Here is a 72,089-nt window from a genome sequence, read left to right as displayed (position 1 = left end):
GTCTTTAACGGCACTTTTCTGAAATTATACATTGTCTTGTACATTTGATCAACACCGTACACTGACCTACTGTAGGGTTGTCAGAATACCAGAGTTTTAGACACTGAAATCAGTGTATTTAGTGTTGGACAGTGGGGGGAATTCAAGTCAGAAAAGTTGAGAAGCATTGCAATGAAGGATTTGCTTCATTTGATTGATCTGGCATGTCTGGGTGCCTGGAGGTTTGGTTTGATGTAACCATGATCCTGAACTGCTGAGTGAACTTCTATCGATTGATTGTCTATTTTAGCAGGTTCCAGTGCTGCTGACTCTGATGATGAAAGAGTTTGCAAATGTAATGCAGCTCAGAACAACAGAACAGTATGATAGCAATCCATAGGGGGCAAAGGAGCAGGAACTGAAGTCGGTTTTGGACTTTAGCGAAGGGGTCAACTGTCCAGAGATCTCAAATGATCTAAAAAATATTTCTTCTCTTCACAAACTACAACATGTTTAAGCTTTTAACCTCAAGTATTGAACGGTGACATGAAATGATAAAATAGCTGAAAATGCATGGCTTGTTTAGGAGACGTTTGCTTCTGGGTGTTTTCTCTGGCCAGAGTCAGAAATGAATGGGTGTTTGGACCAAAAATGCCCTAAATTTCAATATATTTAGGCAAGAAATACCCTTGTATGAATGTATTTTTAAACATTTCTAACATGAGAGATATTTTCTGTGATATCACATAAGCAATAATATTGTTTTTTCTTGATTATCAGCACAATTGCAATAATTTTGAGCTTTTTTACTTTACTGAAAAAGTCAACTTTTTGAACAAATTGGTTGAGTGAATGATACAATGACTAATGTATAAATGTATTCAGCCATTTTGAATGAATCAGTTGGATGAATTATTCAATGACTTAAGAAAGTGACTTGCAACCACTGGTGGATTCAGTATATTATTCTAATAAAATTGAAATTTTATATATATTTTTGAATTTGACATAACAGATGATACATTTATATACATTTACTTTGCACTTTTAAGTTATTAAATGAAAAAAGAAAGAAAAAATATCAAACCGTATTTAGTAACTACAATATATTAGAGGCTTGGAGGAGGCTAGAAAGAAAACCCTTAGCAACCACCCATAATATCCAAGCATTAAAAACATTATTATGACCATAATCTTGCATTTGAAGCATTGTTTATGAATAACTGGTTGTTTTACCTATCAACGTCGGTCATTAAACTGATTTGTGTTTTTATTGTAAGCCGCTTTGGTAAGAAACATAAATGTTAAATATAGAGACTGAACAGCAAGAGCAATAGACAATATTTAAAAGAAGAATAAATAATGCAGGCTGAAAATGAACCGTCCCCCTTTGAAATGCATTAGTGTCTTATTAGGCTGCTGGGAGCCTGAATTATCTGCTGGACTTTCCGTGTGGTCCTGCAATCTGTCCACTCATGCAGACCCTCCACATTCACATCCACTTACTCCATCAGATCAGACTAGAGCCCAGAGATTATTCTGAGCTCAACCAAAGCTAGTCATTTACTGCCCATATAGACACAAGCATGTACTGTATGTTTTCCAGCATCATTTTGAGAAATTTTAGCTCCACGAAGATGTACACGAATATGAGTGTTTATATAGTGGGAATTCCTATTGACTTTTGGATCAATATATATATATATATATATTTTTTTTTTTTTGTCTGGTTTCATTGATTTATTTATATAAATGCATTGCAAATGTATTTTATACATACAATGGCTTAAAAAAACACCTCTTGTGTGACAATATTTTTCAATTTTTAATTCAAATTAATATCATAATAAAATCTGTATTACATAAGCATATAATTTATATCTATATCTATACCTATATCTATATCTATCTATATCTATACCTATACCTATATCTGTCTTTTATTGGTTTGATTGCTTCTAATGTTCTCATTTGTGAGTTTCTTTGGATAAAAACATCTGTTAAATGATTAAATGTAAATGCATATATATATATATATATATATATATATATATATATATATATATATATATATAAATAATAATAATATTTATGTTTTTCTTTTTAAAATGAATTATATGTGTACACTAACAAGAAAATAAACCCACATTACAATTAAAATCAATATCACATCATATAATGAAGAAGAAGAAAATATTAAACAGATGGAATTCTTGAAAAGATCATTTATTATTATTATTTATAAAAATATGTATAATACCTTATCATCATTATATGAATTAAATATATCCATGATTTGTACATAAACAAACATATTTTAAAAATAACAATTTTATATTTAAATTTTTTTTTTTTTTTTTTAATGATAAAATGTGTGCAATAACACTCACAATTAAACATGTTATTGCTTAAAGACTCATTTGATAAGTATAAAAAAGGGGATATACTATATTTTGTTACTTTGATGCTGTTTTGAGATGGGGCCAAACATCTGACGCTGAAAATGGATGGAAACTTATACTTCTCTCACTAACCATACATTATCTGACCGCATTCCCAAGCAAACTCTGCGTAATTGAAGCAGCAATTTTTTTACACTTTTACCAATGCTGCAATATAAATAGAAAATGTGTGCCCATTTGAAAGTTCAGCGCTCCGAAACCTTCCAAATAAACATGTTAGACTTCAAAGAGGAGGGAAGCAGACCGATAAAAGGCTACATTGACACATTGAAATTTAAACCAAAACACAGGGAGCCCTTTTTACTGGAAAAGCACCGAGTGGTGTTGAAATACTGAGACCCAAATGAGCACTTGAACTTAGAAAAGCTTTGCTGGACATAAAAGAGCTTGGAAGCTTGTCATTAGAGTTGATATGTTGTGCTTCATACCAGTGTGCACTGGTGAATCTATCTATATCTATATCTATATAGAATATACAACATCATAGATTTACATTCCCCTCACAGTATTTATGTATTCTTTGGTGGTGTGATGCTCAAACTGATTTCTCTATTTACCCATCCCAGATTGTCCTATAAATTTATGAATTTATTTATAAAATACTCGAGCAGATGGATAAAAATTCCCACTTGTGAAAACAATACCTGCTGTTTATTAATATATCATTAATTAATATCTGCTCTGAAAGTACATCTGAAAAATAAATAAATAAAATAATAAAAAACAACAACAATAATAATAATTATGCAAGCTCAAAAGCCCAGCTCATTGAGTCACTTGTTTCTTGCAAAACTATTATTGAACTCCATAAAATGTAAATCAAACAGCATAGAAAGTCAATGGGTGTTTCAGCAGAGTAGACTAATTAAACACAGCGGCTGTGAGAGGAGGCTGTAGAGTCAGTGGTTCTGTGTAACACATTGCCTACTTATAAGCAATTAGTCTGTGAATGCTGTGGTCCTTTATCTGATAGAGTTGAGGAAACCATTGTGTGGTTTCTCTGAAGATTGCAGGGTGGCCCCGTCTTCCTCTTTACACCACTAAAACCCCTAATATGTGAGGCCCGTCATGGGAACTGTGGTTAGCTCATTTTTACATGTGGCACACACAGGCATGGCCACCAGCATCATGACAGTGTTAAGGTGAAAATCTGGATACATTTGAGTCATTGACAGTAAAGTCTCAGTTTTCCCCCTTTGCACCTTCATTTATTTATTTATAAAATTAAAATACAGCATATATTCATACATTATACCTCCAAACTCATTTTATTATTCATGTATTCATGGAAAATTAAAGGTCATGCATTGTGCTACTATGTGAATTTAAACTGGAATATTTTGTGTTGCTTTAGGCAATTTTTGAAATATGAAACTTTTAATATTGTTTCTTTCTGCATTGTAACTCAAAAGGTTTAAAGTCCATTGTATATCCTACAATTTGCTAAAAGGGTGAATTTTACAAAACATGTCAAGTGCGGGCCATAATCACTTAAAAAAATATTTGTTTGTTCATTTGTTCATTCAGAAGTCATTATTAGTGTTATTTTATTTTATTTTTTTAATTAATATTTTTTATTCATTAAACTGATCAAAAGTGACAAAATATTTTTACATTCTTACGAAAGATGCACTGTATAAAGTGCTAAATTGACTTAATTTAAAACAATTGAGTAAACCCGTTGCCTCAAAATTCTTAAGTAAATAATAATTAAAAAAAATAAAAAGGTTAAGTGAACTTGACAATTCACTTAACTTTTTTTAAAAATTATCATTTACTAATTTTGAGGCAACGGGTTTCCTCAATTTTTTAAGTTAAGTAAACTTAGCACTTTTTACAGTGTGTCAAATTCAAGTTTTTGAAAAAAATGTACTGCAATAAGCAGGAAAACTGTTTCCAACTAATAATAATAATAATAATAGAATGATTTCTGAAGGATCATATGACACTGAAAATTAGGAATAAACTATATTTTATAATACATTAAAATACAAAATGTTTTTAAAAATATATATATTTTAAAAATATATTAAAACAGTTTAATTATAGTAATATTCCACAATATTATCATCCCCCCAATTTTTCAACATTAATATAGTTATTTATACTTTCAAATAAAATGAATTCTATTTTGAGGGACATTATTATTATTACTATTGTTGTTGTATTTTTACCAAAAATATTCATTCATTCATTCATTCATTCATTTATTTCCATTGTACTATTTTGAGATTTACTGTACACATACGGAAATCATTAGTTTGACAGCAGCAGTCAAAACACTTGATTATTTTTATTACGATTTAAAGTCAACAGTTTTATTAATTGACTTAAAAACAGCATATTGTATGCTCTACGATGCAGATAAAATGAAATTTGCAGCAAAGAGTTTCAGTTTTGAGAAGGTATGAGCAGAGCTCGGAGCCGAGACCCTCTTCAGCTGTCATTTTACAGGCTTTTTTCAAGTGGGAGGTCTGGATTTCCCCGCTCAAGGGAGCTGCAGCCACTGTCGAGACAGGCATGTTCCCTTCACGCTCAACAAATTATGCTTAATTTCTCTCCCGAGCCCAATTTACCCCGAGTTTTGATGTACTACTTTATGTACACCATATTAAAGACTGCAGCACACAGTAATGCATAAGAACCTCCAAAGACATCAGAACTTTTATTGGGTTTCTACCACCATGGTTTTGAGGGAGTGATACAGATTTGTGAAGCGGATTTGCAGTTTGACCTCTATTTTAGATTCAGATCAATGAGTTTCATTTGCAGTCCTGCTGAAGCTGGAGGGGTATAAAGAGATATTGTCATTAGTATGTACCATGGTACACGAGGACAGAGTGCAAGCGATTGCTGGTTCAGCCGCTCTGATTTCCATTACACATGTCTGTGAACGTTCCACCTGATTGCAACGCTTACGTAAACGTGGATGCAAGTTATTTATTTGACTTACATTTCAATGAAGTGTAACAGAGCCATCTGGGAAAATGATGTTATGTGTACTGATGCTGCTTAACCGATTTGTCTAAAAATAAACCATTTAAGTGAAGTTTCTAATTACTTTTTTTTTCTAATTAGGGTGACCACCTGGTTCACTCTGCTGATATTATACTATGCAAATATTGATTTGTTCTATCAGATAAGATGACATGCTCATAAACTAGAATGGAAAAACATTTACCAAAAAAAATAATAATAATTCCTCAATGCTCATCAAAATAGTTATGGGACTTTGCCTAAACAGATGTGATAGGTAAGTGAACCAAACAGCGCACCTATTTCCTCACACACCATCTTTTTTTGCACATAAGTTTAAATTTGGATGGAAGCATATAGCTTCTGGTTCCTTTTCTCTATCTAGTCATCATCAGCAGAAAAACCCTCTCAACGAATGAGCTGGATAGTGGAGTTTTAACCAGCAATCACATTTCTATTATCACATTTTTTATTGTGGTATTGCAATTTCATGAATAAAAAAAGTAAATAAATAAAATAAAATACAGACATTATTATAATGCAGGACACTTTATGGCTTGTATATACTGATGATCAACAACCATATACAGTGGGGAAAATAATTATTTGATCCCCTGCTGGTTTTGTAAGTTTGTTCACTTAAAAAAAAAAAAGAAAAAATCTAGAAAAAAGCAGCATACAAATGTTAAAAAAAGATTTACATTTTAGTAAGTCAAATAAGTATATGATCCCATACCAACCAGCAGGAATTTTGGCTCCCAGAGATTGGTTATGTGCACATGTGGAACACAGATTAGTCCTGTCACTTTAAGAAGATACTCCTAACTTCAGTTCGTTGTGTGTATAAAAGACTCCTCTTTCTATAGAATCTGTAGCTTCCATTCCAACCTCTCCACTTCCATGGCCAAGACCAAAGAGCTGTCAAAGGACATCAGGGACAAGATTGTAGACCTGCACAAGGCTGGAATGGGCTACAAGACCATCAGCGAGAAGCTTGGCGAGAAGGAGACAACTGTTGGTGCGATTATTCAGAAATGAAAGAAATACAAAACAACCATCAATCGGCAACACGGTCTGGAGCTCCGTGCAAAATCTTGCCTCATTGGGTAAGGATGATCATGAGAAAGATGAGGAATCAGCTCCGAGCTACACAGGAGGAGTTTGTTAATGATCTCAAGGCAGTTGGGACCACAGTCACCAAGCAAAACATTGGTAACACACTACTCTGCAATGGATTGAAATCCTGCACTGTCCGCAAAGTCCCCCTGCTCAAGAAGTCACATGTACAGGCCTGTCTGAAGTTTGCCAGTGAACATCTAAATGATTCAGTGAAGGCTTGGGAGAATGTGCTGTGGTCAGATGAGACCAAAGTTGAGCTCTTTGGCATCAACTCGACTCGTTGTGTTTGGAGGTAGAGAAATGCTGACTATAACCCCAAGAACACCATCCCTACAGTCAAGCACGGAGGTGGAAACATCATGCTTTGGGGCTGTTTTTCTGCTAAGGGTACAGGACGACTTTACCACATTGAGGGGCAAATGGACGGGACCATGTACTGTAAAATCTTGGACGAGAACCTGAGCCAGAACACTGAAGATGGGTCATGGATGGGTCTTCCAGCATGACAGTGAACCGAAACATACAGCCAAGGCAACAAAGGAGTGGCTCAAGCACATTAAGGTCACGGAGAGGCCAGAGATAGCCAGTCTCCAGACATTAATCCCATAGAAAATCTGTGGAGGGAGCTGAAACTTCGAGTTTCCAAGAGACAGCTAAGAAACTTGATGACTTAGAGAGGATCTGTAAAGAGGAGTGGACCAAAATCCCTCTTGAGATGTGTGCAAACCTGGTGACCAACTCCAAGAAACGTCTGACCTCTGTGATTGTCAACAAGGGTCAAAAGTCATGTTTTATATATATATATATATATATATATATATATATATATATATATATATATTAATGGAAGGAAGATAGAAATATGGACAGTGTGCTTACGTCCCCATTAGAGAAAATATAATTATTTATGATAGCTCCAAGCTATATATGTATATATATTCACAGTTAACTTGAAAAGACAATAATATTATGTTTTTAATAGATTTAGTTATTTGCAGTGCTTCATTACATTTGTTAATTACATTTGTCTACATAATAAAGCATATTTGTCTACATCATAAAGCTGAAAAATACTTCTGGAACCAAGGCAGCTGGACAATTATTGATATTACGGATCTTAGAATGGGGAAAAAAAGGCCATCGAAAACTTTAATTCACCTTCAAGAAATCAAAGAAATGGCACAAGACCTTATGTCAGTCTCAGTCTAAAATACACCATGATGTATTTTATATTTTCTATAATACCCAACATCAGTGCAGTGGAAATAATTTACTAATAGATTTTCTCCAAGGCATATTTTCAATTCTGCCTGACAACAATGGCAAGAAAACTGGAGCGGAGATGAGATGCCAAGAAATTTCAGTTCTATAAACCTCTTCAAAACTCCCATTGCTCAACAGATAAACAGAATATCTGGGTCTACTGTTCCTCTCCAAAAAAGCCAATATGGATTCAGTCATGTTCTCAAAGAACACCAAAATGGCATAAAAAAAAACAGCCCTGAGTTGTGAACTGGCGAAATGTAATGGAAATCTGCAGGTGCCCAGAGGACGCCTCCAATCTGAATGAAGATGGCTGATAGCTGTGAAACACTCCAGGCTTTTATTAAAATACTCACACGTTTGCACAAGGAATCATGGATCATAGTCCAATATTAAGCAAAATTAATCAGTAATAAGGCCAGCAGGTGTTTTTTATCATTTAAGTTTTTAATATGTATGTATCTCAGTGTTGACAAAGACACCTTGTATGTTCCATCCTGACATTAAATGTTATTTTAATATTTAGAGCATTTTTTATACATTTGTGGTTCATAATTGTGGAGGTAGAGATGTCATATATATATATATATATATATATATATATATATATATATTCTGTAGTGAACTGGTCTGTAAATAGCACATTTATTTATCTCGTCTCCACCTGAGATTAAAACTGAAAAGTTTTGGGAACATCTCTCTTTTTTCAAAGTCTCATAAGATCTGACGGATCCAACAGAATAAAACATCACTAAAAGTGAGACATTTCCATGACCCAGCACCATTTAACTGCTTGAAAGCAAACGGCATTTTATTATTTCAATATATGCAAATGTATTCGTCATCCTGCTGTCGTACGCCAGACTTTCAGGCTCTCTTCAGCAGATGACCCTCGGTTCAGTCTCTTGGTCACGTCCCATGCCAGAAATATAGCTTTAATGCTGTCAAATCACAGTCAAATCATCCAGTCTCATGAAACAGTGTGCTCAGCACTGCATGAGCTCATAAACCCAAAAGAGAACAAAATATTCATTTATCGAATTAAAGAGATTGTTTACCCAAAAATGAAAATTCTGTCTTAGCTTCATGTTGTTCCAAACCTGTATGAGTTTCTTTCTAGCAGCCACGGACTTCCATGGTACTTTAGCTGGAGAACACAATAAATGTTCATCTGAAATGACCCTTGTTACTTATTCTCTGTTTAAGCTGCAAAATATGAAAACTTCAATAAAAGTGGAAAAATTGTTTATTTCTTGAATATTCTGGTATTTATTTGCAATTAGGTTTCATTAGAATTCATGACTTCTGTTGCCCGCTGTGTTACAGTTATTTTCAATTAGGCTAATGGTTGTTTCAAATGCTGTGACTCCTGGGAATGTTTATTTTGCTTGAAATGGGCTGTGGATATTACATGTTTGTCTAAGATTTAAATGTTGTGTTCAGGATGTACTAATGTTTTCATGATCTTTCACTTTCTGTTAACAAGAAAAGTACAATAATAATATAGCGTATCTTAAATACACCCACAAAAGTCCAATTATTACAGTTGGAAAACTAGAAACAACACTGGTCCATAACTTTGTAAATGTTATGGTTTTAGTTTTACTGTGGTGAGTCCAGATGGTAGCAGAAACTGTTCCAGCATAAAACAAGAAATAATTTATTTTGTGCATTATGCTTTAATGCCATTTAATACATTTACATTTACATTTAATCATTTAGCAGACGCTTTTATCCAAAGCGACGTACAATATGAGAACAATAGAAGCAATGAGACCATCGAGAGTGCAGCAGTATACAAGTGCCATGACAAGTTTCAATGAGCCCAGCACAGTACACGTAGCTAGGGTTTTTTTTTTTTTTTTTTTTTTTTTAAATAGATAGAATAGGTAAGTGTTAGTATTAGTTGGTCAGGTGCTGGCGAAAAAGATGCGTCTTTAGATGTTTCTTGAAAATGGATAAAGATTCAGCTGTTCGAATTGTGATTGGGAGGTCATTCCACCAGCTGGGCACAGTCCAGGAAAAGGTCTGTGAAAGGGATTTGGTACCTCTTTGTGTTGGCACCACAAGGCGTCGTTCACTTGCAGAATGCAAGCTTCTGGAGGGTGCATAAATTTGAACTAGTGAGTTTAGATATATTGGTGCAGTGCTAGTTGTTGTCTTGTAGGCAAACATCAGTACCTTGAATTTGATGCGAGCGGCTATTGGTAGCCAGTGTAACGTGATGAAGAGAGGGGTAACGTGAGCTTTCTTTGGTTCATTAAAGACCACTCTGGCTGCTGCATTCTGGATCAGTTGAAGAGGCTTGATAGTACATATGGGAAGGCCCGCCAAGAGAGCATTACAATAGTCCAGTCTGGAGTGAACAAGAGCTTGGACGAGGAGTTGTGCGGCATGCTCAGACAGGGAGGGTCTAATCTTCCTAATGTTGTATAAGGCGAATCTGCAGGAACGGGCCGTTGTAGCAATATGGTCTGTGAAGCTTAACTGATCATCGATCACAACTCCAAGGTTCCTGGCCGTCCTGGAAGGAGTTATGGTTGATGAACCCAGCTGTATAGAGAAGTTGTGGTGAAGTGATGGATTGGCTGAGACCACTAGCAGTTCTGTCTTGGCAAGGTTGAGCTGAAGGTGATGGTCTTTCATCCATTTAGAGATGTCACTCAGATAGGCTGCAATGTGGGCAGCTACCGTCGGATCATCTGGTTGGAATGAGAAGTAGAGTTGAGTGTCATCAGCATAGCAGTGATAAGAAAAGCCATGCTTCTGAATGACCGATCCTAATGACGACATGTAGATGGAGAAGAGAAGTGGCCCAAGCACTGAGCCTTGAGGAACCCCAGTAGCAAGAATTTGTGACTTTGAAACCTCACCCCTCCAAGACACCCTGAAGGACCTATCTGAGAGGAAAGATTCGAACCACAGGAGCGTGGTTCCAGAGATGCCCATCCTTCTGAGAGTCGACAGGAGGATCTGATGGTTAATTGTGTCAAAAGCAGCAGACAGGTCCAGTAAGATGAGTACAGAGGATTTGGAAGCGGCTCTTGCCAGTCTCAGGGCCTCTGTAACCGTGAGTAGGGCAGTCTCAGTAGAGTGGCCGCTTCTGAAACCAGATTGGTAGTTGTCCAGAAGACTGTTCTGCGCAAGAAACAAAGAGAGTTGGTTGAACACAACTCGCTCAAGAGTCTTTGCAATGAATGGAAGAAGGGATAAAGGTCTGTAGTGTTCTAAAAGTGCTGGATTTAGAGAGGGTTTTTTAAGCAGTTGGGTTACCCGAGCCTGCTTAAATGCTGTTGGAAATGTACCAGTGTGAAGAGAGGTGTTGATAATGTGGGTAAGCGCAGGTATGACCGAAGAAGAAATGGCCTGAAGGAGGTGAGTGGGGATAGGATCTAGCGGACAAGTAGTGGGATGATTGGAAAGGATGAGTTTTGAAACTTCCGTCTCCGGGAGAGGAGAGAAGGAGGTGAGAGAGTGTGTGTTAGTCAGTATGAAGTTATCAGTTTGTGGTGTGAGGAATTGGTCACTGATGGTTCTTGTTTTATTTGTGAAGAAAATTGCAAAGTCATCAGCTGTAAGAGTTGATGAAGGAGGAGGGGGAGGAGGACAGAAAAGAGAAGAGAAAGTTTTGAAAAGTGTGTGAGAGTCAGAACAGTTGTTGATTTTGTTGTGATAATATGATAGCATCAATGTGTAATATGATAGCATACTCCTAAACATTTTTAAAAATACACAAATACACTAATTTACAACAACACAAATTATACAAACATTACCAAATGTATATAATTAGATATTAGACTGCATGCATTTGATCAAAAATACAGTAATATTGTGAATTGTTTTTGTAAAAGTCTTTACTGTCATTTTTGATAAATTTAATGCATTCTTATAAGCATATAGGATATGCATCCTGAATAAAAGTAATCATTTCTAGTGAAACATCACTCACAACACTTGAATTGTGGTAGAAATCTGATTGCCTACCATTCCTCAGATGACTGTACCAATCTTCATCAAAACCGTCACCCTGGGATCTCACAGCATAAATAACTGTTTCTGCAGGAGTAGATAAAGTTGGTGGCAAGAGCCTCCTCTGCGAAATAATATACAGAACCTTCACTGATTTTGTCCATGGTACAAGTTTTCAAGTGTGGTTTTGCAGGACTGCAAAGTAAACAAAAGTCTGCTGGAAATCCAACAAAGACATGCCCTTTCAAATACCCCTTCCTAACCTGCTCAGAAAGAGAAAGTTATGTCAACACGGGAAAGAAAAGACTGAGTTTGTCAAGCCATTTTCCATTACTTTGTCAAGTTGATTCAAGTCAGCCTGTATACACAGCAATGTTTTGCATGTTGTTGCTGCATAATACTTTAATTAGGCAAACAATCTGAATGCCATCTTCTAAATGATTTATGGATGTTCCCAACAAACACAAACATCCACCGCTCTCCTGACAGATTTTCGTCAAATATGATAGCGGTTCTCATATCATGTTTCTTATTATATAATACAGGAACATACATTTGCATGCAAATTTAAATTTATTGTTTTATTGATCATAGTCATTTTCTAACCGTTATGGTATAATGACTTTTATTGATTCAACCAGTGTTGCCAAGACTGCTTATTATAAGCAACTTTGGGTTTGTAGTTGTTATAGATTTAAGCAGTCATGAGTTGCATATTTTTGGGCTTGTTTCAAGAATACATTTTCTTATTTGGGCTTGGCACCCATAGGATTGCTCCTTTAACGTTATTTAGTAGGTGATGCATAGGAAGTGCTCTATTAAGACTGCATTACATGCCCAAAATCTAGGGGTCACTTATTTTGGGCTTATTTATTTTAGGACTTTTTTTTTTTCAGACTGGGTTGCTTATTTCTCTAGTGAAACCTTGGCAACATTGCATTCAACAAAACAATAGGTACGTACAGTAGTTCTTGACTAACAAAAGTTTTTGGTCTCTTGAAAGTGTAATAGAGTTTAGATGGGTGTGAATAGTTATTAATAGACGTTCACACAGAAAACGTTCTCACATTCCATCTGTACTGTCTAAGAATTGCTGGTCTAAGGACATATGCGTCAGATGGTCGCTTTGGCTGCTGTGTTGCATCTCACATCGTGCTCCACAACAGCTTGAGGCTGTCTACACTTTGCACATCAAAGCGAATACTCCAAATCCATGTTTGTTTTCGTCAAAAATATAGAATGTGGCATTCGTTTACTGTCAAACTCAACACAGATCATCCAGTTTAGAGAGTGTCACTGATTATCACAGGTTCTACTTGCTTTTGACACAATGCAATGCACAGTTTGCGTCCAGCTTAGACACGATATCACTGTTTTTCCAGAGTTTTGAACCATTTCTATAACTGATGAGAATTTCTGAAAGTTCCTAGACTGAGAAGTCTGCATTTGCTTTCATTCCTCTGCACTAAGTTGAACTGTTAATGTAAGAATGTTTTCTGAAATGCTCTTTGTGACCAGCAACTAAACCCACAATTAGATCTAATTTGATGTTGCTAAGCTAACTGGATACTCAAATAAGCATCAAAATATACAGTACACACAATTTTGGGGTCAGTTTTTACTTGAACTATTTTTCTGTACTGATACTTTTCAGTAAAACATGCAAGTACGTCATCTTTGATTTATATTTTTTAACTGAGCTCAGTGCAGTGCATTATGGGGTCTTCTCCATGAAGGAAAGATAAATGTAATGCTGCCAGAATGAGTTCACCCAGAACACACATTTTTTTTTTTTTTTTTTCTCAGAGCAGAAAGGTTGTCATTTCACAAGTGCTTCATTTTTAGACTGATAAGAATCCCCGAATGTTCCCAGACTGAGAAGTCATTCTGTTCCATTCCACTGCACTACACTGATCTTTTAACACGTTAACATTCATCCTAAATGAAATGCTCTTTATGTGTGACAGCTTCTTACTTGACCCAACAATTGAATCAAATTTGATATTAGCATGTTGTTAAGCTAACATGGAAACTCAAATAAGCATATCAATACATGGTACACAGAATTTTGGGGTAAATTTTTACTTGGATTGAACTATTTTTATTATACTGATACTTTTCAGTAAAACATGTAATTTTATCATTTTTTATTATAAAAAAAAAAAAAAACTGATCTCAGTTTGTCTGTTATTGTCTTCTATATGAAAAAATGATAAATTCTATGCTGCCTTACAGTCAGTTCACCCAGAACACATTTTTTGCATTCCACTGTGTTGAGTTTTAATATTTTTTCTGTGTAAACATGCTAGACAGACATCTTTAACCATCACATTGCATCTTAGCTATGCAATGTTGTTTTTTAAAAAGCATTAAAGTTGTAGCTCATTCAAGTCAGAGTCCAGGCCTGAGCAGGTTGTGTCTAAGTCAAGGTCGAGATCTGAAGAGGGTCAAGTCCCAATCAAAACCAGGACCCGAAGAAGATCTGAATGATTCAGACAATGTAAATATACTTTTCTTTGTTGTCAGTGAAGCCTGGTTTTGCATCAGTGTCACGTTAACTCCTCCAAATGGTCTCGAGTCCACGTTAAAGCCGAGTCCATGAGAAGAGCAAGACCATAAAATTATGATCTTGAACCCGGTCTCTGGTACCACAACGCTGGTAAACAGTTCTTAGAACTTGATTTACACATGTTTTTAAACCTAATAGAAATGTAAACACTATTATGCTGTTTCATTGCAAATAGTGTATGTAGATTTTGCAGCTGCTGGAATGGAAGCAGCCCGACTTAACCTGATAAAGATGCAGACAGAGATGGTATTAAGGCTGATTCACTTAAGTGTAGTGTGCTGCTGTATTATGCATGGGGGAAGAACACAGTAGGGGAAAAGCGCTTGCTCGGAATTGAAATAATTAGCGTGAGCGGTGTACGGGGAGTCATATTTACTCAATTCAAATGTCTGGAGCTACACATGCCTAATTACTTTCCTCCAGACCAACCACTGGTTTGTTGTTGTTCAACACAGACTTCCAGCAATGAATTTACACTCATTCATCATAGTGTAAATTATACATTAGTGTGGTATATTGAAGCACAGACTCAATGTGCAGAGTGGGGTCCATTTAAGTCATGCATTTTGATCTGTTTGGAGACAGAATTAAGATTTAATAACTAAAACATCCCTTTGGAATCATAAAATACACTGGCCTATGTTTTTTTTATTCATTCAATGTCTGGAAACATCACAAATACGGAACTTTATTCAAGATGTTTTAAGGGTCCCATTGCAGACGACGTCACAATTATACAACATGTAAATGTGATTTATTTGAACCATGCCTATGTCTAATGAAATTGCCTCTAATACTGACACCGAACATAAATTAACATTAGAAACTGCTCACTGAAGAATTCTGAACTTCCCTTAAACTAACTGGTAGATTCGTTCCTCTCGTTTTCAGTTGTAAATTACTTTTCTAGCCCTGCTGCACCCAAAATCCTCCCTGCTAAGCTACTCAAATATTCTCTCAATATCTAGTTCAGTGCCCACTGTGTACGTGATTGATCCCAGAGCTGATCGCAGTGTCGTATGTGGCAGATTTGGGTTGTTCTGCAGCCTATGAGAGTGTCTGCTCTTTGCCACAGAGGTAATTGTACACGGCCCAAGGGACTAGCTAACTGTAGTAAGACATGTAAGTCTGTCTGAACCAGAACTCCCATCTTCTGAGAACACCACGGTACTCTCAGCTCACCCTGTTCATTTTTTACTACACGGGCATTTTTTAAAAGAGAGATTTTCTTCAAAGAATTGTGTGCTTCAGGAGCAATAGCTTTAGTGTGAGTAAAAGTATTGTGCTATGTTTTTCTTATGGGGCTTTTGCATTGGGTAGTTATAAGCAGTGTTGGGGAAAATTGCTTTTAAAAGTAATGCATTACAATATTGTGTTACTCCCTAAAAAGTAATTGCATTACTTAGTTTTTATGGAAAGTAATGCGTTACATTATTATTTGAAAAATTTAACTGAGATATTTCGTTCTAAATTAAAAAGTAATGCATTACTTTACTATGTACATAAAAAGTAATCTGATTACATAACTTGCGTTACTTGTAATGCGTTACCCCAACACTGGTTATGTATAAGAACTAAGGGGCTTTCGCACCGTGTAGTTCTAGGAAGGTGGTTCCTAGAGAACCAATTTCTCCCTCAGGCGGTTTTCTTGGTTGCATTCAGGAACTCTGAAGTGGTCGAGAGTGACGTCTTTATGTGCGCCATTTACAAACGTCAACAACCGGTGAATGGAGGATGCCTGTTTTTGTTGTGTGTCGTGGGTTTTATGATAATGGAGATAAAATGTAAGTGCACAATTTACATGATTGAAAGAGCATAAAAATCTGACTAAATCTCCTATGACAACTTGCAACAGCTAAATGCTGTTATCTCTGTTTTTCATGTTCATGGAGAATGTTTTTACACGGCTTTTTAAAAATGCCGGGTTACTGGTGCTATGTATGCATTTGGTTAATCAGTGTACACTTATGTCACTGGTAGTTTCTATAGAATTGTTTTAGACTCTACTCTGAAGTAGGAGCTAATTTAGTTCCCCCAAACAGAGTTCCTAGAACTAAATACTTTCCTGCGGTGCGAACACACCAAAAAGCGGGTACTTCCACCAATAGTTCTAGGAACTATGAAAAGTTTCCTCCGGTGCAAAAGCCCCTCTACACTGTAAAAACTCCAGCTTGCAAAATGTTAACTCAATTAAAAATTTTAAGTCAGGTCAAACATTTTTTAGCAAAATGTTTAGTTTACACATCAAAACAAGTTAACTGAATGTTTACTATATTTCGCTCAATGAACATAAATAAGAAAGTTGAGTAAACTCAATATTTTGATTTCTTCATTTGAGCGGTTAACTTCACATCATGATGTTTTATTAACAAAGTTCGGGAGGAGCACGTTCAGATAATTAACCTAATTAGTTAGGTTAGCCCTCCCCTCGGACAGCACGCCAAATACGCATAAACTTTATTCTATTTATTATATGTAAGTGTGAACTCGTGAAACTGCGCATGCGTAAAGCACCATCACTGGGTTATACACGGGGTTTGCAGCTTCAAACATCAACAACGATGTCAAAGGGAGTGGATGTCTCCTTGACAAGGTAAGTTCTTTTCTACAGTATCTCACAGAAGTGAGTACACACCTCACATTTTTGTAAATATTTTATTATATCTTTTCATGTGACAACACTGAAGAAATGACACTTTGCTAAAATGTAAAGTAGTGAGTGTACAGCTTGTATAACAGTGTAAATTTGCTGTCCCCTCAAAATAACTCAACACACAGCCATTAATGTCTAAACCGCTGGCCACAAAAGTGAGCACACCCCTGAAAATGGGGTGTACAACAAGTGAAAATGTCCAAATTGGGCCCAAAGTGTCAATATTTTGTGTGGCCACCATTATTTTCCAGCACTGCATTAACCCTCTTGGGCATGGAGTTCACCAGAACTTCACAGGTGGCCACTGGAGTCCTCTTCCACTCCTCCATGACGACATCATGGAGCTGGTGGATGTTAGAGACCTTGCGCTCCTCCACCTTCCATTTGAGGATGCCCCACAGATGCTCAATAGGGTTTAGTCCTGGAGACATGCTTGGCCAGTCCATCACCATTACCCTCAGCTTCTTTAGCAAGGCAGAGGTCGTTATCATGTTGGAATACTGCCCTGTGGCCCAGTCTCCAAAGGGAGGGGATCATGCTCTGCTTCAGTATGTCACAGTACATGTTGACATTCATGGTTCCCTCAATGAACTGTAGCTCCCCAGTGCTGGCAGCACTCATGCAGCCCCAGACCATGACACTCCCACCACCATGCTTGACTGTAGGTAAGACACACTTGTCTTTGTACTCCTCACCTGGTTGCCGCCACACACTCTTGACACCATCTGAACCAAATAAGTTTATCTTGGTCTCATCTGACCACAGGACATGGTTCCAGTAATCAATGCCCTTAGTCTGCTTGTCTTCAGCAAACTGTTTGCAGGCTTTCTTGTGCATCATCTTTAGAAGAGGCTTCCTTCTGAGGCGACAACCATGCAGACCAATTTGATGCAGTGTGCGGCATATGGTCTGAGCACTGACAGGCTGACCCCCCCACCCTTCAACCTCTGCAGCAATGCTGGCAGCACTCATACGTCTATTTCCCAAACACAACCTCTGGATATGAGCACGTGCACTCAACTTCTCTGGTCGACCATGGCGAAGCCTGTTCTGAGTGGAACCGGTCCTGTTAAACCGCTGTATGGTCTTGGCCACCGTGCTGAAGCTCAGTTTCAGGGTCTTGGCAATCTTCTTATAGCCTACGCCATCTTTATGTAGAGCAACAATTCTTTTTTTCAGATCCTCAGAGAGTTCTTTGCCATGAGGTGCCATGTTGAACTTCCAGTGATCAGTATGAGAGAGTGAGAGTGTAGTGGACAGCACATTCCAGGGCCCAATTTATGGCGGGGCCCCTCTCTGACCACAATAGTGGACAAAGGTTTGCTACATTTTGATTGGATCTTGGTGGACTAACATAAGCAAACTGTCCAACACCATCAGATAAAGATGCCAGGACAACAGCCAGACACTTCTTAGAGGGCAAGAAGAAGACCTTTGGTAAAAAGCCCGGGAAGGACAGGACTTCTCATTGGTCAAATGCAGTTTCTGCCCTTCACCCACCAACAGACTGATTCCTAAGGTTTTGGCCTGTGACTGCCATAAAAATTCCTTAGGACCTTTGGATGCAGCAGCAGTGGGTGAAACAAAGAGAGATCACAAAGTTCCATCCAAATCCATTCATAACTATGTTCTCAAACCTTAAACTGATGCAAACTACAACACACACATCCTACTTATTCAGAGAAATAAGTATTCTTAGTGACAGCGACGTGTAGTGCAACATCTTACACAAACTCAGCTGTTGATGGACAAATGAATGCATGCATGACAGTTCAATCTTCTTCCATCATGTTTGGACTTAATGTGTTCGTAACATTGCCTAAGGTATTCTGGTTGTGGTTTGGTAAGTGAATGATGCATTGGTAAAACGTTTGTGACACTTTTCTAACTTTGTGTTTGGACTATGCAAATAAGTTCCACAGGAGGAAAGAAGGGTGGGCCACACCGTGTCCCCCCACTCTGATGGAAACAGCCAATCACAGCATGGAAATGGAGAAGCGCCAGATTGCAATCTCCTCCTCATCGAAAAGAGATAAAGGTACCTTCCCAAAAAGACACTCCAAGTTCTGAGTCTTCGAGTTCTGAGTCTTCGGCCTGTTACAGGGAAGGCAGCAACAGATCAACCAGTTCTGAGTCTTCGGCCTGTTACAGTGAAGGCAGCAACAGATCAACCAGTCCTGAGTCTTCGGCCTGTTACAGGGAAGGCAGCAACAGATCAACCAGATCTGAGTCTCCGGCCTGCAACGGTGAGACACTAACAGATCAACCAAGTTCTGAGTCTCTAGCCCAAAGAGGCAGTAGACACACCGACTGTAACGAGGTTAAGCTCCAGCGAGCCAACCTTCACTCCAAGGTACCTTGGCAGGCTAAGGACCTTCTGCACCTACTCCAGGGCCACATCTGCGTGTTCCAGATTCTAGGACCCTTTGGTGCTCCAGGAGATCAGCATCCTCCAGCGCTTCGTGTTCAAGGCTGTCGAAACGGATTCCTGCTCCTTTCCCCACTTCATTGTTACCAGCACAACCAGTGGATGAAGTCACCGCCACCGGACTGCTCATTCGACCACAGAGAACGTAACTATCACTTATCCAAACCTCTTCCAGAGACCTTGGCATTGTTGTATATTATCAGTATATGATTTTTCTAATTTACATTAGATATTATATAGCCGATTGCAGTTTATAGCAAATCTTTCATGTATTTGTTTGATGCATAATAAGGTTCTTTGCGTTATTTCTTTCAGAGTAGCAACAGTTTATCTTTCCAGATAACGTAGCTCTGACATTGCAACACCCAACATAATCACTTGCATTTTATGAATCTTATGCACTTTATTCCTATTTCATTTATGGTATTCGTTTAGTAGTTGTTGATTACTATTGTCTATATTTTGTTAATAAATTCTATTTTATTACACTTGTGTCTTCCTTGTGTTGATGATACAGAAAGAGGTTCTACAAGTTAGAGATCCCACCAATCTTTCTTATGTGATGTACTCATAACCACACCTTAAGTGACACGTGATCCAAATATCATAACGTCATTGGTGACGCGAGTATCCATCACACCATTTCGCCTCCCTAGGTTGGCGAAAGCAAAAAATCACTACAAGAGCGATAACACCAAATTTAACACACCTGCTCCCCATTCACACCTGAGACCTTGTAACACTAATGAGTCACATGACACCGGGGAGAGAAAATGGTTAATTGGGCCCAATTTGGACATTTTCCGTTAGGGGTGTACTCACTTTTGGGGGCAGCATTTTAGACATTAATGGCTGTGTGTTGAGTTATTTTGAGGGGACAGCAAATTTACACTGTTATTCAAGCTGTCCACTCACTACTTTACATTGTAGCAAAGTGTAATTTCTTCAGTGTTGTCACATAAAAATATATAATAAAATATTTACAAAAATGTGAGGTGTGTACTCACTTCTGTGAGATACTGTACCTATATTTAATATAGAAAGTAAGCCAAATAAACTGTACAGTTAGGTTTGTAAATGTTCCTAAAAGAACACTGAAAAAAAAAATAGTTGATCTAACTCAAAAAAATAAGTCAACCTATCGCAGTCAACTTGTTAAGCCAAATCAACTAGGAACCGACAGCTTAAAAACTTTAGTTCATCTAATGAATAAATGTCAGTCTATTCAGTGATAAAAGATCTGTCAGAACAACCAAAGATTTTTTAGCATTTAGTAATGTTAATCTTTTTTTAACAATCCTCTTTCCTTTAGATTTTTGTTTACTTTCAAAGCCTTCTACATAATATGGATAGTATTTGCCTTTTAAAACTAAAGGCAAACGTTTATGCTGATAGACAAGTGCATTAAACAAGATACAATGAGATGCACATATACAGTACCTCAGCACACGATTCTCAACCATGGTGAGGATCAACAAATTTTAAATCAGTAAAAATATGAACTCTGATCCACATGAGAGCTAACTGACAGTGACAACAACAACAGCAGCAGCAGCAGCAGCATAAATTAAGCCAGTAAAATAATTTAAAAAAATATAATATTTTAATAATAATTAACATAAAATGTTTTCAAGCTGTAATGCATGCTGGGAAAAATTGCCTGTGTATCACTAAATTTGATCCGAGCATTAGCCTCATAAACCTGCTAATATCTGTTCCCTTAATGTTACAAAAATAAAAACCTAAGACAACACTCACTGCTGAAAATATTAACACTGGTTGTAGAATTAGTAGTTATCCAGAATTTATTATTATTATTATGTTATAAAAATGTAATGTTGATATTTAGTAGAAATCTAAAATTTATGCTTTTTTTTTTTTGCTTTTTTCTTTACTACAGGACACAGAGCCAGAGGATGTCCACTCCAAGGGGATGAAGATGGGTATCTTGTCTATTACTGGAAGATGATGTTGCCACCATCCACTCAAACCCAGAGGTGCCTAGCTGTAGTACTAGAGACACAGATTGTGCTGGAATATATATGGCCTTCCACTGCTGTTGCTGCCCTCTTTGGCTTAATTTATTTCACCCAAAAAATGAAAATTCGGTCATCATTTACTCACCGTCATGTCAAATAAGACATTTGTTCATCTTCAGTACACAAATGAAGATATTTTTAATGAAACCTGAGATATTTCTGTCCATCCACTGAAAAACTATTCCTCTCAAATTCTGACGCTTCAAAATGTTCATGAAGAGATTGTCTTGAAATGAATCTATATGAATCGAACGGTTTAATCAAAGTCTTCTGAAGAGACGTGATCACATTACACATTACGCATTGCACAGTAATGCTGCTCCATCTCTGCAAGTGCTGTGAGTTTGAGTCTTATATAACGTGTATTCATAAAAAAAACAAATAAAAAAAATGCAGAAATTATATTATTTTTTAGTATTCTATACAGTAATAGCTTAAAAACTTTCAATTAGCATTGCACTATAAGTACACTCTAAAAAGTTGGTTCTTTAAAGGTTTGTTAAGTGTAGTAACACTTCTATTTAGAACCGAGTTTAGGGTTCTTTATTCCTGCCTTTTTGTTTTTAAAATCTGTAACTGTCAAAGCACCTCATTCCTGGAGTTCAACCATCCAGCTACACTGTCAACAGTTTCAACAGGTAAACTTCTTTCTTACAATGCCTATAAATTATAACTTTCATATTGTAACTGGTTTCCCAGTAAAAATAATGTCTTTTTCTTTTTTCTTTTATTTTTAGTGGGACCAGCTCTGTTCAGTTAAGGATACTCTCTTCTTCTCCACTAAGTAAGTAACAGATATATTGAGTTTATGGTCCACTGTTAGATTTATTTGAGATATTTCAAATAAAATTATTACTTGGGTTTATGAATAAATGTTAAAGCTACATTAAAGCTATCTCTCGACTTTAAATCTCTTTTTCTTTTTCAATATTATGAAGGGCATACTGTTTATAAGTGCTTATAAGTACATTTTTGCTTATGGCCTTTATAAGCATACTTGTTTTTACATAAACACATGGACACTCTTTAACTCTAAACTCAACTGTGTATTTCAGATGCATCACATTCACAACCTCATCATCTGCAGAGAAACCACCACTCAATCACACCAAAATGATGGACTTAAAGACATCACAGAGGATCCTGAAGATACAGTATTTCACTGGAACTTGATCTTCATTACATCTATGTTCTATTTCTATTTTGTATTTTACTTTCTGATGTATTTTTTCATGTTCATTGTCAACTGTCATTTATTATTTGTATTCAGATAATAACTGTTGTTAGAACATTATCATGTTCATTATCAAGTTCACATCAATTAAAAAAAAAGTACCTAATTGAAACTACTTGTTTTGTTTTTGTGTGAGTGTGTAAATCCCTAATACAGGCTACAAGACATTATAAAAAAAATAAAAACAATATTAATAGACAATATATAGAAATAATATTAATAAATAATACTAATATTAATGGTATAAATATACTAATAATAATGAGAATAAACTATTATATTTTCTAAACCTTAATTCATGCATCCCTACAATTGTGTCTCTTCAGAAGACATGAATCACTCAAATCATATTAATTTATTGTATATTTATTTTATTATTTATGATCTCTTTATGAACTGTTTGAAGTGTCAAAGTTTCAGTACAGGGATAGATAAAATATCTTAATTTGTGTTCTGAGTATGAACAAGGTTTTAGAACGACATGGGAGTGAATAAATGATGACATAATTTTCAGAAGAATTTTGGTTGAATTATTCCTTTAAGTGTTGTGTTAATAGTTAAAATATTTAGTTTGTTTGATCCAGCGTGTTTGTTGCATTATTGATGTGCCAAAATGATCAGATGGAGCAAGATGAAAGTTTAAGGTGATGGTAAAGTTTAGCTTCCTTTAAATTATATGATGTTTTATTAACAAGGTTCGGGAGGAGCGCGATCAGATAATCAGTCTGGCCCAGGTGGAGCTTGTCACATAATCACCTTAACAAGCACATCAGGTGTATATATACAGCCAACTCACCTCTGTTCTATGACAGTTTCTCTTCAGGAATTTGAGCTGTGTCCAAGAACGCTAGGGGAATGCCTCCAGTGAGACCACGCTCTGATACAAATGTAATCTGTCCAAAGGGCTCTCTTTGAGGAGGGAGCTTTCACCTGCGTTCCTTGCGTAACCGGCCTGCTTTTGCCGAGGTGGAGCAGCGGTTGCATTCGCGGGGATCGCAGATGGATCAGGTGGAGGGAATGAAGACGGGCGAGCCCCTATCTTCTTCCTTCCCATCAGATCCAGCGCCCGCTCTCTGGGTTCGGAAGCCCCGTGGGTTCTTACCCCCAGAGAGAGGGCTCGACGCTCCGCCTGTCTTTCTCCGAGGAGGTAGACGTGAAGGGCGTCAATGAGCTTTGTAAAATTGCAGTGTTTGCACAAGCTTATTATGAACGAGGTTGTCATTATAGCAGTGTCCCTGCTTAGGAACGGAGTTCGCGCTGTCAGCTCCAAAAAAAAAAGGGGCTGATCGTGCTTCTCCCCGCCGTATGATCTCGCGGTTGAAAAGAAACCGGTCCGCCACTGCTGAGGCACGGTGGCGAAAGAGATTGCGGGGATCGCACATAGATATGGCGGACGGGTTGGAGACGGGTTCGCCCTCTCTCCACCTGCAATCCCCAGATCTAGCGCTCTCGCTCGGGGCTGGAAGCCCGCGGTGCGGTTCTTCCCCCTTTGAGTGAGAGCTCACTGTTGCATTATGTCATTCTCGTTCGTTTCATGAATCCTTTCATATCAGACCGTGTTTACTTGTCTGGTTGTTTTTCTCCATTTAATTTTGAGGAATTGAATTATCTATTTCATCTAACTAGGAGAAGTTAGATGTGTATGTGTAAAAGGAGCCTAAGAAAACTTGGGATTTTCTCGAGTGAGAGCACAATGTTTTACTTCTCTTCCTCTGAGGAGGTTGATGTGGTCAGCAGGGGCTGCTGGGCGGAGCAGCCCCAACCGTGTTCCAGCTCCTCATATAGGGAGCGTCATATCTCGTACTCTCCAGTATGTTGGAGTCAGAGTGGTGCTCCCGGGCCGAGGCCTTCTAACAGAAGGCGGATCTGCGGACCGTCATTCTGGTGCCCGTCTCTCCTCAGTGCCCTCAGGAGATCGGTCTGCCAACCCTGCCACGTATGGTGTTCCATGGCACAGCGATCTCCAGCGAGCACACATCTTAGTTTCTTCCGCCCGGGAAACGTAGCGGAGCTGAGATGCTCGCCACCTCTTCGGGGGTCTCTAGAGCAGCTAGTTTGGCCGTCTCCTGCCGGCGTGCCGTTCCAGGACACCGAGCTAGCCGCCCTGTTTATATCAGAGGCCAGTCTTGAGAGACTGGTTCCCTTAGTAGACTATTTGGCAGCGTGGAAACTACTGCCAAATGTGTCTCCATGGGACCTGCATACTGTAAAGAGAGGCTACAGAATCCAGTTTGGTTCTCCTCCGGCTCGGGTCAATGGGGTGAATCCCACTCTGGTGGGCCCCGAGCAGGTTCTGGTAATGGAACGAGAAGTAGAGTACTCTCTTGAGGAAGGAGGCCATCGAGGTGGTCCCTCCTCACGAAAGAGATTCCGGGTTCTACAGCCGGTACTTCATAGTTCCCAAGAAGGATGGAGGGTTGGCGTCCCATTTTAGATCTGCATCAGTTGAACCACTCAGTTAGCAGACTGAAGTTCAAGATGCTCTAACAGGTCGTGTCTCAGATCAGGTCCGAGGACGGGTTTGTCACGATTGATCTAAAAGACGCATACTTCCATATCTCCATCCTTCCCACTCACAGGGAGTTCCTGAGGTTTGCTTTCAAGGGTGAAGCTCACCAATATCGGGTTCTTCCCTTCGGCCTAGCACTCACCCCGCACTTTACAAAGTGTGTGGATGCCGCGTTAGCTCCGTAGCAGCTACATGGCATCCGCATATCCACTTTGGTTGATTCTCGCTCAATCAGAGCAGATGGCGGCTCAACATCGAGATGTTGTTCTTGCTCACATGAAAGTCTTGGGGTTAAGACTGAACGCCAAGAAGAGTGTGCTTTCTCCATTACAGAGAACCACTTATCTTGGTGTGGTGTAGGATTCGACCACGATGCAGGCACGTGTGTCCCCTGCTCAGATCGAGTCGATCCTCAAGGCAGTCAGGAGAGTGAAAGAAGGCCAGTCACTCAACAGAGGTGGCTCAAGACCAAGGGGTTCTCCCCAAGGGGAAACCCGCTTCACATGATCAAGGTCACGTGGTGGTGCCTACGTGCCTTAGACATGTGGAGACATCCTTGGTTCTTGTCTCAGGGCCCGGTGCTGGGAGCTCCGTGTCGCTGCGTACGCTAGCGACGGACATGTCCTTCACCCTGCCCGCAGTCTGTGGAGTACTCACCGTCTCATGTGGCACATCAACTGCCTGGAGATGCTGGCGGTGTTTCACAGAAACACTTTCTCCCAGACCTAAGAGATCGCCGATGTTGGTGCGATAGCACCGAAAACACAGCAGTGGTCTCTTACATCAACCACCGAGGAGGTCTGCGTTCACGCCCCCTGTACAGGCTGGCGTACCAGATCCTTGGGTGGTCCCAGGACAAACTCCTCTCGCTGAGAGCAGTTCACATGCCTGGGCATCTCAGTGTGGGAGCAGACATCCCGTCAAGGCAGGGGCTGAGGCCCGGGGAATGACATTTGGAGAGTGTTTGGTCAGGCTCAGGTGGACCTCTTCGCTACTCAGGTAAGTACACAGCGCATGTCCCCTCTGGTACTCTCAAAATTCATCCACTGGGGCTGGATGCCATGGTACAGATGTGGCCGAGGCTTCGTCTGTACATTTTCCCCCGATCGTTCTGCTCCCGGGAGTTCTGGCGAGAGTGCGCTGGGACGAGGTCAGTCTACTTCTGGTAGCACCATTCTGGCCGGGCCGAGTATGGTTCTCGGACCTGATTTCTCTCCTCGACGGCTCTCCATGGGAGATTCCCGTCAGGAGGGATCTCCTCTCACAAGCGGGGGTCTGTCACCCCCGCCCGGAGCTTTGGAATTTGTAGGTGTGGCCCCTGAGGGGGCACAGCCCATAGCTTCCGGTCTCCCAACCGAGGTTGTTGAGACCTTCCTCCAGTCCAGAGCTCCCTCAACGAGGAAACTATACGCCTTGAAGTGGAACTTTTCACTTCCCGGTGCTGAGACCGCCAGCTCGACCCAGCCAACTGCCCGATTGGTAAAGTTCTGGAGTTTGTGCGGGCCTGCTCCTCCGCAGGGTTAACCCACTTCACCCTGAGGGTTTACGTGGCGGCTATACCGGCCTACCGCGCCCTTCTCGGTGGCCTTTCAGTGGGTAGGCACCCCCTAGTTACATGTTTTCTCCACAACACAAGGGACTTGTACACCCTGAAGTGAAATGTCACTTCATGGTGCAGAGGTTGCCAGTTCATCCCAGCCAACTGCCCGTTTGGTACAGTTCTGGAGTTCGTGCGGGCCTGCTCCTCCGCAGGGTTAACCCACACCACCCTGAGGGTTTACGTGGCGGCTATACCGGCCTATCACGCCCTTCTCGGTGACCTTTCAGTGGGTAGACACCCCCTAGTACATGTTCCCTCCAGAGGCCTCAGCCTCCGGCCAGAGAGCGTTTGCTATGTGGTGGATCAGGATGCTATTCCATAGCCTCGAGTCCTCTGCTCTCCCTCTTGGGGATCAAGACTCACTCTTCAGAAGTTGGCCTTCGGGACGCAGGCCCCGCTCACCTTGACAAATACTTGCAAAACCATTGACAACAGTCTCTAGGGTCTCTAGCATTGAGGGGTGGTAGGTTTTTAATAGGCAGTTGCCTAGTATTAGTGTTTGCTAATTTATTGCAAAGTGGCTATGTGCTTCAGCCCATCCTCTTGCTACTAAGTAGTGGTTTTGACGTGCTACACTGCTACTAGTTGAACAAATATCTTGGAAAAGCTCATTTATCTTGACTGAAACTTAACTACTCCTATGCTTCTTAAAAACATAGTCAAATTTGTACTTAATTTCCTTTAGTTAGTTAGTCTCCAACAAGTCCAACATTGGAAACTTGTGTAACAGGGGCCAGATAGTAAAGATAGCTTTGCAGGTAAAACTGCACTCCCTTGGTGTCAAGAGGCACATTGGTGACTTATGCTAAGGGGCTGCAGTCTTTAACATACTTGTTAGCATTCCCACCTCCCATGTCAAATCCTGCATGGGATTGGTGCCATGACCAGGATGGAAGTGAATTAGGGGCGTGAGTGTACTAGAGGCCAGCTAGTGCTCAAGAAGTGCACTAGGGGCTGTGTCCTTGTTAGCATGCATGCCATCCACACAAGTGAGTTCTGCCTTAGAATGCTGTGAATGGGATCAGTAACATTGATGCTGTGACCTGGGAATTACTGAGTTTTAGGGGGGTGAGTGAGCCACTTCTTGGTCTTTTTGCATTGGTCTGAATGAAAATGCAAATTCATTCTTTGCCTCTAGATGCAGCTTTTGGAGCGGTTTCCCTGGTAACACTGTTCACAATGCAGCACTGTGCTCACAAACTCTGCTTTATCAGGCATTACAGGCATGATGAAATGAAAATGAGACCAATCACAGCAGATTAGCATCACGCAAAGGAGGGGTTTGGAAAAATGAATCATTGAGCGAATCGTTTGGGAGTCGTTGAGCAAGTAAGGTAAAAATAAATGCATATTATAAGACAATGAAAGTGTTTTTTGACCTTGCATGCAATGCATGTCAACCTTAGCCATAATAGGGGCACTTTAAATAAGTTAGCAAAATAAAACACAGAACCATTTTAATGCCACTCACTGGACATTTCACTTTGAAACTGTCGTAGAATGCAGTAATATCTGTGTTGCAGAAACGTCACCACAAGCTCATATTTCCAGTGAGCCTGGGTTGACGCAAACATAGGTGCTCAACACACATCCGTGTTCAGTGTCTGCTCTATTTTTCTCCAGAAGTTACAACTGATAAAATACATAAGTTATGACTGATACTCATTTAAACTAGAGTTCCCTTTCAGGAACTCGAGCTGCATCGAACGCTTTGGGAACGCCTTCAGTGTGACCACGCTCTGAATCATGTGCAACCTGGTCTCACAGAATTCCGTGTAATGACCACGGACTCTTAGCCCCCGAATATGTGGTGGCATCACGGAATCGCCGAAAATTCCGTGATGGGCTCACAGAAGTGATATCAATGTAAGTCAGTGACAGGCATCAGCCGTGGTCCACGCATGGATTCACTGGTTACACCAGCGCTGCATCGGACCACGTAAAAAGAGTGACTCCGATGCAGTTATACCCACTTCTGAACAATATAAAACACACACAGGCAAATATAAGTGCAGTCACGGGTATTTATTGCAAAAACTGTCCATACACAAGCAGTATAAAAGCATTACAAACAATTCGTGTTGCATTCCAAGTCTTCTGAAGCCATACAAAGTCTTTATGCGAAGAAGAGAGTAAAACACAAGGTTTTAATCGCTGAAAATGATCCCGCTCCGTTAACGCGCTCACATCTCATTCAAAAAGATACTCCCGTCCCGCAGCATGACTCAATCGGTCACGAGACATACAAGAGCCAATAGCCTGTCACAACAGCATGGCGCAATCGATCACGAGACACGCAAGAGCCAATGGTATTTCACAACTAAAACTGACATAAAGCTTCTTCTGGCGGCATTTTTTGAATTTACGCACAGAGACTGCAGCACACAGCGGACGGAGACGGCGATCGCGTCTATTCCTCTCACAAATCAATCGTTTTGCCTCGGAAGACTAGGAATATTAATACTTTTTGAATAAATTATGACGGTAGTTGTGTCTGTCTGTTATATCTTGTGTTTTATTTACAAATGGTAGGTTTAGGGGCAGGGGTTGGGTTACGTGCTCATAAATGTGTAAGTAATGTAATATAAATAAAACTGTTTTGACTGTTTACATTGAAAAATCACACCCCAACATATATGCAATAATGGCAATGTTATTACCCAATATATAATTTGCAACCTGGTCTCACAGAATTCCGTGTAATGGATCCGTGTGTGGACCACGGCTGATGCCTGTCACTGACTTACATTGGTATCACTTCTGTGAGCCTATCACGGAATTTTCGGCGATTCCGTGATGCCACCACAGATTCGGAGTTAAGGGTCCGTGGTCATTACAAGGAATTCTGTGAGATCAGGTTGATCACGTGTGTAATCAGACCAATGGATGGGCGAGACGTCACGGGCGGCGTGACTTAGAGACCAGAGAGCTTAAAAGCACGTGCGGTGAATACAGGCGGCAGCTTCTGTCATTCAGCGAATCTCTCTGTGTGTGTCAGTCTTATTTATTGTTGTCTGTCCCAGTAAAAGCATAAGCCGTGTCATGGGCGAAAGACAAACATATAAGGGCGAGAGCAGTCAGCATTTTAGACTGGTATTTTATGTGTTGTTTGTTTGGGAGCGGAGTTCGCACAGTTAGCTCTCGAGGGAGCTGATTGCGCTTCTGCCCGCTGCAAATGCTCCTCCATCTCACGTGGCACATCAACTGCCTGGAGATGCTGGTCGTGTTTCTAGCATTGAAACACTTCCTCCTGGACCTAGGAGGCCACTGTGTGTTGGGTGCACAATGGTGGTTTCTTACATCAATCACCAGGGTGCTCTGTGTTCACGCCCCCTTTACAGGCTGGCGCACCAGACCCTTGTGTGGGCCCTCCTTTCGGTCACTGCAAGCGTTGTTAGGTCTCCTCTCGCTGCGGAGAGTTTTCAAGGCCTCCACTCGCCAGAGCTCTACTTCGACAGCTTTTGTGAATGGTAGGCTCTAGGTGAACCTCCTTACAAGATGTCCGGTGTGTGGAGTGTAGTTAGGCCTCCTCTCGGTTTAGAGAGTTGTCATGCTGAGGCCTCCGCTCCAAGAGCTTAACCATTTCTGCGAGTGTCGTCAGGTCTCCTCTTGTTACAGAGAGTTTTTGATTCCTCCGCTCGCCAGAGCCCCTGGGGGGTGGAACTCATCTGGAAACAGACTTGGCCGAGGCTTCATCTGTACGCCTCCCCAGATCGCACAGCTCCCGGGAGTTCTGGAGAGAGTGCGCCGGACGGGTAGCCCCTGTCTGGCCGGGCTGAGTATGCTTCTCTGACCTGATTTCCCTTCTCGATGGCTCTCCATGGGAGATTTCCATCAGGAGGGATCTCCTCTCTCAGGCGGGGCCTTCCCCCCGCCCGGAGTTTTGAAACTGTGTATGTGACCCCTGAGGGGGCACAGCTCATAAGTTCTGGTCTCTCAACTGAGGTTGCTGAGACCATTCTCCAGTCCAGAGCTCCCTCCACAAGGAAACTGTACTGTACCTTCACTTCTTGACGCGGCAACCGCCAGCTCGACCCAGTTAACTGCCCAGTTGGTTAAAGACCCACTAGTTACATGTTTCCTTCACGGTGCACTGAGGCTGAGGCCTCCGGCCAGGAGAAGCTTATGCTAAGTGGTGAATCAGGATGCCATCCATAGCTTTGAGTCCTCTGATCTCCCCTCTCCCTTGGGGGTCAAGGCTCACTCCACCCGAAGTGTGGCGGCCTCCGGGCCTTCCTGCCGGGTGCCTCTATGCAGGACATTTGTAACGCTGCAGGTTGGTCCACACCACTCACGTTTGTGAGGTTCTATGACCTTGATATGCATGCCACTCCCGGCTCCTCTGTTCTCTCACCTTAGCTATGCTCTTCCAGACTAGGAAGGGATTTGAAAGTCTGGCGGCGTGGGCATTCTCGTTCCCAAAGCGTTTGACGCAGTTCCTGAAGGGGAATGTCTCAAGGTTACTTATGTAACCCTAGGGAACGAGACGCTGCATCTCCTGCCATACTTCCAGCATCCCTGCGAGCATTTCCCTCATTCTACCAGAAGCTGCCGCTCATGACGTTTCACCCATGCATTGGTCTGATTACACACGTGATTCAGAGCGTGGTCACGCTGAAGGTGTTCCTAAAGCATTCAATGCAGCATCTCGTTCTCTCGGGGAACTAGGGTTACATACGTAACCTTGAGACGTTTCATGTATCTCTTTACCCCCTCACACAAGCACTCGTCATTGCGGACATCTATTGTTTTTGCCATATTCTTTTTTGACTGTGAGACAGTGGGCTTATTCATTTCCATTGAAAAATGGAAGTATATTTTGGGCTTTAATCTTCTAATCCTCTCTAAAAAGTGCTATAAAAAGCAGTCACAAAACTGGTAAAAACCATGTTCAGTCATGTTTATGAATGGCTTTTTTATTGTTGGAAATTAAGGCTGGTGTGATGACTTCTCCCTCTTGAATCATTCTGTAAATAAGGCCACAGCTGCTGGTAAACTTCAAAAGGACAATTATTTCACCTTGATTATTTGCTCCTGTATTCCCCTGCTGACTTCAGCTGTGCTATTTGCTAAATTACAGAGCAGCTCCTCAGACCTGACTCCTCTGATTTACATTTATACAAATCGGTCACTAAGGATGTGTAGTTTGTCTTTATTGAACAGCTGCACTGTTAATGAGAGGGTTTTGAGAACCACACATGAAGGCATGGATTTATATAATAAAAATGATGTTTTAGCTTGAGGGGAAATATTGGATACAGGCTTGGATAGACTTCCTCAATCTGCCATGGTCTCCCTCAAATCTCACACCATTTGTTGAGCTAATGCTGCTTCGATGGACTGGCCAGGAGGCTCAAATAAACAGTCCAAACTGAATTCTTATAGTGCCATAGAGTCAAAACAAGTCCACTAACAAAGTCTACTAAACTATAATATGCAATATATGTTGTTTGTAGCTTCACGCAGCTCGATATAAAATGATACTTTGTGTTGCCAGATTGTGTATTTACGACATGTATCAGCAGGGGATAGTGCTAACCAGCTAAACTCTGACCTCTTGCCTATTACCTTCATAGAAAACAGCTTTCCAGGGACATTACAATGATGGCTGCCGAGTTAAATGACCTGCCTTTACTGCAAGCTCTGTAGTGGATAGCAGAAAAATACTGATTCCTTCTTCAAAAATGGTGCAATATTTTACTCTGCAAAATGTGACAAGTAATTTTTTCATCTTCAAAAAGAGAAAAAAAATGCACTTAGAAGTGACAAAATCACAATCTAACAGAATTTTTGATGTGTAATATATAGCTCAATGAAGCAGGATAGGTGTGATTTCAACGTCTTGTTGCAAAATACTGTGGGCAGTCGTGGATGGTTGAGACAAATACAGAATAACATGGAACTGATATGATTTATTGCTGATTGTTGACCCATCAACTGTTTGATTACCAACATTTTTTTATAAATATCTTTATATATATATATATATTAGAATATCTCGTTTCCACAGAATAAAGAAACTCGTTTGGAACAACTTGAGTAAATGATGACAGAATTTTCAATTCTTTAAATAAGTCTGGTCAAAAATGCTTCTCATTATTTCCAAAAATAGCCTCAAAGATTTGGCAACATTTGACACGACCAATTATTGTCAATTGTTTTTATGTGCCATTTAGGGCTGAGTTTATCTGAGATTATACCACAATTACAGACAACAGTGGAAGAAGAACATTTCTTAAAATTCCATAAAATGCATTTATACTATGTGATCAAAATTTCCAACACAAATTATCACAATCTATTTTGCATTTTGAACAAATGTATTTGTATATTTTGTACAACCTGCTAATACTCCAAGAAGGGTTGTTTAGGGGTGCATGTTCATACTTTACTACGAATTGTGAATTTATACGAAACTGCAAAATTGTGAAATACGTAAAATACATCTTGTGAGATCGGATTGGGGTATATTGTATACAGACCTTTCAAAAATAAAGCAGAATGTACAGTTTTGTTCGATGATATTATGTTTTTTTAGCTACTATAGTAGGTGCCTGAAAAATAAATAAATAAATAAGCATCTTATAAATAAAGATGTCTTGCTACTGATTTGGAAAATGTTGGCAAATTTAGTGATTAGTTCTTCTCAACAGCACCAGTTACATTAGAGCTGATGATTTCAGCCAGATCTTGCCATTTTATGTGCGATATGCAGGAAAGAAAGTCAAATAACTCATTTTCACCAGAAGACCATCTGAAGCTGAGACTTGAATCTGTCCTAGGTTCCTGATACTGTATTATGAGTGTGTTTTCTTTATTCATCTCCATTTACTGATGATGGAAATCAAACTCCTGCTTCTGCTTCAGATCATTGTTGTTTTTGGCCAAACCTCAGTGTTCGGAAAATTTAAATCTTGCATATTTCATCCTCTTCTTCAGTACAGTAAGCTCGCTAATACCTCTTTGTTATTCAATGGTCTGTTCAAAAAACTGATCGCATTTATGTTAATTACCATTTGTATTCATTGGCTCAGAAGATCAGATGGGCTCCATTAGTTTTCTAAATGGGATATGGAAATCAGCGGTCTCATTTTTGATTAAAAACAGCTGGACTATATCACCCATACCATCAGCATTATCATCAAACAAAGGCATAACAATGATTTTGGAAGATGTACACTCACCTTGGGATTACATCACTGCCATGTGTCAGTCCGAGTCATGCGCTGAATTAGACTATTAGAGATTTCTCATTACTTCGAAATGAACATGAGATTATAAATATCACCATGATGAGACCTTGCACAGCAGAATGTTGGATATGATGTCCTATCAGGAAGTCTAATGAGGGTGCAAGAGTCTGAATAGGCAGCCGTTAATGGCCGTTTAGGGTGTTCAGGTGAGGGGATGAATACAGCGGGGTCGTTTATTCTTTGGGCTTGTACTTTATAGTAGAGGAAAATGGAAATTGTTTGATGGGGTTTCTGAGAGCTGCCGTCGGAAATAGCAACACACTAAACTCCTAAGGCTTTTTTCCTTGGAACACAAAAGGAGAAATTTTGTGGTCACTGTTTTGCACTAAGGATGTAAAAGCATCTTAAAAGTATCTTTAATGTGGCCCACATGATTTGTGCTCAATATTTTCAGGGTCTTTAAGTCTATAAAACCTACTGTATCATAAGAGGTAAGAGTTTCACGCATGCCTTCTGTCATTTTGTTTTTTTGACAGTTCACACGTTTTTAGTAAGTAACAGGCTTTTCAGTATATTCTAGTAACATTGTGCTTCAACATGAACACATGAAATTTATGTGCATTTTATGTAGTCGGCTATACTGTTCCAACTTGATTTACATTACAAGCTTTCAGAATTTCATCTTACCTTTTGGCCATATAAATATCAGCATCTGCACAAAATTGGAATTTATTTATTTATTTTATTTTCTTTCTTTCTAAATGATCAATAAATTGTTCCAAAATATTAGATTATTATTATTTTTTTTACTATTCATATGGCAGGTTTTACAGGGTCGAGTCATTCAGTAGCTTTATTTAATAAAATTAATTTAATTTAATTTAATTTAATTTAATAAGATGTTATCCACTGAAAATTGCAAACAAGTCTTCTTTTGAGTTATTCTTTGAGTCTATTTAAAAATTTTGCCACTCCACCACAATAAAGGGCTGTTTGAAAGGAAAGCCATTTTGTAGGGGTATAACTATAGTGGACATTATTGAGAGCACTCATTCAGTCCCATAATGCACTGCAATAATGAGTGTACAACTCAATACCAGAGAATACCTATAATCACATAAAAATGAATCGTCGCACAAAATGAATTCCCACTGAAGATGGCTTCCCAAGCATAATCACAGAGGTATATTTGATTGTTTAATTAAGGTTTATAGAAGCTAGCTACATATTTCAATACACTGTACGTAGATCTATCTTGTTACTATAGGCGATTGCCAGTTAGCTAAGTGTCAAATGATTACTGCATAAACTACGTAAAAAGAGGCAGCCCATCCTGTGCACTTTGTGTCAAAATTCGCTCTCATTCGCATTTTTTTTTTTTTTTTTTCAAATGGGCTATATTAGGGAATAGGGTATGAGTGTGTAGGCGCTTCTCAAAAGAGCAAAGCAGTCTAAACGATTTGCTCTTGATTTGGCTCTCGATCTGACTCAATTATATGGTCACAGGTTAGCAGTTTTCCCCTCACACAAACCGAATATATGGCTTCTAAAGACTTGAAGAAGGCAGTTTTTCAAAATGTTTTCATTGCAATGACTTAAGGATGATTAAATGAATAATTTGTAATGTTTTTTTAATTCTGGACAAACTACTCCTGTACTGTCTATGTTTTAATGAAACATTCATTCGCAATGTAACATAATTTAATAATCAGAGCCCTTATTAGAGGAACATATCTGTAGCAGATCAGTGATTTGGTTAGTTCTTTCATTTGGTACATTGTGCAAGTAAATATTGCAATCAGCTTCTAATCAAGTAATCAAGTTGGAAATTTATAGATATATATTTACACCGCACAGATTATTTTCAGAACCTGCAATTCTGAAGACAGCTTACAAATACATGGCACAATAGACAGCATCTGGCAGCCATGGCATTAAATCGCTTGAACGACACACTGCAGTAGTTTTAGCATCCGTCAGTGTTAATCTTTTATAGTGGCACAAATCTTGCATTCTTTCCTATCATTTCCTCCTTTCATCCCATTGCCTAATCATTTTCTAAGGCTCTTCCAGAGGAACCGAACTGTTTTGTAGATGACAAGTTGCTTTCTCAACAGGATGGTTCCCAGGGGCGGCCATGTGTACCAGGAGGACGATGATAAGGACATCTAGCCGACCATGTGTCTGCACCTTAATCGCATGTGCTAAAGCCCTGTGTGAGGGCAAAGGCCAACAGGGTCTTGTTAATGATGTCAAAGGCCAGGACTCACAAAACCAGACCAGACCTCCAAACACAGTGAGAGGAAATGGAAGATGGCCAGTAAAGCAGCTTTGCTACTTTTTCATCATCGCTCACGATCCGTATATTTGAAAAGGCTTCAAAAGTAGTGAAGCTAGTGATTAGCCAACCTGCTTCCTGGCCCCTCTTTAAGAAAAAAAATGGTAAAAACTGGTTTCTTGCTCTGAATTATTAAAATAGAGTCATCAGGAACTTGAAGAACCAGTGACCAACACCAACAATCTGAGACTGTAACATGAAATGAGTTAAGTCCTAAAATTACCATGACTCATTTGGCTTATGTATCAAACAAACTCTCTACAAAGAAAGTAGTTATTTTCATGATTTTTCATCTTTTGACCTGTTCCTCAAAGAGAAGCATATGGTGGTGGGAAGCATATGCTGTTGCAGGTTCTCATCATTTGGAGCCAGGCCAGGTAGACGTCTTCTGAAAGTCAACGTTATTTTTAGCTGCAACCATAGAAGCAACATTTCACTTGTTGGGAAGTGTAATCATTCACAGCTTCCTCTCTGAACTCAAGCAACATTCACTGGAATGCATTCTGATGTACACAACATTACAAGGAATTTTGATGCAGTGCACCAAAACCACAATGTCTGCATTACACAATTTGAAGTCAGGCTAAAATAATCGACCTTGCTTCTGACATGATGCAATGAGAGTTTCTAAAGCACTTTTATTAAACAAGTCTCATATATTCCCCACCACTCTGTGTAGTTGTAGATTTACTTGGTGTAAATCAAACTGCTCTGTACAGTCTGGAAATTCAATATATATATATATATATATATATATATATATATATATATTGTATGTTTAAATGCTGTCTATTTTTATTTATTTATTTATTTATTTTTTTTACAACTGTCATCCGCCTTCATGGATTCCGCATACCACAGTCAGCGGAAGTGAGAAAAATGTGTTTATTACGTTTGAAATATGGATATTTATCTTACAAAAACGCATGGATTCACTACAGGAGGCCTTTATTCACCCTTCGGAGCAGTGTGAGGCACGTTTTATTATGGATACGCGCACTTTATTTCACGTCTTCTGAACTGTTGACAAAAAGCACTCGCTTACCACATTGTAAGGCTTGGAGGGGCCAGGACAATTTTTTATATAACCCGACTGGATTTGTCTGAAAGAAAAAAGTCATATACACCTAGGATGCTTCCCTTCATTCTGGTACAGGCTGATCTTAATTTCAGCCGTCCAAAGAATGCTTTTCTAGAAGCAGTCTGGCTTTTTTTATGTTTTTTGGCAAAGTCTCTGAATTAGCCTCTGTATTTGGTGAAGTCTTCTCTTGAGTGTAGACTTTGACAGTAACACGTCTACCTCCTGGAGAGTGTTCGTCTCTTGGCTGGATGTTGTGAGAGGGTTTTTCTTTAACATGGAGAGGATCCTCAGATCATCCAGCACTGTTGTCCTCCGTGGACGTCCAGGCCTTTTTATGTTGCTGAGCTCACCAGTGCATTATTTTTTTCTCAGAATGTACCAAACTGTTGATTTGGCCACTCCTATTGTTCCTGCTATCTCTCTGATGGATTTGTTTTGGTTTTGAAGCCTAACAATTGTCTGTTTCACCTGCATGGAGAGATCCTTTGACTGCATGATGTGGGTTCACAGCAACAACTTCCAAATGTAAATATCACACTTAGCACCAACTTCAGACCTTTTACCTGCTTAATTGAGGTAGAAATAATGAAAGAATAGCCCACACCTGTCCATGAAATAGCTTTTAAGTCAACTGTCCAATTACCAATTATATATTAAAAGGGAGATACATATTAAAGAGCTGTAATCCCTTAACCTTTCCTCCAATTGTGACGAGGATAACTTCAAATTAAAGCTCAGAGTGTGCACTTTAAGCCCGTATTCATTATATAACTGTAACTTGAATATGATTTGGTCAGCAGCTGAAATATTAAAAATTCTGCCCGCGTCCAAATATATATAGACCTGACTGCATACATACATATACAGTATATACCTTCATAGCAAATGCTAATATATCAATGACAACACTAGCGTTAAGTTATGGCGTTGATGGTGTGAGCTCCACACATTAGCCCAGGCTGTTGAGTGAAGTGGTTTTCTGATGAAAATTCACCTGACCGTGAAGGTGGATTGTAGCCAACCCATGACTAAAACTGGAAGCGGCTGCATGTCGCTACCTGGGCTGTCAAGATCCTTTCATGTGCCTGTTTGGTGTTGTTACAGGTGGCTGTCATCTCTTTGTCTAGGTTTGACTGAAGCTGCTGCTAACCGCTCGCTCGTAGCTTTACTGCAACAGTGCAGCTGGTATCCAACAGTCTTGATTTAACAGCTTCACAAGAGCTCCTACAGATGTCCCGAGAAATGCTTCTGGCAGGGGCCTCCGTACTGGCGGCTCCTGTAGCGTAGACGCTCCTGGCCTGCTGTCGCTAATGTGAGAGCAAGTACTAATAACTAATCATGGCCATTAATATATACAGCCTGTCACCTCACGCTGCTAAGCCAAGCTTTTTTTTTTTTTTTTTTTTTAACTTTGCAGGAGTACAAAGCTAATCAAACACAAGTGGGAGTGCAATAAGTCAAACAGAGAGGTTAGAATGAATTACCGGGGAACAGTTCACATAGCAAGTCAATTGCTGGAATTCGTAAGTATTATTACTATCCGCCCAATCATTTTGAAATACCGCTTCGGAATTGCATCCTTCAGTAGAATTTAATGTAGTATCTTTAGGTGTTCTGTGCCAGCAGAAGACATTAGACAAATACATTGCGCCCTGTAACAGCATTCGCTTTTTATATGCACTTTTTAAGGACGTAACCAGGAACACATTGCTCATAAAACCCTCCTTCCACTTTGGCCCCTGGCCCTTGTCATAGCCTGGCAGCTTCTTGTAAAAATCGACTTATATACACAATGGTGGGAAACATGTGAACTTTAACCTTTGCCCAGGTCAGATCCGGGACAGAGCCGATCCCTTCGTTTGATGAAGACAAGTGAATTCAAAATCCCACTGTAAGGGCAAGTGGACACATACCAGTATACAGTAGCTATGGAGCATTTGCAGATTAATTAATCTCTTAATTTAAAGAAAGGGTCTGTGTATTTAAAACAGAACTTGGGTAAAACTTTCTGTGAAGCATTCATAATGCCTTATTTTGCACATTGTAATACTTTATTTTGATTAATATTTATGCATACTATTATAATAAAGGTAACACTTTAGATTAGGGAACACTATTCACAATTAGCTAGTTGCTTATTAGCATGCATATTACTAGCATATTGGTTGTTTATTAGAACTTATAAAGCTCATATTAATGCCTTATTCTGCATGACCATATTTTAGATCCTTTCACCACCCCATGCCTAAACTTAACAACTACCTTCCTAACTATTAATAAGAAGCAAATTAGGAGTTTATTGAGGGACAACTCTTAATTAATAGTGAATATTTGTTTCCTGATCTAATATCTGTTAATTCGTCATCTTTTAAATATTTTAATGTACTACACCACCATATTGATGTATATTTTTTTTCTTTTTGGTCTTGATTTGGTGTTGAAACTTGTCACAAAATAGACCCCAATGCAAAGCTTCTATTATATAATGGCCACTAATGAAATCAGTATAAAAATAGACTTGAGATATTGATTTGAGTTTAAATTATTTCATTATATAGAACATTTTAATATGAAGAAAGGTTAGGTTTTAACATTACTTAGCTACAAATTACTGGACATGTAACATGTTGAATCTGAGCTTAATAGAATAGATTAAATACGTTTATAAAACTCTATAACAGCCAGTTTATATGCTTAAGTTACTAGTTCCCGTCAATACAAATATTTTAATAGTTACTGCTCTGGATATGTTTTTATGAGTGCTACTGTATTTGACCCTGTTTATCTTGTTAGATGTTTTGTGGTGGTGTCATAGGATTTTTTTAAGATCAACATTAGATAATGTTTGTCCTTACATGTACCATAGAGCTGTTGAGCTTTGGGAATGAAAAACAGACATTTGCAATTAAATTTTGTGCAATGCCTTCATAAATTCCAAATCTTCTGACACCAACTACAGGTCAGCTGACTCTTAGAGCTGAGACGATCACGATGATCATGGTGCATAAACTACATTTTTGTATGGCAATGATAAAAATCTTTTTGGAATTTGATGTTTTAGAACTACTTGTTAAATGTCTACCCAATTTGTACTTAGCACTGAAATTGTTCTTTCCAGGGGGCCTGAAAAACCTGAAGGTGTTGGTTGTTTAAGTAATTTGTATACATGTATACATAATCTTTTTTTTTTACAAACATTTTTCCCCTCTCAGACTTTCCCCACAATTGTAAATTATTTGCACTCTTACATGCATGCCTTGTGTAAGTAAAAGCAGGTCAGCATAACCCAAACATTATAAAACATTTTCCTGTCCCTTAGTTTCACTTTGTTTTTGCAAAACACAAAGAGGATTGTACCCTCAGGTATGTAGACTATCATAATATCCCAGCCTAAATACACCATTGAAATTAAGTCAGAGGCGACTGTAGCAGATGGTCAACATCCCAAGGTAAGAACATATTTCTGAATATGTTAGTATGTGATTTTATGATGTCACCCCATCTCTTGCTTCCCTCAATTAGGCACTTCACGGTTGATTCATGGTCAATTAATTTTTGATGCAGTTTTAAAGAAACTGCAGAGAAAGATAGGGTTGATTACTGTACTGGAAAGAAATCGCAGGAAAAATTGTATTGTAGTGTTAAAATACAACAAGGTGTTGTATTGATACTGATTTTGACAATTCTGTTGAGATTATAGTTGTACATGTGAATCATATGAGACTTCCCTTATTCTTTAAGCGACTTAAACCTTGCTCTGTAATGACCTCCAGGGATGTGAATTTAACGGCTTGCATGTTCACAGACTCCAAATAAGACGATCGGGAAGACACTTAGTGATATGACTAAGACAGAGAGACAGCAAACAGAGGAGATGTTATTCCATTGGGATGAATCCACCTTTACCAGAGACCTTGAGATTCCAGCATCTGCACTATGAAAAGAACTAAATCACAACACCGTCAGATATCTAGTCCATGGGGCTTCCCAAAGGAGCCATCCTGCTGAAAATTTGTGAGGGAATAGTGCACACTGTCAGCATTACAAGAAGACATCCTAACAGAGTTCCACTGAGTCCTCTGGGAACTTCCTATGATGTTCTTGGAGAGTATGGCTATAAGTGTACGGGAGGAATAGAGTTGGTTGACACCTTTACTGCCCATGAGATTCAGATTTCATCCAATCTGGGCTAAAGTTTGCAAACCTTTGGAAACAAATTCCTGCAAACCTGTGCAAATGAATGACATGAGCAAGACAGAGTGACACCGAACAGAGAAGATGCTACTCCATTGGGATGAATACACCTTTACCAGAGACCTTGACAGCCCAGTATCTGCACTATGAAAGAAACTAAATATTAGCACAATCTGATATCTAGGGACTGATATCTGTCAACAGTTTTACGAAATCCCAAAAAAGTAGGTCTTAATAAGTATATATACTTAATAATACATGTTACATATTACTTTAAGGACACTTCAACTGCTTTGTTTGAATGGGATTAATACAATTCAATTATAATAATGTAATAACAATGTAATAATGTTACAATGTAACATTAACTATCCCTGAAAAGCCTACCTAAAATTTACATAGAATGCACCATACCAAGACAAGACTACTTTTATTTAAATTTGAGTCTTGGAATTTAAGTGTTGTATCCCATGAATACATTTCTAACACAGCTGAATGATGAAGTTTATCCTGGGTGTTGTTGAATTGAATACATGGAAGAGTTCAACCATGAGAGTGTATTGAGAAAGTAAATGGAGTGAATTTTGATTTCATGCCATCTTTAAATATGTATCAAGATGACTGAATAGGCAGGAGTCCGTTGTGTCACGGCAAATTTAATATTTAATAAAACATACCATATCTGAAGAGCAACCCGATGCAGTCATGCACGTCAAATGTTCTCGAAGATGTAAATCAAGCTATCGTCTTGCCCCGTTTGTCTCCAGAATAATCACCATTCTGATTCAGTGCTTGGAGAGGAGACACTGATGGGATGTCATCCTCGCCGCTTGCAGGTTAATATTATATTTAAAATCCACAGTCTTTCTCACGTGCACCTCATTTGCCCATTTAGCCGTGCAACTTGAGCAGGACTTTTCCAAGAAAAGTTGTGGGCCTAGTCCTGTAGCCACTCAAACTATTTCCTGTCATGTACTGGATCATTCAACCTGTTGGAGGACAGGCTCAGTATTTGTGTAAAAAGCGATGTCAGAAGTATACTCTTGTTAAACTCAGGCACCTCAGTTTTACTATTAGAACTTAATATTTTATTATTGTTTACATAAACATGAAAATGAACAGGATGGAGATAAAGAGCTGAAGAGTGAGGCATTAAGAGTTAGGTTGCATGATGGCCAAATTGAAGTCAACACTGGTATTTTTAAACATTTTTTAAATGTTGATACTATTCCATGCTGAAAAAAATAAATAAATAAAAATGCCAAAACCAGCCTAACTGATCTCAATTTGTCTCTGAGCCTGGTCAGGCTGGTCTTTTGACAGGTTTTGAGGGGCTTTAGTGACTTTTCAGCTGGTCAGACTGAGAGACCATCTTAACCCACCTAGGCAGTAATTTCCTGCTGGGCAGGAGGGGGAAAAAAAAAACTTAAACCAGCCTAAGCGTGCTTGCTGGTCTTAGATGGTTTAACATGGTCTTCCAGTCTGGCCAGACTGATCTATTTGGACCATCTGAAAAGTACCTAAAATCCCTGTAAAACAAGCATGAAAGAACATTTATTCCCAGCAAACATTTGTAAAAATGAGCTCACTACCAAAAAGGGTTTATTGGTTATCATCTAACTTTGGGAGAAACCATCAAATTTCAAGTGTAATAAAAATAATTATATTTAGAATACAGACATCACATAACAATTCACTGATGCAAACTGTTTACCGGCATTGCTATTATGGCAGTAAACAGTGGAGTCCATTACTGTTAGCAAGCATACAAGAACGTCCTCATGTTGTTTGTGTTCATACCATCTTGAAACAATTAAAGTGGACCATCCAGATGTGTGAGAAGTTTGTAGGAAGCTGATAAGTTAATTCTGCGAGTTTGACAGGCTAACGCTTTGACCTAGGTTGTGTTTTATTTGTTTTCAAATTAAAAACAGCATCTACACCGGCCAAATGCAAGATATGATTCACCCATAATAAAACACAGGCCTTTTTATAGAAGGATTCTTTTTTTTTCCTTTTTTTTTTAAATCTGTGCCTCTTTACATGAGCTAAAAGTTTAGTTGATAACAAAGAAGTCCGTAATACTTAGAGGAAGACAGCATTAGCATTAGCACTGACCTCAGTGGCAGCTGCTCAGCTGGTGCATGACTTCCTGGAAGTATACAACATATGCTACCAACTTTGCTCATGGGCACAGCGCACATAACATACCATCAGAGACAAACCGAACTGGGGTATATTTCGTACTGTATTACATTATAAGGCAGTATTCTAATACTGTATTATATTCTAATACTGTATTATATATTGTAACTTAGTTGAACGAACATGAACGGCACCACAATGCAATTCAGTGCAGTTTCCAGATAAAATGAACATAGTAAAACTCCAATAACTGTCATTCCTTTTCCCACAAATTGTGATTACAGGGGCAGATTACAGATTAGATTATTGATTTGCACAATGCTATGTTATTACTTCAAAACCCATTTGCCATAATCCATGATTTGTAAACTAATACATTTTTTGGTTTCACTTTATTTTGATGGTCCCTTTAACACATTCTGTTGACTATAAGTAATATTGCACCTACATCTCTACTAACTCTCGTTGACATGTACTTGAAAAGTTACTTATATTCAGTAGAATGTCAGTTGGGAGACCATCACAATAAAGAGTTAGCAGATATGAAGCAGACAGTCTACTAATACTCTAATGAGAGTTTGTTGACATGTAGTTGCAACATTACTTAGTGTCAACAGAATGTTCAAAAGGGACCATCAAAATAAAGTGTTACCCATTTTGATTTTTGGTTTTTATTTGCATTACATAGCATCATATAAATGCATGGCTTTTCTTATGTAATACAATTGCTTGGTAGCACACCTGGTACAAATAGTTCAATGATACTTGCGACCATATTAGTTAGCAATGCTTTTGGGAGACACACCCCTGGGTTAACCAGCCAAATATTGACCCCTCGGTTGATACATAATTACTGATAGTACTATTAGTGTGTTCAAGTCATGTCATAAAAATCAAAATGTATTTATGAGTTGAACGCACATGAAAGGCACCACAATGTCGTAATTACAAGTGGGAAATTGTGTGAGATTCCGAAATTGAGTTGGATGATTTTCTTTGAGCTCAGAGTTTCCAAGTTAACACTGTGTCTGTGACAAAAAATGGCAGATGCGATGGATGCACCATCTATTTGATGGTAAATTGGTTGAAATGGATGGAATTTTTGAGCATATACACAATAGTAAAGTGGAAAAACATCTGATGTGCATTTTTGTTAATCTTTTTGTAGAAGTAGAGTTAAAAAACCTTGCCATTTTTTTTTCTGATAAAATGTACATTTCCATCTTGCTCTGACCAAGGTGATTTGAACCCACCTGACATCGTTATTACAACTTCCCAACTCGTAAATATGAACCTCCCAAGATAACTTGAATGCATCACTTTACTGCATTGCAAATGCAGCAATCTTCTTCCAAAGATAAATTCTGTTTCTTAATCATATTGTTTATTCTATGTTTATTATACTGCTATCTCCAAATTAGTAATTTACAACAGTTTATGAGTTTGAAGTGTCTGAAGTAATACTTGGGCCAAGTCCTCTGCATTGTCCTTCACAGCTGCTTCCCTCTAAATAATTACGAAACACTCTAGGGTTATACACATCGACATTACAGATACCTATCAAACACTATTAATCACTTCAAGGAAAGACTTCATGCAGAAATGCGCTGGCTAAGTTTCTGAAGGCTGTAAGGGTTCTTGCAGTGTGTGAACACTTATGACTGCCGTCTGTTTGTTGCTATGTAGTTGAATTAGTGTAGCGTTTGGACCGATCAGACACACAACTATTTGTTATATTTAACAAATAATCTCTTATGCCCCCTCAACCAACCAAAGGGCCATCTATGAGGGTCTGTGCACCCTTCCCCTGAAATTCATCTAACACCTAAGAAAGGCAGAACAGGCCTCTGGTTCCATGGCAACCCATCAGATAACACTAGTTTTATTGCTCAAAGGAATGCAGGCAGAGCAACTCTCACTATCTTTTTCCTATAGGAAAGACATTATGCCATAAAAATGGACTCTTCTCTAATTAATTCATAGAAAAACCTTTCTTTGAATGAACACACATATCTTCAGGTCATTGTGTATATTATTACTGTTCTTGTATATGTTCTTGTGTATTGTATACTATCTTATGCATGCTTACGATAGATCACTAATTGAGATCACCTCACTCATACCATGTTTGGTCTCTATCAATTCGTCTTCGGATGATCTAATTGAGAGTGAATATTACATGTTGATACCTATGCAACATATTAGTTTCCTAAGAATCTTTAGTAGTTTGTGCATTAACCCAGGCAAATTACCTATGCAAATTACCATGTTCAGAGACAAAGAGTCGTAAAACTTTCCCTCCAAAAGTTCAAGACGCCATTGGCTCTTTGACACCCCAAAAGTGTGACCTCTATAGCAGATAAAGCTCTCACATCAGTGAAGCTCCTCCAGTCTGCGGATCTTTTAGATTCTGAGAAGATGAGGATGTGAGCTAGAACTCTTCTGGACCCTTAAGTTTTTGCGCCAGGCCTTGAGGCCTTGACTTTCCATTCAACCAAGGATCCTCGGATCTCAGCAGATCTCTTTCTTAGCTCTTTTTTCCCTTTCTACCTGGGAAGAAACTCCCAATTACCACCGAGGCAGAATAACATCTTTTGGAATTCATCATCCTTCAAACCCGGAAGAACTTGAAAAATTCCAACACCACCAAACCTTGAAACCATCAAGATTGTCAACTTCGAAACCTTGTCAATGACCAAGGCAAAGCAAGTATCGTACATTTAACTAAACTTTTACTCAGGCGGTTAACTGACTCTTTCCATAACTGCATTCTCTGGTTTCTCTAATGGCTTCATTCATCAACTTTAGCTCCCCTTTGTATGTACGCGTTGAGTGTATGTTTATTCGTTTGTTTGTTTAGATTAGTTATGTGTGTTAGCGTTTAGTTAATAAAAGTTGTGTGCACAAATTACATGAGTTTCTGCCTTGCAAATTAATGTCTCTTTACGATTTTGACCCTCGCTACATGCTCTAATGCATTAATAGGAAAGTATTTTCTGTGGCCAAGGAAACATCCTTTCTTATAGTTGATATGAACTTAGACTGAATGTTCGCTGGAGGAACAGACAAGTTGATGGCAATTTAATTCTGCTACAGTTATTACTGTCAGCCGATATAAATAATTGTAATTAATCATAATTAATTGTAATTATTTATATACATTTCCCTTTTGAGCTAGGTTTGCTACATTAGTTAATTATAGAGTAAATATTTGCTCATTAGAAGTGCTTTGAGACTTGGCATTCTTAGAATGTGTTTATGAAACTTCCAGCCTTCTTTCACTGTGTCATGAGCACAGCTGACATTGTTTACTAGAGAGCGTGGGCCACGGGAACATGTGTTGGTGAGAAGGCCGAACCATTTACGGGCTAACCAGATGCAAACAGGAACCCTTTAATCCAAAGAACCTCCCCTCAGGCTTTCCAGAAGAATCTGGATATTTTGAAGGAAAGAGTCTGGGAAGGTGTAACTGATATTTGCAACCTAGGCTCATTGGTAAAACATGCCTAAACCTACATTTAAAACTCCAAAAACTTACCTATACATGCAATTCACTGTAGTTTCCAAATGAAATGAACACAGTTAAAACACCAACTGTTGTTCCTTTTCACACAAACTATGATTACAGGGGCAGATTACAGATTAGATTATTGATTTGCATAATGCTACACTATTACCTCAAAACACTTTTGTCATAGTCCATGATTTGTAAACTAATACTTTTTTTTTTTTTTTTGCAACACATAACCAGCTCTATATGTATGGCTTTATAATGTAGTAAAATTGCTTGGTAGCACACCTGGTACCACCTGGTATCAAAGGCTGCATTTACACTGCAAGTCTTTATGACCAATTCCGATTTTGTGACTATATCCGATTTTTTGGACTACATGCTTACATTTCTTTTAAAAGTGGCCCGTATCCGATGTGTGCATTTTACACTGCACTTGGTGAAACAAGCCAAAAATAGCACATGACATCACAAATCAATTTGAATAGTAAATTGACTTTAATTTATTGACATGGTATTCATATAGAAACGTTTTTAATGCAATAGTTACATCTATACATCAAAATAATTATATAGCCTAGAACAAATTCTTCAGGACAGTGTTGTACGCAGCTCCGCTGAAAGCTTGCGAGTGGAATAATACTCAGGTGGTAGATAATGTTAAACATGTCACATCAACTGTGTTTTTTAGTAATTAAAACCAAATGCGTTCATCAGTGATTGTATATCAAAGGCAGGGACATGTTTGTGTGCATTTATTTTGTGGTTTCAATGGAACGAACGGGACTGAAGCGATCGTCTGAGCACGAGCCACCATCACTGACAACAGCAGCAACGAGCACTCAGCATGATTTCAAAAGCAATACATTCAGCGTCAGATCACCTTTTATTTAACACAAATGAACGAAATGAATACTCTGCTACTCAACTAGAGATGTTTCATTTGTTACAGGTATGTCTGTAGCCTGAAATGTTTAAAAAAAAATCACTTTTCAATGACGTAGGAGTCGCATTTACAGGGGAATATCCGATCTGACCGCTTACACGGCAGGCGCAAATGCACGTATCTGATTCATATCTGATTTATTTCCACATATGAATGAGGCCTGAAACCGATCGGAGCATATCGGAATCCATGCGATTTTTTTCCTGCTTACACGGTCGTGGGCCATATCCGATCTGTGCCACATGGGAGGAAAAAAATCGGAATTGGGTCACTTGAACCATGCAGTGTAAATGCGGCCAAAGTCACGTTAAAAAAAAACAAACAAAAAAAAACTTGTGGCCCAAAAATTTGTTACTGCAAATGTGTTTTCATCAACACTTTTGGTATAGGGTTTAGTGCACTTTTTTTGGTATATTTTAACTAATAATGGAATTAACGTTTTAGCACTTCTCTCAAGATATTTCATTTTCAAACTTCTGTGATACAAACAACAACCAATGTAATAAAAAAACAAACAAACAAAAAAAAAAAAACGATGCCATATTCATGGTCATGTGTTTTGGATAAAACTGAACATGGTTTTAACACTTATTACTAGACATTTTACAAAACAAGCAGGGATCAGCTTAATGATGGTAACTTTATCTCGAAAGGCTTCATACAGTAGCCTACATTTGTAGCTGGTTTATTCCTAGATGATGATGATATAAAATGTAATATGCTTAGTAGAAAACTGCACATGCTCAGTTTTATTAAAAACGGATGAATGTTAAACTACAGTGTAATAAAAATACTGATCATAGTAGTATTTTAAAATAATTGTGTATATAATGTACTACGGCTGCCTAGATTGTTTGAAATTAGGGTGGACTTGTGTGTAGGCTTTGAAATGAAAGGTTAAAAAAAGTCACTAAATGGCAAAAAACTGCTCATATGGTCATACAAATGACCTGTGACAAGGAAGCCATGAAAACCTGGTCAATAAATGCGCTTTGATAAATGAAAAGCACACTTCATTAAATGCACAGAAATGCCTTCATGCAAAAGGGCAGTTATGTGAGGGAATGACTTGTATTATTAAGTTGGCTCAGACATTTGTATTGGGTTTGAGAACAAAGTGGTTGACGATCTTCATGATTTTGCTGAATAGATGCAGGACGTGAGGTCACGTTTCATTTTAAAGAGTGCACAGTGGGTGGATTAGGTTGTTAATGAGGCCTTTGCAAGCAGAACAAAGGAAGCAAATTGGTGCTCTAAAACGCTGAGTGTTTTGTACTTTGCAGACAAGTCTGTCTTTTGCTAACAAAGGATGTGCCTCAGCCTGTGACTTTTATTAATCAATTATTTATAAGCTTATAAAATGCATGATTTATAAGTATTCCCAGAATTAAACCAAGGCTTTCATAACTGTTAATTTTGAGTCAGCGACATGATGCTTATTTTTATTTGTCTGGATTTATTAATTTATTAAAACATACAATAAAAAAGCAATTCAACCAACAAAGTCATGTGGTATGACCAGCATGTCAAAACATACATTGCAGAAACAAAACAAAAGGAAATCATAGAGAGAAACATCCAGAAGACCCTCAAAATTGTTTATCAAGGTCTCATAAAATATCACAAAATGTGACATATTTATAACTAAGCAAGGTTGTAAAATGTCATGTGGTATGACTCCCAAAAACATAACCCTTATGAATTAATAATCTATGATATGTGTTACCTTGAAAATGTACTTAAGCCTATTTATCATTTATTACACTCACATGTACTGGAGCTTGTACTTTTAGCTTGATAGTTACACTACACGTTTAGAGTCTTTAATTTGAACTTTTCTTTAAATTAGTATACATCTAAAACTTCAAAACTATATAAAACCTACATGAATATACAGAGTAGGCCTGTAATAAGGTCTGTGGTGAACATAAGCTCAGTATATTTGTATGTTTTATTCTGCTACAAAAAAAAATCCATCAATAATATATTTTTTAAGCTTTTACTTGTCTTGAGAAAGGCACTACAGAGCTTGTCGGGACATTAAACATCATCACACCAAACAGATAAACTCATTTTTTGCGTGCATATGATACAAAATTTGTTGGCTTGCATATGATACGCAGTTTTTGCGTACAGATGATACACATCAACCCCACAACCCTAATCCTACCCATTGCGTAGCATATACACGCCAAAGTAAATTTTTGCGGATCAATACCACAAGTTTTTGTTTTTATTTGGCATACTATTTATACGCACTTTCATGAGATCGGGTTGACGTGATCAGTAACCAAATAAACAAACAAACATTTGATAAACTTATAAAAACAAGACACAGAAACTAAACACACAGGATTTGTGAACAGGGATGCACAGAAACAAATTATATTTCAAAATAAGGGTCCACGTTCACAAGTGTAGGGGTTGATACATAAATATAATTTAATTTAGCTCAAAGGGAATCATTTATGATTTTATAGGTAATTTGAACAGAATCACTGTTCTGCGGCTGATCACTGAGTCGGCAGCGATTCACTGAACGAGCCTTATAACATCAACTCTGCACTGGATATTAAAATCCAAAATATAGTGAAAACACTATTAATAAGCACAGTAACAAGATCGGCAGATTAAGACATTAACTTGTAAGCACAAAACACAAGATACTTCTCTTTTAAATATGAATACGACTTTATTTATATAAACCTAAGACATAAACTAATCTAACATGAACACACGCATTCACACATTCACACGTTGCAAAAAGAGAGAAAGGATGAGTTTAAGAGAATGAGAATGTGAAATCCCAAGTTTATAGCAATATGTGCTATTGCATAGACCTGAACAACCATCAATCACTTAATTAACCCTCGCATTGAGTTTCGCAATGAGGCTAAATTTTATATTAAATGCACCAGTTCAGCCAGAATCTGGAGTTGTTTTACTTGCGTTGCCTTTGGTTACAGGAATTCCCTTCTGTCGTCGTCATTGCAGGAAAGGGGTTTTCCCGAGTTGGTGATTGGCTGGAAGTTCAGTAGTCTTTGAAGTGATGTCTTGGGAAGCCAATGGTTGGGCGTTGGCTGAGGATGGTCTTGGAGTCAGTTGCTGGTTGAGGTTTGAAGCGGGTGCAGTCGGAGCTGGACTTTGCGGCAAACTTAACTTTTGAACACGAGACTCAACGGAAAGAAAAGAAACTAAAGTAAAAGAATAAAATGAGTAACGAGACTAGGTGGTTTTCTTCTCATCGTGGTGTTAGTAGCAACTGGCCTGTAGGCCAGAGCACGCTCAAAGAGCGCTAAAACAGCGTCAAAACGCGGTGGCGAGAAGAAGAAGAGGAGAAGGGAAGAAGGGAAAAAGGGGAGAAGGGATGGTGTCCTGAGGTTTTAAACTCGGCTTCTGGACACATCCCATCTGGTGTCTTGACCAATTAGATAGGCTATTATCTTAGCTAGGTTGTTCCTTCCATCATAAATCAGCATGTTATCAGTCACATGGTCTGAATTTTACACACTCTTGCAAAGTATAATTTTGGATGTGATTTCTATAACCAGAATATGATACATTTGACAAAGAATCAGTTGGAAGAAACGTTTCAAGCTAGAAATGTCAAACTCATACATACCAAACACGACTAACCTTAAAGTCATTCAATAGTTATTAGAAAGACATACATAATATGTGCTTAAAACATGATAGTCTAATGTGTGGTTACATACATAATATAGTGTTATGCCTAGAAAAGTTCCTTTTAGGATGATTTTATGTGCATATGAAAAGAAAGTCTCTGTGTAGATCTGTGGGGACCAAAAGACATGTTCTTTGGACAGAAGGATTTCCGTCTGGTTCTTTGTCTTCTACGTGTGGGGGAAAAGTCAATCTAAAGAAGCTTGTGATTTCTCTCGTGGAACACATGTGATGGCCATCTCTTTGACCATTAATCTTGATTATTTACCCCAAATTTGACGATCTCCTTCCTGCGTTGAACACTTATCAATAAGTGTTCTTTTGTCTTAATGTTGCAAACTGTTCTGGAAGAGGCTTGTTGGTTAGGCTTGCTCCAGAGGTCGGAGATAGGCATCTTTACGACGTTGTCATGTTCTCCTGGAATTTCGGCTCCTCATGTTTCGATGTCCTGATCGAATCTTAGTTTTGTCTGACTCGTTCTGATGCTACACAAGTGAGACCTCTGATGAGTTGAATCAGGTGTAACTGATTAGAAAGACTTTGAAAAGGAACAGGGTTGGGAAACACAACCTTGTAGTGTATAGCTTTCCACAAATTGAAACAGTACCTGAAACAATTGTCTCTCTTAACAAATTGTGTTCCCATGTTCTTCAATGAAATACTAGTTATTTATTTAATAGATTCATCTTTGCTTGTTTGTTACCCCTCTCTCTCTCTCTGATCCCATGTGGCAGATCGAAGGCAGGAGATATTTGTACCATACAGATTAAATTGAGATCAATGTAGACTAGCCAAGCATGCCCTTCCTTTTTGTTTGTTTATAGCTTTTTATAATTGCATATTTCTGCCAATACAGCTTCCACCAAGAAGCAGCTCACTTTCAATTATTTTGCAGTGGCCCTTAATGTTTCATCATCAAATGATATTGGGAATGATAGTGGCTTCGTGGTTCTGCTCTCTTTGTTCCTACTCATATGTATTGTCTATATTTGGAGGGCTCTCATTCAATTTCTCTGTTTCTGGCTGAATATTGCTGTCTCTTGCTGTCAGTGTGAAGATGCTTCAGTTTTACAGGGTTGGTTCACCCAAAAATTTCACCATTTCACCCTTGAGACATTTTAATTGTTTTGAAAGAAGTCTCTTATGCTTATCAAGGCTGCGTTTATATGCTAAAGAATGCATAAAAACAGTAGTTTTGTGAAATTTTATAATTTAAAATAACAGGTTTCTCTTTTAATGTATTTTAAAATATAAATTATTCTTGCAATGGCAGGGTGGTGATGTGTTTAAAAACACTAGTAATATTACATTATATGTTTCTTCTCTTCTTTTTGCGGTTTAAAATATTGAGTCTGTCCAAACGCTAACAATGTTTGACTTCCTCTAGAGCTTTAAAGTAGAAAATATCAGTTAAAGCTCCAGTCTACAGGCTCTGTAGCACCAGTTTGGTGGTCTGTGTGCTGTCCGGTGAATCGTTCAATAGCTTGCTCGTTCAAATCTTATCTGGACTCTGGAAGACGGTGGTGTGCATGCACAACATCTAACGCCTTGCACAACATCTGCTGCTTTGCACAGTACAAGGCTTCAGTCACCCTGAACAGATAATCTTCTGTGTAGCTCGTTTCAGATCTTCATAAAAGCAGCAGATGTGAGGTGAATATAAATACATTTACATCAGCAGGCAGAAAATTCACCTTAAATGCCAAAAAAAACTGAATATGGAATATATTGTAGCTCAAAATTCATATGGACTAGTTTTATGCAACTTCTTTTTTTAATTAATTGATTTATTTAACATAACCATCCTTGTGTAAAAAAAAATAAAATAATAATAACAATATAAATAAATAAATATTTGAAAGTATTTTTTTCCTACAAACTGTATTTGTAGATAATATAATAAATGGAAAACAAGACCACTTAAGTGTACTTAAAGAAAGACTGTTTCTTAACATACTTAAGTATACATTTATAAAATGTGCACAATTTAATAATGTCAAATTATAAGTTTTACCTTAAAGTACATTTTACATAATTGTTTTAAGAATCTTTCGTTGTGCTTTAAAGTACACTTTTTGTTGACTAACACGTGTAAAATACGTGTAAAAAGTTAATAGATTTTAAATGTGCTAAATTTCATCTATCATTACAAGTGTGTAATTAGAAATATAATGTATTTAAATAAAGTTTCAATAGAAATTACATTAAAGTATATTTTAGTTTGCCATAAATCTGTACATGTGACAGAACACTTTAACCATATTTCAAAGAAAAAGAAAAAAATACAAATAAATGGTTACACTTTATTTTGATAGTCCACTTTAGACATTCTAGTAACTTTGTAACTACATGTCAACTAATTTTCGTTAAATTGCAAGTACATGTCTACTAAATCTCAGAGTAGACTGTTAGGGTAGGTTTAGGGTTAGTAGAACAAGTTCACATATACTTTGCAAAGTTTCTCATAGTCAGTATGTTGTACAGATATGTTGTGGACCCATCAAAATAAAGTGTTAGAAGATATTAAGCAGACAGTCTACTAATACTCTAATGACTGCTAGTTGACATGTAGTTGCAAAGTTACTTACTGTTAGTAGAATGTCTAAAGTGGACTATCAAAATAAAGTGTTACCAAATAAATAAATACATAAAAGTAATGCATTTTCATCTAATTGCATTCAGTTGGGTGTCAGAAAACACAACATTTAATTCATTCCTATATTATTTTAAAGTATATTATTTCAGTTATAAGTAGCCTGCTATTTTTCACAAGGGCAGTTTCTTTATGTCCAGTTGTGTTCCAATAATGAAAGACTTTTCTGTGAGCCATGGCTTTAATTAAAATATTTTGAAAAAGATTTTCCTAAAGTCTCATTCTAAAGAAATGCCCTGATGTTCCAAGTCAGTGTTCAAATCATTCCTCTGATGAACTCTGTGTTCTAAGAGTTTACATTATTACAGTAAGTAATAATCTGTAATAATCCCATCATCTGTGTGTATATGCTGAGACAACCTGCATTAATTTACAGAAGTGACATGCAGATGAAACGTAGGAGGAAACGACATGTTTCTTACATCTTCATCTGTCAGATGCTGAATAATGAGTTCCTAGAAAGTGCCCAACAATTTCTTAGTTGAGTTCTGCATAAAATATCAAATCAAAGGTTGTATGATTTTGAAGTACTAGCAAACATCATATTGAGGCTATCCTAAAGTTGAGTGGATGATTTTTTTTATTTTTATGTTTTGCATGTTTTTGGCTGTTCTCCAGCGTTCAACATACTTCAGGGCAGATTATGTAAATCTGTTGACTGCGGCCCGTGGAGTTTAATTTGACGCTTGGAAATGGTAGATTGTATGTAGCTTCCTTCTGAAGTGTCAGACACTGATTTGGACATGGCCTATTACTGTCAGACAGACATATTTTAGATGAAGTGAGGCACTGATCAAAGTAAAAACAAATGTGCATGTTCATTATGCAGCAGTTTACATCTCGTGTCTAGAAAAATACTTTTGATACCTCCCAAGGGAAAAGTACTTAAAGGGATAGTTCACCCAAAAATGAAAATTCTGTCATTACATATTCACCCTCATGTCTTTCCAAACCTTTAAGACCTACGTTCATCTTCAAAATTAAGAAGACAAATTAAGTTATTTTTTGATGAAATCTGAGAGCTTTCTAACCCTTAGACAGCAAGATAACTGACACATTCAAGGCCCAGAAAGGTAGCAAGGGCATCATTAAAATAGTAGTAGCAAATAGCAAACAAACAAACAAAACAACAACAAAAAACAATAATAACAACTTTAGGCAAGGCAAGTTTATTTGCATAGCACATTTCATACACAGTGGTAATTCAAAGTGCTTTACATAAAAGGAAGTAAAATAGTCATTAAAAAAAATATGATCACAACAATAAACACAAGGAATTAAAATAATAATAATCACAACAATAAAAAAAAAGGTTGTTCAAACTCTGTGAAAGTGAAAAAAACCTTCCAAAACACCTAACTATTCCACTACTTCAGCCCCTACTTACTTTGACCATCATAAACCAAACAAACAGAACTCAGAGGTCCTACTTTCAACTGATTAACCAACACACTTGCCTTTCTTTGCTCACATTCTCTTTACCATCAAATCACTTACTTTAGCCTTCTGTTTAAACTTTTAAAATGATATACAAATTGATTTAAAATTAATTTAAAAACAGTTAAGAATAGAAAATGATTATACATAAAATACAGTGCAATCAGTTCGGCCGTAGCACAGTGTCCATTCAACAAATGCACAGCTAAACAGATGAGTTTTGAGTCTGTTTTAATGTTTAATGTTTTAGCACATCTGATCTCTTCCGGAAGCTGGTTCCAACTGCGGGCGGCATAATAGCTAAAAGTGGACTCCTCTTGTTTTGTGTGAACGCTTGGTATTTCTAACTGACTCGATCCTAATGATCTGAGTGGTCTGTTAGGTTTATATTCAGTGAGCATATCTCCAATGTATTTAGGTCCTTGGCCATTGAGTGATTTATAAACAAGTAAAAGTACTTTAAAATCAATCCGAAATGTAACTGGAAGCCAGTGTAAGGATCTGAGGACTGCTGTGGTATGCTCAGATTTTCTGGTTCTAGTCAGAATCCTGGCAGCAGCGTTCTGGATGAGCTGCAGCTGTCTAATGGTCTTTTTGGGAAGGCCGGTGAGGAGACCATTATAATAATCCACCCTGCTTGTGATAAAGGCATGAACAAGTTTCTCCAAGTCTTGACTGGAAACAAAACATCTAATTCTTGCAATGTTTTTGAGATGATAATATGCTGATTTAGTTCTGTCAGAACCACTATCGTCAAAGATGATTGACAATCAGCATACAGTTTGGATTGGCGGTATGGTTCTGTTCTGGGCAAGAACTCCCTGCGCATCCATGCAGCCTGGTGAGAGCAGGGAGAGCAATGATAACCCCCCAGGGTAAACAGAAACCAACAAAGTATTGCAGATATTGTTCAGTAATTTTATGTACACATTTTTTAATTAGTCTGATTCAAAAGAGAATCAGAAGGCTGGATCCTGACTGACAGAGGAGGAGTTGAGGATGAAGGAGGGTAATTAGCTATTGAGCTAAGTCTCGAGAGGCTGGTTCCCTTAGTAGGTCACCTGGCGGTGTGGGAGCCCCTGCCAAGTGTGTCTCATTGGGTCCTGTCTAGCAGGCTCTGGTTCTACCAGTTTAGTCTTCCTGGGAGATGACGTGGGTCTGAGGACCGTCGTTTCAATAGAAGACTTCAGTAAGTGAGTCCGGATGCTTATGGCTTAGGACTTCGGGGGGCAGGCACCTCTGGGGAAGAGTGGTGGTTCATATAAGAGACCAACGCTGTGTTGCCAGTGCGCACCAACATGGCGATCTCTCAAAGTGTTTAATGCTAGAAACACGGCCAGCATCTCCAGGCAGTTGATGTGCCAGACGGGCAAAAGAGCCCTATTTTGGCCGGGCCGAGTACGCTCTGACCTGATTTCCCTTCTCGACAGCTCTCTTTGGAGATTTCCGTCAGGAGGGATCTCCTCTCTCAGGTGGAGGGTACGATCTTCACCCCCGCTTGGAGCAGTGGAAGTTATGAATGTGACCCCCGAGGGGGCACATCTTGTAGCTTCTGGTCTCTCAACCGAGGTTGTTGAGACCATCCTCCAACCCAGAGCTCCCTCTACAAGGAAACTGTTCGCCTTGAAGTGGAAGCTTTAACTTCTTGGTGTGGAGACCGCCAGCTCAACCCAGTCAACTGCCCAGTTGGTACAGTTCTGGAGTCCCTGCAGGCCCGTTTCTCCACAGGGTTGACCCACTCCACACTAAAGGTAACTACGTGGCGGCCATTGCGGCCTACCACGCCCCTCGTGGTGGTCAGTCAGTGGGCAGACACCCCCTAGTTACACGTTTCCTCCACGGTGCACTGAGGCTGAGGCTGAGGCCAGAGAAGCTTATGCTAAGTGGTGGATTAGGATGCTATTCCATTGCCTTGAGTCCTCTGATTTCCCCTCTCCTTGGGGGTCAAGGCTCACTCTCCAGAAGTTGGCCTTTGGGACTCGGTCCCCGCCTACTTCAGCCAGTCCTGCCTCCCTTTTCTCTCGCCCTAGCTGTGCTCTTCCACACTAGGTAGGGATTTGAAAGTCTGGCGGCATGGGCATCTCGTTCCCAAAGACACACTTCCGGCATCCCTGCGAGCTCTTGCTTCAATCCTAGAAGCTGACGCCGGTTCCAGCACACATGCTTTTATGCTTCCTGGTCTCTACATCACCCCGCCCGTGACGTCTCGCCCATCCATTGGTCTGATTACACACGTGATTCAGAGCGTGGTCACGCTGAAGCCCAAAGCATTTTGACGCAGCGTCTCATTCCCTCTGGGAACTAGGGTTACATATGAAACCTTAAGACGTTTCCAATTCAACTACAGCTTTAAGAACAAGCATGTTCCAAATAAGGACCGAATTGCTCTGGAACAAGCATGTCCCCAATAACGACCAGGTAGCTTAAGAACAAGCATGTTCCCAATATGACTACAGCCTTTAGAACAAGCATGTTCTGATAAGAACCAGATAGCTCAGGGACAAGCGTGTTCCCGACAATACAACTATAACTAAGCTTAAGAACAATCATGTTTCCAATACGACTAGACAGAACAAGCGTGTCTGAGCAGAATCAACGCTGAAATGGCTACATCCGAACTGGAAAATGCTGCCTTTGGAAGACATCCATTTCGAGGAAGGAAGGCATCAAGACATGTCGAATCCAATGTTAGCCTTACTTCCTGCCTCCTGAGATACCTTCATTTGGTCAATAATTAAAGGCAGAATAGATATATCCTTCACTGCCTTGATACCCACAATCCTGTGTGGTTGAGCAAAATAAAGATAATGTCTGAAGTTATTTCTAGTGAGAAATCAGTATTAAGTAATTAAATATCCGCTTAGTTATCAACAAAGCTCGTTCTATATTGTTCTATATCATTGAACCCTTAAGCTGCCTCGATATCAGTTTCATGACCTTCATGAACAAACGCTGCCTGCAAAGTCATTGGCTGAAAATCAGCAAGGCAGCATGTCAGCAGCAAAGGTTTTCGGAGCAGATGACTTCAACTGAACAACGACCGTTAACCATTTTCTTTTGGAGCTGTGCCGCAGCAGAAATGATTCCGTTTGCACCATGGAGGTTATTTTCTGCTGTTAGTAGTATAAAATAAAGGCGACTTGACTAGGTTAAAGAGGACATAACACACAGTTTCGGCCAATCTCATGTTAATCTTGAGAACCTACAGTGTAGTATTGCATCACTCACATCTCCGATGAGTCTTCTGTTTAATCAGGTTTATAAAATAAAGATACAGCTTACGATTCTCTCCGAAAACAGCCAAGTTCCTGTTCCTTCAGCCGTGGGCGGAGCTGAAGAGTCGCAAGCACTTACTGGCCAATTGGCAACAATCACAGATATCTGATGCAGTTTTACAGCAGCTCTTAGTCATGACGGGAATCTTTATTGCTGGGACTGCTCCATCTTTTAGTATCAAACAATGAAAATCCAGTGTTAGAATGTACCTTGTCATAAAACATTCGTCACCGAAATGACAGGAACAAACAAACACTCTGCGCTCTGGTCGCTGAGTGCGCGCACGCCATAGTACGGAGCCCGGGAAGTCACCTGTAGGAGAAAAAAAAAACAATCCGTGCCGACGGTTTTGCAATCCGTTCCCTCAGTTTATAAACCGTACTCACGAATTCTTAAACTGTTCCCTCGGTTTAACAAATCGTGCCCACGGATTAATAAACCGTACCCACGGATTTCCAATCCGTGCGCTCAGATTTTGTAAACCGTACCCTCGGTTTTTGAATCCGTACCCACAGATTCATAATCCGTGCGCACGCTTTCGCAATCCGTTCCGACGGGTTTGTAAACTGTACTCACGGATTCATGCAGCAAGCTCCTAGGTAGCTTACGTGTTAACGAATCATATTGTATATTGTTTTATTGCATATTATGTGGAATAGGCCTACAGCAAATTGTAACGGACACGAGTTGGAATAAAACGATTTAATAAGAAAGATGTGCGTCAAAATCTTGTTTAATTTGTGATCATCTCAGACTTGATTATTATTGTATAATAAACCTGGCATTGTGACTGACTTTGGAGTTATTTGTTACTCTTTTGTAAGTCGTTTTGAATAAAAGCTTCTTCTAAATGCATGTAACCTAAATATATAACAACAATAATAATAAAATAATAGTTATTATTTTCATTTATAGGCAAAATAAATAGTGCACTTAAGACAGTAAAATGTTTGTCATAAAATAATTCATGAATGCTTTATTTTTAATAACATTTTACAGTTTTGTAAATGTGTTTGTGTACCATTCATTCTTAACATGAAGACTTATTTTGGTGATTTTATTATACATTTTATATAATCAGTTCGGACGTAGCACAGTGCTCATTCAATAAATGCACAGCTAAACAGATTTAAATGTGATCTCATCTGGAAGCTGGTTCCAACTGTGGGAGGCATAATAGCTAAAAGCAGACTGTTACGGGGCTGACAAGACGTGAGACGTACGGATCCATATGCAGACTTTATTAGGCAGAGACGTGGTCGTACAGGCAGGGTCAAACAATGGCAAACAGGTATAATATGGACGAGACAAAGAGTAGCCAAAGACAAGCGTGGGTCGACGATCGGCAAACAGTATCCAAAGGGGCGAGACAGGAGAGGTAATCCAATACGTTAGCGATAGTCGAGGCAAGGGAAAACAATCCGAACAAAGGCAGGGCAAGGCAAGACTAGGAAAACTAACGGAGCTCTGTAGGGCAGCGATAATGCATGCAATACTCGGCAACGAGGGAGAGAATGTCCAGGGTTGAAATAGTGTGTGTGATCAGTGATGCTGTGTGATCAGGTGTGCATGTGATTAGTGCAATGAATGATTGGTGACAGCTGTGTGCGTGTGATTGGTGAGATGGCTGATGGGAAATGCAGTCCATGTGATGTGTGGTGTGAAAGTCCATGTGGTGAGCGGGTGACCTCTAGTGGTGAGTGACCGGGAGTGCAGACCAGATTCGTGACAGAGCCCCCAAAGAGCGGCTTCCAGACGCTCCACACAGTCTATGATCCAGGAGGGAGGTGGAGCGGAGGCGGAACAGGGGGAGGGATGGAGGGCCAGGTCCTTGTGGCAAGGGAGTGATCTGGGACCGAGGTAGAGCTGGCAGAGCAGGAAGCCAGGGCACAGTGGACGGGACTGGGGCCCACCAGGGCGGAGCCGACAGAACACGAGCCCACCAGGGCGGACCAGACGGAGGTTGAGCCCACCAGGGCGGCGCAGAAGACCACCAGAGCCAGATAGTGGACCACCACAGCGGAGCGGGTGGAACAGGTGGAGCAGAAGACCACCAGAGCGGAGCAGACGGACCCGAAGACCACCACGGTGGCGCAGATAGAGCAGGAGCCCACCACGACAGATCAGGAACCCACAGCAGAGCCTGGGACCTAGGGAGGAAGGAGACACAGGGAGAAGACAGAACATGCACAGACACAAGGACTGGGGTAGGGAACACAGGAAGTTCATAGTTCGTTCTTATAGCAGTGACAGAACAGAACGAGAGTTCATTGACAGCCTCCATAGCCGTGACAGGACAGAACGAGAGTTCATTGACGGCCTCCATAGCCGTGACAGGACAGAACGAGAGTTCATTGACGGCCTCCATAGCCGTGACAGGACAGAACGAGAGTTCATTGACGGCCTCCATAGCCGTGACAGGACAGAACGAGAGTTTATTGACAGCTACTGCTGACACCTCTGGAGGTTCTGCAGCAGCTGCCGCCACCTCTGGAGGTTCTACAGCAGTAACCTCAGGACACAGGGAGAATTTAGTAACGGTCTCTTCGACCGCCACATAACAGGTTGAGAGTACATTACTGGGCGCCACCACCATACAAGGGGCCAAAGTGAGCACCGCCGCGTCGGGAGGTTCTGCAGCATGTACCGCCACCTCTGGAGAAACTGCAGCAGGCACCATCACTTCCGGGAACACAGCAGTGAGCGCCACTACCTCAGGAGGTTCTGCAGCGTCAGCCGCCACCTCTAGAGACATCATAGTGGATGCCGCCACCTCTGGGAGTTCTGTGGTGGTGTATGCAGCCCAAACACACCAAAATGCGATCCCCATCAGGAAGTGTTTCAGACAGGGAATCAGTTCAGGAACAGGAGGGTTAGAGTGAGTGAGTTTGGGGATACCAGCTGTGCGTGCAGACACCAGCGGTGAATCCCTCACACTGGATATCAGACTGGGATAATGAAAGACTGACCTTGATGATCTGAGTGTGTCAGCCCGGACGTGACGCTGTGACTCTGGAAGGTCAGCGGAGACGTGACGCTGTGACTCTGGAAGGTCAGCGGAGACGTGACTTGACTTTAGGAGGTCAGCTGAGACGTGCTGAGACCCTGGAAGGTCAGCTGAGACGTGCTGAGACTCTGGAAGGTCAGCGGAGACGTGACGCTGTGACTCTGGAAGGTCAGCTGAGACGTGCTGAGACCCTGGACGGACAGCTGTGACGTGCTGAGACCCTGGACGGACAGCTGCGACGTGCTGAGACCCTGGACGGACAGCTGCGACGTGCTGAGACCCTGGACGGACAGCTGCGACGTGCTGAGACCCTGGACGGACAGCTGCGACGTGCTGAGACCCTGGACGGACAGCTGCGGCGTGCTGAGACCCTGACGGACAGCTGCGGCGTGCTGAGACCCTGGACGGACAGCTGCGACGTGCTGTGACCCTGGACGGACAGCTGCGACGTGCTGTGACCCTGGACGGACAGCTGCGACGTGCTGTGACCCTGGACGGACAGCTGCGACGTGCTGTGACCCTGGACGGACAGCTGCGACGTGCTGTGACCCTGGACGGACAGCTGCGACGTGCTTTGGTTGATGACGACCCACTGTGACTTGGCTTGACTCTCTGACATCAACCGTGACTTGACTTGGTTCTTGGAGATCAGCTTTGACTTTACTTAGTTCGTGACGATCAGCTTTGACTTGACTTAGCTTGTGAAGATCAGCTGTGTCTTGGCTTGATTCGTGAAGAGAAGCTGTGACTTGGCTAGACTCATGACGATCAGCGGTAGCTTGACTGGATTCATGAAAATCAACGGTGACTTGACTGGGCTCTTTAAGATCGACTGTGACTTGACCTGGCTCATTACTGGCAGCAAGAACATGACGGGGTGTTGTTGTGGCCGCCATTTTGTGAACGGGTTCCGCTGGCACCGCCATTTTGTGAGCGTGCTCCTGCACGGTTGTGATCATACAATTAAGTGCGGTGTCGCGTTCCTCCGCGACACCCACAGTGAACGATGAACGATGAACCCACAGTCAATAGAGCATAATCCATAAACTCCATTAAAGACGAACGGGGACCTTCAAGGGTTAATACTGATTTGAGCGGCTGGTTAATGCCCTCACAAAAAAAGTCTATCAGTACACAGTCCGGTAGATCAGCAAAATAGGCTATATCTAAGTACTCTTGTACATATTCCTCGAGCGATCGCAAGCCCTGCTTGAGGGTCAATAACAGTCTTGCAGTATCCATACCTGGCCAGTGTCCATCTGAAAAGCCGCTGGATCCTTGTGTGGCCGAGTATTCTGTTACGGGGCTGACAAGACGTGAGACGTACGGATCCATATGCAGACTTTATTAGGCAGAGACATGGTCGTACAGGCAGGGTCAAACAATGGCAAACAGGTATAATATGGACGAGACAAAGAGTAGCCAAAGACAAGCGTGGGTCGACGATCGGCAAACAGTATCCAAAGGGGCGAGACAGGAGAGGTAATCCAATACGTTAGCAATAGTCCAGGCAAGGGAAAACAATCCGAACAAAGGCAGGGCAAGGCAAGGCAAGGCAAGACTAGGAAAACTAACGGAGCTCTGTAGGGCAGCGATAATGCATGCAATACTCGGCAACGAGGGAGAGAATGTCCAGGGTTGAAATAGTGTGTGTGATCAGTGATGCTGTGTGATCAGGTGTGCATGTGATTAGTGCAATGAATGATTGGTGACAGCTGTGTGCGTGTGATTGGTGAGATGGCTGATGGGAAATGCAGTCCATGTGATGTGTGGTGTGAAAGTCCATGTGGTGAGCGGGTGACCTCTAGTGGTGAGTGACCGGGAGTGCAGACCAGATTCGTGACACAGACTCCCCTTATTTTGTGTGAACCCTTGGTGTTTCTTTTTTTTTTTTTCATTATTATGCAAACAAACATACAGATACTTACAGGTAACAAATCAAATATAAAATAACCAAGGTCAACAAAACATACATGACAGCCAACATGATTTGTGTAAGTGAGTGAGTGAGTGTGTGTGTGTGTGTGTGTGTGTGTGTGTGTGTGTTTGTGTTTGTGTTGGGGGTGGAAGTATATAAATAAAGGAAAGTACAACAGACATGACAAAAGTAATACAAAAAACAATAGTAATGATAACAGTAATAATAATAATAATAATCGTAATAATAGCATTAATAACAAAAATTAGAGGATGGAGGATGAGGAAGGTGATAAGTAATAATAGTAATAGTAGCAGCAAAAATATCAATAAATAAATAATAACAGTAGTAATAATAATAATAATAGTAATTAACTCAATTAATCAGAAATGAGGGGAAAGATGGAGGGTGAGGAGGATGACAAATATCAATAATAATTGTATTAAATAGTAATTAGTAATAGTAGCAACAATAACAATAATACATTTATTAATCCGAGACAGGGGGTGGTTGGGGATGCATTGAAAAAGCGTGATGTGCAGCGTGGAACCAGCCCAGTGCAAAGTCCAAAGTCCAACCCTTGGTGTTTCTAACTCGATCCTATGATCTGAGTGGTCTGTTAGGTTTATATTCAGTGAGCATATCTGCAATGCATTTAGGACCTATGCCATTGAGTGCTTTATAAACGAGTAAAAGTACTTTAAAATCAATCCTAAATGTAACTGGAAGCCAGTGTAACCTGAGGACTGGTGTGATATGCTCAGATTTTCTGGTTCTAGTCAGAATCCTGGCAGCAGCTGCAGCTGTCTAATGGTCTTCTATCTGGAAGGAGACCATTACAATAATCCACCCTGCTGGTGATGAAGGCATGAACAAGTTTCTCCAAGTCTTGACTGGACACAAAACGTCTAATTCTTGCAATGTTTTTGAGATGATAGTATGCTGATTTAGTTACTGCTTTGACATGGCTACTAAAACTAAGGTCTGTCTCCAGAAACACCCCAAGATTTTTGACTTGGTTTTTAGTTGATTGTCAAAGCAGTAAATCAAGCATAGCGTTAGTTCTGGCAGGTTACGTTAGTCGATTGACAGCACTAAAAGGAACTTAGCTTGTGAAGACGTTCGACAGAGTGAAACATAGCAGCTGTGGCGAGGATGCTTGATCTGTTGATATCCTTCTTGGGGATGAAGTTCCCATCTGAACTTGTTCTTGAGTCGGTCACATAACTCGTGGAGTCCATTTCAATAATGTAGCGATGCGTGAAGTAAAGCTAACTCAGTCACTTCTGAATCAGGCAGCTTATGATCAATGCGGTGAATTCACGTGTTCAAGTTAACGAACTTGAATGAACCGGAGGTGAGTCTATTAGGAAAACGGATTCCACTCGCTAAATTCCTGATTCGTAGTGATGATGGTGTTTTGCCTGCTGAATTAGCCATTTAATTAGTTATTGAGCAATGCGAAAACTGCTGATAATACTGACGGACCTTATATATGGATGCTTAGGTGTCGTATTCCTATAGGTAGATGGGGATCAGCTGAGAGTCAGCTGATGCGAGCTTGACTAACGTAACCTGCCAGAACTAACGCTATGCTTGATTTACTGCTTTGACATGACTACTGAAACTAAGGTCTGTCTCCAGAATCACCCCAAGATTTTTGACTTGATTTTTAGCTGTTTGACTCCTAGAGTCAAGGTATGCATTCACCTTGAGAACTTCATCTTTGTTTCCAAATGCAATGACTTCAGTTTCCTCCTTGTTTAACTGATGAAAGTTCTGGCACATCCAACTGTTGATTTCATCAATGCATTGGCAGAGTGAGTCAATGGGGCTATAGTCACTTGGAGATAAGGCTAGGTAAATCTGGGTATCATCAGCATAGCTGTGATAGGCAATTTGGTTCTTTCTCATTATTTGACTTAGTGGGAGCATATACAGGCTAAACAAGAGCAGTGCAAGAACTGAGCCCTGTGGGACTCTGCATGTCATGGATGTCTACTTAGACTTATGCTCTCCTATATTCACATAATAACCTCTCCCATCTAAGTATGACCTGAACCATTTGAGTACCATCCCAGAAAGCCCGACCCAGTTTTCCAGTCTCTCTAGAAATATGTTATGATTGACAGTGTCAAACACAGCACTAAGATCTAGTAGTACCAGCACTGATATTTTACCAGAATCAGAATTAAAGCGAATATCATTTATTATCTTAATGAGTGCTTCCTCTGTGCTGTGATGCACTCGGAAACCAGATTGAACATTGTCCAGGTATCCATTTGAGTTTAAGTAGTTGTTCAGCTGATTAAAAACTACCTTTTCAATAATCTTACCTATTAAGGGAAGATTTGATATTGGTCTATAATTGCTCAATATGGTGTTATGAAGATTGCGCTTTTTCAGAAGGGGCTTAACAACAGCAGTTTTCAGGGAGTTTGGAAAAGTCCCAGAAACAAGTGAGGCATTCACCACTTCTAAGAGATCTGCTTCTAAACAGTTAAGCATACTTTTGAAAAAAAGATGTGGGAAGTGTGTCAAGATAGCAGGTTGACGATTTAAGATGCTGTACTTTTCTTCCAAAATTTTGCTATCGATTGCTTAAAAAACAGACATATTCACTTATTTTTGAAATTGTGGTCAAATCTGTGTGCCCTTTGCATAACTCGAAGATGTTCCAATCGCCTTTCTGATATTATTGATCTTCTCAGAAAAGAAGGAAGCAAACTCATTGCATTTGCTGTCGGAAAGCATTTCACTGGGAATCTGACTTGGGGAGTTTGTTAGTCTCTGAACAGTAGCAAAAAGAGTGCAAGTGTTGTTTAAGTTACTGTTTATAAGGTTTGAGAAGAAGGTCTGTCTATCTGTGGCTAGTTCCACATTGAAAGCATGAAGGCTGTCTTTGTAGATGCTATAGTGAATACCAAGTTTCGTCTTCCGCCACATCCGCTCAGTTTTTCTGCATTGTCTTTTCATACTCTGAACTGCTGTTGATTTTCTCCAAGGTGATTTCTGTCTGCCAGTCTTCTTACTGACTTTTTAAGGAGCAATATCATTAATAACATTCTTAACTTTTGAGTTAAAGGAATCAAGGAGAAGATCAACAGAGTCTGCAGAAATGCTTGGGGATATATCTCAAATATCTCAATTGCTTGAGATATAGCCTCCATAATTAGGGCACTAGTGTTCTCATTAACGCATCTCTTTCTGACAGAGACAGATCTAGATTCAGTGGTAGCAGAGATCATTATATCAAAGAAAATACAGATAGTGATCAGATAGTGCTACATCCTTAATAACAATTGTTATGACCCTTTTAAGATGCTGAATTAATTCACTTAATTTCTAGCGATTATCACCGATTTGATTGTACAGATAATATTTAAACTAAACTGAGCTAGACAATGACATCTCTGAATTCAATAATTAAATGCCTTTAACTGAAAATTGAAAATTGAGTGTTTAATCTTATCATTATACATTACTGACACTCTATCCTCTGATTTGATACTGTTAAGTGCTTTGACACAATCTGTATTGTTAAAAGCGCTATATAAATAAAGGTGACTTGACTTGACTCTAGGCCATAAAAGGAGTAACATTGAGATTGTGGCAAATTGCAAAATGATGAAGGATGAAATGTTTAGACCTCTACTGATGAGTAAATCTAGAGTGTCCAACTTTAGTCAATAATCTCTTCCGGTCTGTCTCTGTCACCATTCACAGAATTTGTATGAACTATCACTTTAAGACAGGATATTGAAAAAGTCAGGTCACAAAAAAAAAAAAAAAAAAATGCAACTGATGGCTAAAATTGTTAATTCCCCTTATCTGCCTATGTCATGTAAATAATGTTGCAATTTCTTGTAAATTTTTGCCTTTTTTTCTTGTAATTGTGACTTTTGCTAGTTTAACGATGGAAAAAATGGTCGGCGCGAATGGTCTGAAAGTGTTGTCCCTATTCTCTTAATGAGTAATGGGTGTGTTTTGGGCATAATGTGCAATATACCAATCAGAGTTTCATCTCTCATTCCCTTTAAGAGCCAGTTGCGCTCACGCCATGGCGGATTTGCTATTTACACGGCGGAATTTGCAAGCGGAAAGACTGCGCCTGAACACACCTCGTTTTCAGACTAGCACGCCCATGAGCTCACAAATGAGTGCACACATGAGCGCAAATGCATTTGATATTTAAACAACGTGGCGCAGGACGTAAAAAAAATTATAACTGCATCGGGCTAAAACTAGCAAAAAACACTTGCGTGGCGACTGGCGCTGCATTGGGCCCTTTATATTTAAATCTCACTGTTTCAACTAACTGCACCTTTATAGCTCAAAATATGACTCTATGGGCCAGATTTACTAACAGCTTGCACCAGTGCAAACCGTCTTTTGGCCTTAAAATAGTACTGTCAGGATTTACTAAAGAGGCACAGTGAAGAATTAGCGCTGAAAAGGCCTGAACACAGTTATTTTTTTGTGCCTGACCTTATTGAATATGCATTTGCAGGAGTTTCCCTTTCAGACGCAAAATGTATGGGGGGAGAGTATTAAAATGAATCACACAATGCAATTTACTAACATTTGGCTCGTCAAATTACTGGTATTTGCACCATTATTTAATGCACCCAAAAAGCATGACTTAAACAATTTTGCGCTTGAAATGGCTGCATTTGTTGTTGCTAGGAGGCACCGCAGAGAACAGAGAGTGCGTGGTAGAAGGGAGAGGATTTTTCCACACTTATTCATTTATTTGGAATGCCAGAAGAACGCTTTTGTTTTATGAAACTTTATAACTTTAGATATTTTTTTTTTTAAATGTATCTTTACCGTTACCTTTATATTGTACACTGGGGCATAAACAAGTTTATATGTATTTTTGGTAATAATACAAATTTTAGCTTCATGATAAACTATTCTGTAGGACTATCGGTTTACTGCATTAATTTAGATTGAATAAGAAGCAAAATTATCTTAATTTTATCTTTTATTTATTTATTTAGTCATCAATTACTATTTCAGAACATTGTGTTGCAACATGATTTGATGTCCAATGTAATTTGGATCATAAAGCAAACTAATTGACAAACATTGATTTAGAAGCTGAAGCCCATTTCATTAAATTATATAGCTTGCCTTAATGGGATAGTTCATATAGTATATATATATATATATATATATATATATGTATATATATATATATATATCTGTGTGTTTCACGAATCCTGTCCATGCACTTCCACTCACTCACCACCAGAGGTCACCTGCTCATCACATGGACTCTTGCACTGCACTACACTACTGTTGCATTTCACCGGACTCCAATTCCCATCATCCATTACTGATCACAGCTGTCACCAATCACTCATTGCACTAATCACACGCACACCTGATCCTACGCACACACTGATCACATGCCTTATTTAAACCCTGGACTTTCCTTCCATTAGGGCTGAGTATTGTATGCATTTATTGCTGCCCTACAGAGCCCTATTAGTTTCCCTAGTCTCGCCTGTTTTCGGATTGTGTTTTCCCCTGCCTGGACTATTGCGTACGTTTTGGATTACCTCTCTTGTCTAGCCCTCTTGATACTGTTCGCTGTCGCCTGACCCACGCCCGTTTCAGATAACTCTTTGCATTGCCTATGTTATACCTGTCTGCCTATGTTTGACCCTGCCTGTTAAAACCACGTCTCTGATCAATAAAAGCTTGCACATGGATCCGCCTGTCTCTTGTCTCGTTGGCTCCGTAACAATATGTGTATATGTCGTCATTTCTCACTCACACTCATGTTGTTCTAAACCTGTATGAGTTCTGAGAAAGAAACCCATGCAGGTTTTGAACAAAACTTAAGTTCTTTGTTTTTTTTGAGGTTGAGAATCTCTTCAAATGGAAAGCTGGAATAACCTGCCTTGTAATTCTCATGAGTAAATCCAAAGCATTTATTAAACCTTGCAAACGTGAGACATATCAATTGTACACACAAAAGTTTGTCACGATCCTGCTGTCAAGGTCTCACAGCTTAAGATGTTCTCAAAGCTTCTGTCAGGGAGGAATTGTAGTTTTTACATGTGCTGTCCTGGAATAATACATGTGCGAGTGTTTTATATTTAAAATAATCCAAAAATACCTTGACAGATAAAACGTTTTCAGAGCCGTGTGTGCAGTGAACAATGTTTGCATTGAAGAAAAACTGCATTGAAGCATACAGTTCCTTCTCTCCCATTCCCCATCCTCTGTTATTTCCTGTTGCATCTTTAGCCAGTCAAAATTCACACTGAGTCTTTCACCTAGGGCATGGACGTGTCTCCGTTTGTGCAAATAACCACCCATATTCCTGTCTCAATGAATAATGTTGCTCTTTCTGCCAGAACAGAGGTCTCAGACCTTCCAAAATGTTCTTTGTTCTCCTCCTTTTTCTATCTTCTCTCTCTCCCCCTTCCACCTTCTCCCATATGACGAATACTTCCCCTCAGTGAGCGTTTAAAGAAGACACCTGATTGGAAAACAGCCACCAGGCCACCAGGGAAAAATGAATTTTGAGAGAGAGCAAGTGAGATTTGCACATCATAAAAGCATACGGCGGTAATGAGGCCAGAGGCAGAGCAGGATTTCAAACGTCAGATCACCGGCTCACAAAATGCCAAAACAAATCTCAATCTCCGCTTGACATTAATGTTCGTTGTCATAATGGTATTTAGAATATTCAGTCAAAACGCTTTTTTTTTTTTTTCCCCGTGTGCTCAATCAATTTTCATCCTGAAAAATATTGCTTTCATATGTGTAACATTTAATCAATGTTAGTTGCAGCTGTAAGTGAATTATAATCGGTCACAGCTGCAAATAAACAATTTTCAATCAAAATATAATCTTCTCCAACTACACAGCTTGTTGTCATTAGATTTTTACATTTTCTGAATAATCCTGTTTGTGTGAAAGTTGCCACCATGATTCAGGGTTGCTAGGATGTTCTGAGTGGAACTTTAGCAGAAAGTGTCTTATTGTTTCTAGGGAAATGCTATTTGGTTGATAAAGTAAGTAATGCTGCCTTCTAGGGCTGGGTAAAAAGACTGATTTCTCGATTTTAACCGATTCTTATTTTTAAGAAATTATTTTGTTTCTTAAATCCCAAGAATTGATTAGCCTGCTTTCAGTTGATGGATGGAACATTGTAGCACATTGTATCCAAATAAATCACAATAAGCTCTGCGCTTCGTTACTTTTGATATGAAACAAAGTCTTAGATTTCAAATTATGTCCATTTTATTACAGTATTCAAGCAATAAATGCCATATTGACATTGTTTAATATGAAGTGACAGATTGCTGTGGCACCTCAGTTCAAGAGAAGCGGCAATACAAAGTACACAGGGACTGATTGTCTCCTCTTCTTCTTCAAAAAAAAATTAACTCTAGAGAGGAACATTTTGCTAAATATATGCACCCTATAACATATTCATTATAATTTTTACTGTTCTTCAATATTTAATTTATGTAAAAAACGAATTGGAGTAGAAACATAATTATGTTAAGTTAGTATTATAACTTTATTGTTATAAAAACTTAATGGCTTAATAAAAGTGTTTTTATACAATTCAGTTATTTTATTTTATTTTTTTCTAGGCATTTTTTCCTTTATTAGGACAGTTTAGAGCTGACAGGAAGCAATGTGGGAGAGAGAGATGGGGAAAGATCGGGAATCCCAACACAATGGTGCTTTATGTCGGCACACTGCCCACAAGGCTATCAGCACCAACATACAAATCAGGGTAACACTTTATATTAGGTGGCCTTAACTACTATGTACTTGCATCAAAAAATAAGTACAATGTACTTACTGTGTTCATATTGTATTGCAAAACACATTTACTGCTATTGCGGTGGGATACGGGTAAGGTTAGGGA

Source organism: Onychostoma macrolepis, chromosome 10 (genome assembly GCF_012432095.1).
Source record: "Onychostoma macrolepis isolate SWU-2019 chromosome 10, ASM1243209v1, whole genome shotgun sequence".
In the NCBI taxonomy this organism is placed as follows: Eukaryota; Metazoa; Chordata; class Actinopteri; order Cypriniformes; family Cyprinidae; genus Onychostoma; species Onychostoma macrolepis.
This window is presented reverse-complemented; position numbering follows the sequence as displayed.